Source organism: Lagenorhynchus albirostris, chromosome 2 (assembly GCF_949774975.1).
Source record: "Lagenorhynchus albirostris chromosome 2, mLagAlb1.1, whole genome shotgun sequence".
Taxonomy (NCBI): domain Eukaryota; kingdom Metazoa; phylum Chordata; class Mammalia; order Artiodactyla; family Delphinidae; genus Lagenorhynchus; species Lagenorhynchus albirostris.
Genome location: NC_083096.1, coordinates 157,735,190 through 157,806,501, shown reverse-complemented (window position 1 = coordinate 157,806,501; position 71,312 = coordinate 157,735,190). Strand labels below are relative to the sequence as shown.

General features: G+C 44.9%; 2 protein-coding genes and 1 pseudogene across 3 annotated transcripts; 1 reads left to right on the top strand and 2 right to left on the bottom strand.

Moving 5' to 3' along the window:
* Positions 1 to 14,754: 14,754 nt before the first annotated feature.
* LOC132515568 (solute carrier family 28 member 3-like) lies at positions 14,755 to 19,038 on the top strand (annotated as a pseudogene).
* A 6,179-nt stretch (positions 19,039 to 25,217) lies between these two features.
* On the bottom strand, positions 25,218 to 28,790 carry C2H1orf216 (chromosome 2 C1orf216 homolog). The gene is made up of 2 exons (XM_060142704.1): positions 28,674 to 28,790; positions 25,218 to 26,998 (listed from the first exon to the last, which is right to left on the bottom strand). Exon 2 carries the CDS (start codon positions 26,991 to 26,993, stop codon positions 26,304 to 26,306), a length of 690 nt encoding a protein of 229 aa, XP_059998687.1. The 5' UTR covers positions 26,994 to 26,998; positions 28,674 to 28,790; the 3' UTR covers positions 25,218 to 26,303.
* A 10,570-nt stretch (positions 28,791 to 39,360) lies between these two features.
* CLSPN (claspin) lies at positions 39,361 to 67,950 on the bottom strand. Of its 2 annotated transcripts, XM_060142701.1 has the most exons (25): positions 67,865 to 67,950; positions 64,401 to 64,509; positions 63,428 to 63,876; positions 62,644 to 62,805; positions 61,705 to 61,782; positions 61,300 to 61,372; positions 60,624 to 60,732; positions 59,856 to 60,436; positions 55,466 to 55,657; positions 53,122 to 53,363; positions 52,012 to 52,190; positions 51,852 to 51,916; positions 50,745 to 50,944; positions 49,945 to 50,099; positions 48,363 to 48,589; positions 47,679 to 47,790; positions 46,294 to 46,369; positions 45,971 to 46,074; positions 43,327 to 43,491; positions 43,098 to 43,219; positions 42,721 to 42,848; positions 42,066 to 42,171; positions 41,409 to 41,491; positions 40,977 to 41,138; positions 39,361 to 40,669 (listed from the first exon to the last, which is right to left on the bottom strand). In XM_060142701.1, exons 1-25 carry the CDS (start codon positions 67,886 to 67,888, stop codon positions 40,559 to 40,561), a joined length of 4,014 nt encoding a protein of 1,337 aa, XP_059998684.1. In that variant the 5' UTR covers positions 67,889 to 67,950; the 3' UTR covers positions 39,361 to 40,558. The 2 variants fall into 2 exon arrangements, with proteins under 2 accessions (XP_059998684.1, XP_059998685.1); XM_060142702.1 differs by lacking the exon at positions 55,466 to 55,657.
* Between the last annotated feature and the right edge of the window lie 3,362 nt (positions 67,951 to 71,312).

Here is a 71,312-nt window from a genome sequence, read left to right as displayed (position 1 = left end):
TGTTTACATGTTCCTCTAACTCATTGCTGGCCACTCAGGGAGCTAAGTATGGTTGTGAGATTGTGGACTGTACAACTTTAGTGTACCATTCACATAGACTATGATGATCATATAACCATCTTTGTACTTCTTCCAGTCACCACTGGCTGTCAAGTCCACTGACACCAGTTCAGGGTCTTCTCTCTCTCTCTCTTTTTTTTTTTTCCCAAAAGGCACTGATTACCCAAGTCAAAGAGGTGAATCCTTCCAAAATCAGAATTTGAGTTTTTGTAACACCTGATTCGAGCTGTCCATGCTCATTACTTGTAGACTTGTTTTTTGGTAGTGGGTATAAGCTAATTATTTTGTTAGTCACCAACCACAAGTAATTCATTTTTCAATTAGGACTTATAAAGCGTCACATCACCTAAAGAGTTTTTTGGTCCCTAGGCTCAGATGGCTGGTGTAACTTGTGTGCTACTTGCTTGCAAATTGTGATGATGCTGAGTGTGGATTGCGTGAAGTCACTTAGGTCTGATTTGTCCAGGCAAGTCAGGGATGGACGCACTCTCACAAGAGTGGAGCTTGTGGCAATCACTTTTTTGGTTTGTTTTTATGTATGTGGTAAAATACACATAACATAAAATTCACCTTCCTCATAATTTTTTTTTTTTTTCGGTATGCGGGCCTCCCACTGTTGTGGCCTCTCCCATTGCGGAGCACAGGCTCCGGACACACAGGCTCCGGACGCACAGGCTCAGCGGCCATGGCTCATGGGCCCAGCCACTCCGCGACATGTGGGATCCTCGCGGACCGGGGCACGAACCCGTGTCCCCTGCATCGGCAGGCGGACTCTCAACCACTGCGCCACCAGGGAAGCCCCTCTTCATCTTTTTTTTTAATCTTAATCATTTTTAAGTGTACAGTCCTGTGGCATTAAGTACATTCACATTGTTGTGTAACTAAAACCACCATTCATCTCTAGAACTCTCTTTTCATCTTGTGAAACTGAAACCCCTTACCCACTACACAGTAACACCCCATTCCTCCTACTCCTTGGCCCCTGCCAACCACCGTTCTACTTTCTGAATTTGACTATCCTACATTATCTAAGTGGAATCATATTTGCCATTTAGTGACTGGTTTATTTCACTTAGCGTAATGTCCTCTAGTTTCCTCCGTGTTTTTGCATGTATCAAAATTTCCTTCTTCTTTAATGCTGAATTATATTCCATTGTACGTATAGACCACATTTTGTTTATCCATTCACCCACCGATGGACACTTGTGTTGCTTCCACCTTTTGGCTACTGTGAGTAATGCTGCTATGAACATCTTTGAGTTCTTGCTTTCAGTTCTTTTGGGCACTTACCCAGAGGCAAAATTTTCTGGATAGTATGCTAATTCTATGCATATTGTTTTGAGGAATTGCCCTGCCATTTTCCACAGCAGCTGCACCATTTTATATTTCCATTAGCAATATACAGAGACTCCAATTTCTACACATCTTCACCAACATTTGTTCTTTCCTGGTTTTGTTTTCCAAATTCTGATGAGGTCAGCCTCTGCTGACTGGAGGGCCTAGTGCAGGGAAAGGTAGAACAATCAGTAGCCTGGAGAGACTTTTGGAACAGGCTTCGTATTTATGAAGAGCCTAAATTTTGTACTTCTAGTTCCAATGAGATTATATATAGGTTTGGGGTTTTTTTGGTATCACTATTAAAATAATTAATTTATTAATGGAAGCATTTAAATTATATCACATTTGGGAGTTCCCTGGTGGCCTACTGGTTAGGATTCTGGGCTTTCACTGCCGTGGCCCAGGTTCAATCCCTGGTCGGGGAAATGAGATCCCGCAAGTCTCGTTGCGCGGCCAAAATAAATAAATAAAACAAACCTTTGGGAAAAAACAATAAATTATATCACATTTAAAGCACACTGCTTTGGTATTAGACATTTTTTAATATACCCTGGACCCTCATATAAACAAAAGTGGCCTGGGCTCAGTCAGCCTCGGAGAGGCCCTGATTGGTGGCCCTTTAGAAAGCACTAGTCTCGAGCTTCCCTGGTGGTGCAGTGGTTAAGAATCCGCCTGCCAATGCAAGGGACACGGGTTCGAGCCCTGGTCCGGGAAGATCCCGCATGCCGCCCGTGCACCACAACTACTGAAGCCCGCGCTCCTAGAGCCTGTGCTCCGCAACAGGAGAAGCCACCGCAATGAGAAGCCCACGCACAGCAATGAAGTAGCCCCTGCTCTCTTCAACTAGAGAAAACCCACTTGCAGCAACAAAGACCCAACACAGCCCAAAATAAATTAATTAATTAATTAAAAAGAAAAAAGAAAACACTAGTCTCAACTTATGTTGTCATACCTCTGTTTCCTTTTCTGTCTATTCTTCCTTTTCCACCCCCTCCATGTAGGCATTTATTCCCTCAGATGCAGTCTCTGCTCTCTGGCCTCTCATCTCCCATCATCTTGCCTACTGCCCCACGTCCACCTTGATACAACAAACTGTCCCCAAATATTCATCTCTCAAACAAACTTTTCTCCCAAGCCTAGATATGTGCTTCCAACTGTCTAAGGTTGGTTCCCAGAAAATAGAATCTGAGGTGGAGCTCTGCAAGCAGGAAGTTTATTGGGGAGGGCTCTTGGGGTCAACATCAGTGGGGAAGGGGAGGAGGTAGAATTGGGCAGTTGAAAGAACCTAATGGTCAAAACAAATGCCACAATCAATCCTAAAATGAGTTCTGGAATGTGGTCCTGCCTTGAGGAAGAGTGCCTGGCCTTTGTATCCCCACGTTGGTCAGTTGTTGATGTTGGCTGCCTGGGAAGGCAGTGTGACCTTGGGCCAGGTGACTCTCTTAGTGGAGGACAAATACAGAGAAGGACTCAGCTGAGAGCTCTCAGCCACCCACACTTCCAGAAATGGGGGAATGACTGTTTTGGCCCTGAAAGAGGGATCCGGGGGATGTACCACAACAGTCACCACTTGGACATCCTTGGGTACCTCAAAATCAATATGACCCAGACTGAACTGAACCTGCTTCTTTTCTGGGTTTCTCTCATGTTATGACCAAACTCCTAGGCTTGTCAGGTCTGAGTCAGTTATCCTCCCTCGCCGTTACCCTGCAACCAACTGGTACTTCATCTCAGAGAGGGTATTAGACTTTGCCTAAAGTCTCTTGAATTCATCCCCATCTCCTCCTTTCCCACTATCACTGGCCTGGCTCAGGCCCTCACAACCTTACGGCTTCAACTGCCTTCCAAAAGGTTCAGTGGAAAGAGCCAGTTAGCACAGAATAGGTGCTACATTAAAGGTTTATTGGGATACTGTTTAAAAAAAGAGAGATACTCAACCTCACTAGAAATCAGGAAGAAAGGAAGGGAAAAAGGAAGAAGGAAATGAAAATAACAGTTTAATAATATATAGTTAATTGTAATATTATATATAACAATATATAACATAGTTTATTAATTGTTATGTATACAATCATATCTAATATTATTAATTTTGTATTCATTAAATTTGCAAAGTTTTTTTTTTTTTTTTTGGCTGTGCCACAGGGCATGCGGGATCTTAGTTTCCCAACCAGGAATGCAACCCGTGCCCTCTGCAATTGAAGCGCAGGGTCTTAACCACTGGACCACCAGGGAAGTCCCTGCAAAGATGTCTTTGAAAATGACTCCACGATCTCTCTCAAGAGCAAAAAAGACACTTTGATCCAGGAATTCTAACCCTGAGAATCTACCCCAAACACAGTTGGCCCTTGAGCAATGTGGGGGTGTTTCGTGGCGCTGACCCTCTGAGCAGTAGAAAATCTGCATGTAACTTACAGTCATCCCTTCCTGTTCATGGTTCCTCTGTATCTGCAGTTCTTCATGAAGGGATTCAGTCAATCACATGGTCCTGTAGTATTTACTATTGAAAAAAATCTGCATTAAGTGCACCTGCACAGTTCAGACCTATTTTGTTCAAGGGTCAATTGTAGTTTGAAATATGAGGGGCAACGTGAGGGAAAATAGGAACAAAGATGTTAATCATAAGCATTATTCATTAGAGTGAAAAAAAATGTTGGAGGCAACTTAAATGTCTAATAGAGGATGAGTTAAGTAAGTTGTGGTTTGTTCTATGTAACGTTATAAAATCATTAAAAATAATGGTCAAAAAGTCTGTGCAACAGCATGGAAAGTGATTACTGCAAGGTTAAGTCAAAAAATTAGGATTCATCAGGCTTATACATTACGATTGCACATAAAAAAATACGATCAGGGAAAACAATCTGAAAGAAAATACACCAGCATGATAAGAATCCTTGTATTAGAGAAAAGTCATGCCTGATATCTTTAGCCCCTCTCCCCTCACCATAATCTCCCCCTCATTCTTAGATGTTGACAACGTTGTTTTCTTAGTATGTAAAGTACTACAGAAATGCAACTTCAAGCCATCTATATGGAGCCATCCATAATCCCACAACCTTATTTTTCAAACTTGTAGTTGGTGGCCTTATTACTTTTATAATATGAGATGATATGATATGTAATGTAATATAATTATAATATAATAAATTAAAATGCATAAGTATTTTTTATTCCTGGGTAGCAGTCCATTGTATAGGTATGCCACATTTGTTTATCCACTTATCAGTTAATGGACATTTGGGTTGTTTCCACTTTTGGCTATTATAAATAATGCTGCTATGAACATTCGTATATGTGTTTTTGTGTGAATATATGTTTTCAATTCTCTTGGGTGTATATGTTCTAGGAGTGACATTGCTGGGTTGTGGAATCATGGTAGCTCTATGTTTAACCTTTTGAGGAACTACCAGATTGTTTTCCAAGCAGCTGCATCATTTTACATTCCCACCAGCGGGTCATGAGGGTTCCAATTTCTCCACATCTTCACCAACATTTGTTATTATCCGTTGTTTTGGTTATAGCCATCCTTGTGGGTGTGAAGTGACTATATCACTGGCGTTTGATTTGCGTTTTTCTGATGCCTGATGATGTTCACCATTATTCATTTGTAACCAAAAGCACTGTTTTTTTTTAACAAAAGAAGCTTGAACCCCTACCATTATAAAAGTAATTCATGCACATTATTAGATATTTTGGAAACAGATTTTTTAAAAATTAAACTACACCCAAATAGCACCATCTAGAGGTAAAACCACTGTAAATATTTCAGTGTATTTCCTTTGAATATTTTTTCCTTTCTATTCTTTCTAGAATATGGTTGAAGTCATAAAACATTTTCAATTTTGCTTCTGGCTTTTTCACCTAATATGATAAAATGGGGATTTTCCCAACCTCTTCCTGAACATTACTAGATATTACAACTTCCTTAGCCATTCCCCCATTGATGGACCTTGGTTGTTTCCAGCTGTATTTAATACTGCAAATAATGCAAAAATACAGTGTTTTGATATTGTTTTTGATCTGTGTTCCATCTGTCCAGTAAAGCTGAGATCTTTCTCTTCCCTTTCAATCCATCCACATCCTTCCAGAACAGTACTTGGTACAGAGTAAGACTTCTTTTTTTTCTTGTTATTGAGACATAATTGACGTACAACACTGTATACGTTTAAGGTGTACAACATAATGATTTGGCTTATAGACATCACGAAATAAGTTTAGTGAACATTAAGTTCACAATAAGTTTAGTGAACATTCATCATCTCATATGGATACAAAATAAAAGAAATACAAACAAATTTTTCCTTGTGATGAGAACTCTTAGGACTACTCTCTTAATAACATTTGTGTATATAATACAGCAGCATTAATTATATTTATCATGTTATACATTACATCCCTAGTACTTATTTATCCAATAACTGGAAGTTTGTACCTACTGACTACCTTCTTCCAAGTCCCACCCCCCCACCTCTGGTATCCACAAATCTGATCTCTTTCTATTAGTTAGTTAGCTTGTTTTTAAAGTATAATTGACGTACAACACTATGTTGGTTCCTGGTGTGCAATATAGTGATTCAGTATTTCTGTACATTTCAAAATGATCACCATGATAAGTCTAGTTACCATCTGTAACCATACGAAGATATCACATAATTATTGACTACATTCGCTACACTGTACAGTTCACACTCATGAGTCATTTATTTTGTGACTGGAAGTTTGTGCCCCTTAATCTCCCTCACCTATTTCAGAGTAGATTTATTGAGACCTTATTACAGGTCAGGCACTGTTCTAAGCACTGGGTATATATCAATGCATTTAATCCTCACAACTTCCCTGTGACGTAAGTAGTATTATTATCATCCCCACTTTATACATGAGGAAGTTGAGGTGAAGAAATTTGTCCAAGGTCATCAGCTAGAAAGGGACCGAAGTAGAATTTGAATCCAGGCAGCCTGGCCCCAGAGTCTGAACTCTTAACCGTCAGCCATACAGCTTCCCTATGATGGTGAAGGTAACGGGAATTGGAGATAGGATGACAACCAACAGGGCTTTAAGGATGGGTTGGTCCCAGGTTTGAAATTTGGCACCCAAGCTCTGTCCCTTAGTTGGGAAGGGAAGGTCAGGAAGGCTCGGGAGAGGGAAGCGATTCAGGTGCAACTCTCAGGACAGGAGTTTCCAACAGTCCCCAGCCTGGCACCTTCCTATTAGCCCACAAAGCACCGGGGTGGTCTTTCTCAAATGCAAATCTGATCCTGTCACTTCCCTGTTTAAAGCTCTCTATTGCCCTTGGGATAAAACACCCAAGCCCTTAGCTGGACTGCAAGGTCCTCATTAGCTCCATCTCAACTCCCCACCTGGCCTCTCCTCTCCACCTGGCTTCTCCTTTCTGCCTCACTTGGGGTCCTGCACACTCCACCACACTGCATCTCACTCTTGTACCTTTTGGACCATTGGCCTAGAGAGCTCTTCCTTACCTCACCCCTACTCAACCCCGCTTTGGTCCTGCTCACTCTGAGTCTCTGCTTAAACGCTCCTCTCTTCTAGAAAGCCTGCTCCAAACCCCTCAGACTGGACTGTGTTCCCCTGCTAGATCCATACTTCCCTTCTAACACTCACCACATTTCTTGTAATTGCTTTTCTTAAAAACAACAATACTTTTAATTATAGAAAATTCAAATATAAGAAAACAAAGAGAACGTTTTCACCACACAACTTGAATTATTAGCTCACACCAATCAGGTTTCACCTGAACTCCCAACAACCTCCCTCCTCCTATATTATTGTTAAGCAAATAATACAGATCATTTAATTTCATCTGAAAATGTTTTATTTAGCCAGTGTCTCGAAAAGATAAGGACTTTAAAAAAATCATAATTACAATATCATTATCATGCTTTTAAAAAGCCAATTATATTTTTTTCTTTTTTCAACGTTTTATTTTGAAAAATTTCAAACCTACAGAAAAGTTGCAAGAATAATTCAATGAACAAACCTAAATTTCTCACCTAATTCACCCATTGTTAATATTTTGCTACATTTGTTCGCTGAACCATCTGAGATTAAGTCGCAAATATGAGATTTCACCCCTATACATTTCCATATAGATTTCCCCCAAACAAGGAGACTCTTCTATGTAACCATAATATGATGACCATATTCAGGAAACTTAAGTAGATACAATAAAATATGTATAATACAGGGACTTCCCTGGTGGTCCAGTGGTTAAGACTCTGCTCTTCCACTGCAGGAGGCACGGGTTTGATCCCTGATGGGGAATTGGGATCTAGCATGCCTCACGCGTTGCCAAAATTTTAAATAAATAAATGGTTAATTCATGTTAAAAAAATATGTATAATGCAATCCATATTCACATTTTGCCAAATCGTCCCAATGCTGTGCTTCACAGACATTGTCCTTTTTTCAATCTGATCCAGAATCATGCATTGCAGGTTTAGTTGTCTTGTCTCTTTAGCCCATTTAATCTGGAACAGATCATTCTTCTTTCATGACATTGATATTCTGAAGAGCCCCTGCCAGCTGAGCCTGACCTTGAATTTAGGTCTGTCCTGTGGTTTCCCTTCTGGTTCTTCATTCCTCAGATTCTACATCTTTGGCAGTTGTGCTGCCTAGGAGATTGTGTCCATGTTAGGGGGTGGATGTCCATTTTATTTCACTATGATGACATTGATTTTGATTGCTTGGTTTAGGTGTCTTCTAATTGCTTTTCAACTTTTAAACGGTCTGGGGGCTTTTTCCTGCTAGGCTGTGAGCTTCATGAGGGCAGAAGCCATGTCTGTTTTCTCCATCTCTGTATCCTCCTACCACAGCAGGTTTAGACTGGAGAGGTGCACCTACTCTGCGCCAGCCCCGTGCCTTTCCCTCGGTTCAGCCTCACTGCCGCTTAGGGAAGGACTAATTGAGATCTCAGATGAGGAAAATGAGGCTCAGAAAGACGCAAACCCCTAACACAGTGATTCCCTCAAACTTCTACCTGAGCTGTTCCCTCCCTTTTTTTTTTTTTTTTTTTTTTTTTTTTTTTTTTTTGCGGTACGCGGGCCTCTCACTGTTGTGGCCTCTCCCGTTGCGGAGCACAGGCTCCGGACGCGCAGGCTCAGCGGCCATGGCTCATGGGCCTAGCCGTTCTGCGGCATGTGGGATCTTCCCGGACCGGGGCACGAACCCGTGTCCCCTGCATCGGCAGGCGGACTCTCAACCACTGCGCCGCCAGGGAAGCCCCTGTTCCCTCCCTTTTAAGGCTCTCCCTTTGGATGGCACCTAGGAAAAGTTCCCCATCCCCCTAAAAATTGGTTTCAATGGAAACAGAAATTCCCAAAAAGAAGGAATCGCATTAGCTGTCCAGGGCCTTGGGGCTGAGGGAGAGATGAGGGAAGCCTTATTTGCATTTTTTCATTAACAAGCTGGAGTTGAGCTAGTTTGCCTGGGGAGATAATTTGAGAGGGAAATCTTTGCATATTTTATTTAAAAGTACGCAGCGATAGGCGGGCAATAAAGCAGAGTGTGGCGATTAGGTGAGGCCTGCAGGGGGCGGGGGTGGGGTCCTTTCCCTTCTCCCTCTATCAACCGCCCCGCCCCGCCCGTCACTGTCCCTCCCACCCCCACCCCCTTACCCCCGTTAGTCCTGGGAACCAGCCTCCTTAAAGGAACAGCCTCCTTAAGCCTCAGAGCCATGGGGCTCAAGCCTCAATAACTCTTGACGTTTTCTAGCTGATAGAGTTCAAGAGGGAGGTGAACTGCTCTGGGAGAAAAGAAGGATGGTAGGGGGTGGACAATAGAAAGGGGGCCAGTGTCCAAAGCTGAGACCGTAGCCCTGTGGTTCTAAGTGGTTAGGAGAGAGAAGTGGGAGGGATACCACCCCTATAGGGGGCTTTAAAAATATGAGGGAGGTGTTTTGTTCGTCTCAAGTGTGTAGGCAGTCCTATTGGTATTCTCATGTCTAGGGGACAGGAGTGCTAAACTGGGACCCTGCCTAGGACAGTCCCACTCAAAGAATTATCCAAATGCCAAGGCACTCCCACTGAGCCAGTAACTCTCCCTGCACACCTGAGCAACCCTTTCCTTTGAGTCCTGCCACATTGTTGCCGTGGGATTCAAGGCAGACCTGGGTGAGACCTGGGCAGTTGAGTGTTTAGTTGAAGGAGTAGGGTCCTTGCTCCATTGCAAGCTGTTCAACTTTGTGCAAGACACTTAGCACCTGTGACTGCCTGTTTCCTCTTCTATAAAAAGGCACACCATTGCTTACCTCCCAGTGTAGTCATGAGAGAGCAATGGGGAAATAGAGGGAAAGGTTCTATCAACTATAAAACTCTGATCACATATAATGGGATATTATCACAATGCGGAGCAGAGCCATAGGCTGCTAATTTAGTAACGGACTTCTGAGGGTAATTAACCTTCTCTGGGTGAAGTTCATTAGGCGTGATGTAGCCATTCAGACTCCCCATTCCCAAAATGCACACGGGCATGCACAAATGCACACACACAAACTAGAAGATCTCAGTAATAATTAGGGGAGTATCTGAGTGTCTCATATAAAAGGAGTTTCATTATGGAGATCAAGGTGGTGATTGTACCTGAGACAAGTTAGGGGAAGAGAGGTCAGGAAATCAACCTAGAAGATTCTGCTCCTATCTGGGTGAGTTTTGGGGGTAGGAAGGAATTCAGGGGTGAGGGGTTTTGTAAGTCCGGGGAAGCCGTATGAGGATTTCAGGTACTCTAGGCACAGGAAGTGGAAGAGATAGCACCTTCCCTTCCCTCCATTTTCCCAAAGAAGGAGGAAACAGGCATCTGGAGCATTAACTGTAAAGCTGTAGCATGAAGCAGACGCCTGCTACCATGTCTCCCTCCCCTTTCCATCCCAATGGCAACTTCCCATCTCTTGCTCAGTTCCATTGAACTTAGTCCCAGGTGGGTCATGGGGACGCTCCCTATCTTAGAGAACCCTTTCTGGGTACAGATGAGCCTGTTTCTCAGGCAAGGAGTCTGAAACCTTGTTTCTTTCCAGTAGGCATTTGAGGGGAAATGTGAGAATAGAGAGTACTGTGTCTGTCCTGCCAGAAATGGAACCTACCTAAAGAAACTTTGGTTTACTCACCTATAAAATAGGATAATAAAATAGGGTGACATGGCACATAGGAAGGCTTGATACCGCTTGGTCATTCTTTTCTCACCTGTATCCCTTCACTGCTCTTTATCTCTACCTTGTTCCCTTCCAATTCTCCATCCTCTTTTCCATTCCCCATTCCCACCTCAGCTCTTTCCCATTCTGTCCTAGAGCACCCTCATTCACAACCGTTCCATTTTTAGGACCTCCCGTGGAAAGTAATCCCAACCTTGTTAATACAAGCAACATTTACTTTTCTTTTTCTTAAATTATTAATAATCACAAACAATAAAGATTACCATTTCAGTAGCCTCCATTAAAATTAGTTTCAAAACAGCATAACAATTTCACTGTTTAGAAAACAAATGGTCAATTACTGAAATTAAAACACTTGCTTCTAGACGGGGTAAAAAATAATATCAAGGCAAATTAACAAAACAACAACAACACATTGGGCTGTAAAATATTTTGCAATTTACAAAGCAATTTCAAAAGCATTATTTAACACTCACAGCAATCCTGTGAAGTAGATCATACTTGCTTTCCCACCCCTTTCAAACAGGTGAAAAAACTAAGGCTCCCAAAATTTAAGTGAATGTATCTCTTGTTCAAAGCCTAGTGAACTTGAAAACAGACTCCAAAGCCAGTTTTCTAAGGGGTACAAGGAAGAGGAAGGGAATAGGAATGGGGAAGAGTCAAAGGTTGGGTGGGGGGGGGTGAGGAATGGGTATGAAACTGGGCATGGATTAAGTGGGATGGGATAATATGTGTAGGACAGGATGCTAAAGGGAATGAGATTGGGATGGCGATAGGGTAGGAGAATATGAAGATGGTTATAAAGGCAAGTAGGGAGTGGTTGTGGGGCAATGTGGAGTTGAGGTGGTGAGAGCACTGATTCTGCAGCCAGATTGCCTGGGTTTGAATCCTGGCTCTGCCTCCTACCAGCTATGTGAATTTAAGCAAGTTGCTCAACACCCCTGGCCCTCAATTTCTTCATCTGCAAAATGCAGATGATAATAGTATCTTTCTCCTAGGGATTAGATGAGTTAACACAGGTAAAGCACCAAGAACAGTGCCTGTCCTGACACAGAGTTAGCACTCTAAGAAAATACTCTTCTCCTACTCCCCTCTGCTTTCTCCTCCTCCTTCTTCTTTCTCTTATTGCTGTTGTTGTTAGGACAATGCTTTGGGCTGAAATAGAGAAGTGAGTTGGGAAAGATAGTATTGAGAATGGGGAGAGGATGAGCTGGCCACAGGGATAGGAATAACACACGGATGCAAGTAGGAATAAAATTGGGGGAGGGGGATGGGGAGTATGGCATTGAAACCCACCAGACCCACCAGATAAAAGAAACTTTGAACTTCTTCACAGGGGTTTGGACACAGACATATACATCTGTGTACACCTGCATGTTCTGGACTGAGCCTATGTTGTTGGGGTCCTGCAGAACCAAGTTTAGTTGATATTAAGCAGGGAGGGTCTTTTGCGGGAGTATTGTCGGTTCCCATAATGAAGCCCAGTGGCCTGGTGCAGAAGCCCTTTCTTCAGAGGACTGGCTTCTGGGGTTCCCAGTCTGTACCCATTACTACCCCATACACTCCCAAGCTCTGAAGGTTCTGAATGTACCTGAAGACAGAGGCTTGTGTGGCTCACAGACAAGTGGGATACTTTACTGAGTTTATTATACTGCCCAGCATCCCAGGAAGTGATGTGATGTCTCAGGCCAACCTCACGAGAGCAAGCATTCATAACAGTTGTACAGGTAAAGCCTCGCTCCTCATTGCAGTTGCCGGCTTAGAGACTCCTCTGTCTCTTGGACAGTGCCCTGCTTCTGAACTCTTGGAGGCTCCTGGTTCCTGGGTCCCCAGGGTAAGTCCTCTTCACTTTTCCTAGGAGGTTGGTTACCTACTTTTACTCATCCTCCAGGTCACATCCTCCACATCAGCTCCTCTGTGAATGCTTTCCTTTTTTTTTTCTTTTCCTTTATTTTCTTTTGGCCTCCCCCGAGCGGCTTGGCAGATCTTAGTATCTTAGTTCCCCGAACAGGGATTGAACCTGTTCCTTCAACAGTGAAAGCGCAGAGACCTAACCACTAGACTGCCAGCGAATTCCCTGTGACCGCTTTCCTGATCATTCCCTTTGAACTTGGAAATCTTTTACTTCCCACCTATTAGAACATGTTTTAGAAAGTGCTTCCACAGCACCATGGACAGATTTGTATTAGCACTTATCACACTGTACTCTTATTACCCGTGTCTGGGTCTCCAGGAATTGACTGTGAAGTTCCAGTGGGCTGGGACCATGTCTGATTCATCTGAATCACCACTGCCTACCAGAGGGGCTAGAACATGGTAGACAGGAATAAATATTTGTTGAATATAGGAATTTCCTCTCTGACTAAGATGGGGGCTTGAGAGCATCTTGGAAGCAGGTTCCTGGGAGGAGGTGTCTGGTGACAATGGTGACAGGAACAGTGTGACACAGACATGTTTGCAGACTGTGGGGTTCTGAGCCCCCTGGGGATGTGGTCCATCCCGAGAGATCTGGGACAGAGACAAGCGTGTCCAGCAGCCCTGAGGATTCACGCACCTGCAGTGGCCTCTGTAGCCACGGTGGCCTGAGGAAGCCCAAGGAAGGGCAGGACCACATCGGCTGGGGAGGAGCCCTGCTGTCCTGCGTGTGGCAGGCATAGTGTGGGCAAGGCTGAGCCAGCATGCACTGTCTCTGGAGGATCTGCCCTCCCACTGCCCTGTAGTTCCCTGGACCTTGGGGTTCTGAAGGATGGTTCTGTGAGGAACAAGGCTACTCAGAGATTTCATGAGGAAAAATCTCCATGAAGGCTCTTGAGAAAGGTCTTTGTGGACTAGACAGTAACTTGAGAACAACAGACCCTGGGGAAAGATCAGGCCAGTGAGGATGTAGGAAGCAGTCAGAGAAGGCCTTGCGAACCAAGCGAAGCAATTGGAGAGCCTTGGAACGGTCTTAAGTTGCAGGAGTCTTATGGAAGCCCACTCCAGAGCAGTGTGGTGAATGGAAGGGAGGGAGCCAGGCTAGGAGCCCTTCCAGTTTTCTGGGTGAGAGATGACAGTGGCCTGAACCAAGATGGGGAAGCTGGAGTGGACAGGAAGGCATGGGCTAGAGAAGCGTTCGGAGGCGGAAGGGATAGGACCTGGTGACGGGTGTAAGGAGTGACTAGGAGGACCAAGGCTTACACCCCAGGTGACTGAGTGGGGTGAGCAGATTTGTGGGTGACGCGATGAGCTCAGTTTGGGACATGGGAGGTTTGAGGTGCTGTGGGTCATCCGAGGGGAGCTGTCCATTGGGCAGTTGGAGGCAGAGACCCTGCTGGAGTCCAGAGGATGGGCAGGGGCCAAGGCACAGAGTGGAGGAGATCCCAGGAGGAGTAGAGACAGGAGGTCCCAGGGAGCCCAGGGAGCATCAAGGTCTAGGGAGTTTCTTGCCCTGAGAGCTGTCTGAACACTGAATGTTGGGGGCTGGCCAGAGGAGTCCAAGAAGCTTGAGTAATCAACCCGGGTCCCCTCCAGTCCGCTAGCTTGCACCCGCTCACACGTGTCGACCTACGGTTCCAGTCCCACATCTATGCTCTCACTTGCAGGCCCACATCACTCGCACAGCCCTACATTCGCAGAAGGCTCACCCCTCAGCCCTCTCTCTCTCTCTCTCTTCCCTCCACAGTCCCACCTCTCCCTGCAGACCCTGGGGTTAATCTTCCCCCGCCCCCAGATTAGGGGTACTGCCCCTCTTTGTGCGGCCCAAGTGCCCGAGGCGAGAGACCTGGGAGGCTTGCGGCCATCCGGGCAGCTGAGTTAGGGAGGGCGGAGAGGGGCGCGGGGGTGGAGACACAAAAGGGGGGCGGGATCCCGGCTGCAGCTGTCCCGCGAGGGGCCGGGACAAAGGGCCTGCTGGCGGGCCCGCTGGAGCCGTTTTCATGCTTGTTGGGATTAGGCGCAGGAAACGTCGCTCGCAATCGTGCGGATCAACAGTCCCGTGAGCGCCGGCGCGTGGGGCGGGCTCGGCTCCACCCGCCCCCAGCTTTGTGCTGAGCCCTCGGCTCCAGGCGGCGCAGGGGTCCGGGGAGGCCGCCGCTTTGTCCGTGCCTTTCGGGGGACGAGCCCCGCCCGGGGACCGCTGGACACCAGCTGAATGCCGGCCTCCTGCCCTCTCCTTCCTCCCCAGCACGGAGCACTAGGGCTCCACCTTGCGCCCCATTATGGGGCAAGCTCACGGCCCCCCAAGCACCGAGCCCCTCGGACTGCTCCCATCCCACGGCCCGAGCCCTCTTTCATCTCCGGTGGGGGGTGAGGGGGTGGGAGGGTGTACATACAGGTCCTTGGGGGACCTGGCCCCTCCCCCGGCCCTGACCTCAGTATGATGATTCCCCTTTTCCCTGAGCCACCTCCCTCCTCCCGCCGGCCAGTCCCACAACCAGCCGAATCTCTTCTCAAATCTACTGGAGATAAAAAAAAATGGAGCAAGTAGAAGATCGACCGCCCCTGAGCCTAGGGGTTTGGGAAGAGGAGCTGGGAAGGTTAAGGTGTGGCTAGAAGCCTTCAGGCCTGGAGACGGCAGAGCAGACACATTTCTAGCTGTCCGGCGCTGGGGCTGGGAGAGGCTCGGGGGTCTGCGGCGGTGTGCAAACCACCCCCCACCCCGGGCTGGGAGCACTTTTATTTCTGAGAGGGGTTGGGGAAGGAGGAGGAAGCACGCGTGTGGGTCTGTGTCCAGGAGTGTGTGTGGGTGTGTGTGTGTGTGTCTGTGCACGGGCGCAGTGCATAGGCATGGGGTCTAGTGCCCCTGTGTCTGTGGGTGCCTGGTGGGTGTGGGCATGTATATGAGCGTGGATTTGAGGTCTGATTTGGAACACCCCCATGTCATGCTCCTCACCACCAGCATCCCCATTAAACTCATAGGTCTGGGAGTCGAGGCCCTTTAGCAATTATTTTTAATATACAGCACAACTGCCCAGCTGCATCTCCTAGCTCTGATGACCTCCCCATCCTCTCCTGTCAGATAGTAACAGCTGACATTTATGGACTCCTTCCTATGTGCCAGGCTCAGCTCTAAGCCCTTTACATGTGTAAACTTATTGAGCTCTCACAAAATGCTATGAGAGAAACACTAACTGCCCCATTTCACAGTTGAAAAAAGTGAGGCACAGCTAGTAAGTGGAAGATCCGAGACACCTGGGTCCAGTCTGCACCAGGAATCACTATGCTTTGTTGAGGCACAGCTAGTAAGTGGAAGATCCGAGACACCTGGGTCCAGTCAGCACTAGGAATCACTATCCTTTGTTGCCTCAACTTCTACTCATTCTCTAGGCTCTTCTTCCTCCAGGAAGTTTTCCTTGATCAGGTGTTCAGAGATCTCATTGCTTTCCTGTTCTTGTTACCTGTTCTTGTTACCTGTTCATGCTGTGATTAGGAGGAAACACTAACACTGGGTTTGGGGTGTGGCCTGTAGGAAACAGAGGCTGGCAGATATGTCACGGGCTGCCATCAGGGCCATTCAATCTCCTTAGAGATAGCCACTACAGACCTTTCTCCACTTATAATGGGGTTCCATCCCAATAAACCCATTGTAAATTGACAGCACTGTGAGTAAAAAATGCATTTAATACACCTGACCTACTGAACATCATAGCTTAGCCTAACCTACATTAAACATGCTCAAAACACTCACATTAGCCTACAGTTGGGCAAAATCATCTAACATAAAGCCTGTTTCATAGTAAAGTGTTGAATATCTCATGTGATTTCTTGAATACTGTACTGAAAGTGAAAAACAGAATGGTTGTGTGGGTACAGAATGGTTGTAAGTGTATCAGTTGTTTACCGTGATGATTGTATAGCCGACTGGGAGCTGCCTCTGCCCAGCATCCCGAGGGTATTGAGAGACTGACTATCATACTGCATATCACCAGCCTGGGGAAAGATTAAAATTCAGAATTCAAAGTAGGTTTCTACTGAATGCTTATCAGTTTTGCACCATCAAAAAATAAAGTCAGGGCTTCCCTGGTGGTGCAGCGGTTGAGAGTCCGCCTGCCGATGCAGGGGACACGGGTTCGTGCCCCGGTCCGGGAAGATCCCACATGCCGCGGAGCGGCTGGGCCCGTGAGCCATGGCCGCTGAGCCTGCGCGTCCAGAGCCTGTGCTCCGCAACGGGAGAGGCCACAACAGTGAGAGGCCCGCGTACCGGAAAAAAAAAAAAAAAAGTCAGAAAGTCATAAATCAGATTCTCCTAGGTGAGCTGGGGAGTGAACCTGGCGTCTGGCCCTCCATCCGACACGCCAGGGAAGAGGCACCAGAGACCATCTGCGGTTCCCATGCACAGGAGTCTTCCTCCCAGAGTAAAAATGGGCCAGAAGGAATGAGGATAATGAGAAGGATTAGTGAGGTACAGGGGATCTCCAGCCCAGACATTTGAAGAGAATTCAGCGAGCAGCAAAAATTCTGTGGAGCTGCAGAGGATGGTAGCCCTCACAGCCGAGGGCTGCAGCGACACCGGCTTTCAGAGTGATGAAGACTGCTTTGAAAACCAGAACACATCAGGAAATGACAACTCACTAAGGAGTAGAGTTGTGCAAAAGAGAACAAGAAAAGGGCAAACAGGGGGAAGAGCAAGTCACCACTGAGCAGGATTCTCCAAGAAAGGCTGAAGATGAGGAGGACGATCGAGAGACACGTGAAAAGGTGCCTGGAAAGGAAGTATGGTACAGTTTATGAGTTTTGTAGGGGACACAAAACAGCCCTTAAGTATATCATCTGGGGCATTTTAATAGCAAGTTACCTGGCTCTGGTGATTGCGGCCTGTGTGCTGAACTTTCGCAGAGCCCTTCCTCTTTTCGTGATCACAGTGGTTGCCATCTTCTGTGTGATCTGGGATCACTTCATGGCCAGATATGAGTCTCAAATCGCTCAGTTCCCGTCTCCTGGCTAAAGGCTTCTGGACAGACATTGGTTCTGGCTGAAGTGGGTGATTTGGGCCTGGTCTTTTCTGGCTGGTCTTTGACACCACCAGCTTGGGCCAACAGCAGCTGTTGTCCTTCGGTGGACTCCTAATGTACCTTATCCTGACATTTCTATTTTCCAAGCACCCAACCAAAGTTTACTGGAGGCCTGTCTTCTGGGGTATTGGGTTACAGTTTCTCCTTGGGCTTTTGATACTAAGGACGGAAACTGGATTTATGGCTTTTGACTGGTTACGGAGACAAGTTCTGACATTCCTGGAGTACACTGATGCTGGCTCCACATTTGTCTTTCGTGAGAACTATAAAGACCACTTTTTTGCATTTAAGGTCCTGCCCGTCGTGGGTTTCTTCAGCACTGTGATGTCCATGTTGCACTACCTCGGACTGATGCAGTGGATCATTAAAAAGCATTCCCGTGTCCACATCGAAGCAGGAAGGAAGGAGAGAGGATGCAACCGGAAGTCCCCATTCTGAGGAGGGCACCACAGTCTCTGGTTGGAAGGACCACTACAAATTGGGACCATCAACCATGTTTGTTTGAGAGGATGGATGGGTAATGCTAGTGACTATGGGAACATCTCCTGTTGAATCTGTAGTTCCTTCTGGCAATAGATTTGTTGGACAGAGAGTCTCCACTGCTGGTCCAACCACATTTACCATACGTCACCAAGTCCAAACTCCACACAATCATGACCACTGGGTTCTCTACCATTGCTGGAAGTGTCTTAGGTGCATTTATTTCTTTTGGGGTTTCATCCTCTCACCTGTTAACTGCTTCAGTTATGTCCACACCTGCAGCATTGGCTATTTCTAAACTTTCTTGACCTGAGACAGAAACACCTAAAATAACCCTCAGGGAGCATCTTCATCCATTTCCCTGGTGGCGAACATCGCTGTGAATTTGATTGCCTTTCTGGCCCTGTTGTCTTTTGTGAATTCAGCCCTTTCCTGGTTTGGAAACATGTTTGACTACCCACAACTGAGTTTCGAAGCAATATGCTCCTACACCTTCATGCCCTTTTCCTTCATGATGGGAGTGGACTGGCAAGACAGCTTTATGGTTGCCAAACTCATAGGTTATATAAGACATTCTTCAATAAATTTGTGGCTTATCAGAAACTCTCAAAATTGATCCATTTAAGGCAAGAGGGTGGACCCAATTTGTGGATGGTGTGCAGCAATATATGTTGATTCGTGCTGAGACAATTGCCACTCATGCTCTCTGTGGCTTTGCCAATTTCGGTTCCCTAGGCGTAGTGATAGGCGGGCGGACTCACATCCATAGCACTTACCAGCACTTCTGTAGACATCAACTACCATCATGTTTTGGAGAATGCCTTCAACTCCAGCTCAGTTAGAAACACAACCAATGTAGTATCTTGCTGCCAGAGTCTACTGAGCAGTACTGTTGCCAAGGGTCCTGGTGAGGTCATCCCAGAAGGAAACCATAGCCTGTATTTGAAGGACTGCTGCAATTTGTTGAATCCACCAACACTAAACTGCAGTTGGGTTCCTAATACATTTTGAGTTCAGCCACTTCTCCAACAGAACTCTAAGTACAGGTGCTGAATTTTCTGCTTTGGGGAGGAAAAAAAATGCTATTTCCACAGATTGATACTTCTGTCATGGAATCAGCTTTAATTGGAAAGAAGGAAAACAGGATGAACACTTCAGTCTCCAGTCCCAGAAATGTTTTCTGTCTCAGAAGGAAATTCTAGAGACAATGCTGAGATGCTTCTTAATGAAGTGCTCATCACCAATGCTCTTAATAGCATAAAGACTAGGTTTTATGAGAAAACACAAACACTAAAGACTGGAATAAAGGGGGATTCATACAAAAGAAAGAATGTGAAAAAGGTTTTGGAATACCTTAATTTATTTGTGTTTTCATTTTTGTTCATGCACAAGAGTAATTTTTTTTAATCCATGTGTAAATAGTTGATTTGTGTTTGTGTGTGTGTGTGTGTGTGTGTGTGTGTGGTGATGGTGATGATGATGAAGTAGGGATCTAAATGCCCAAAGGACTCTTTATCTCCGAAGTACAATATACTAGGATATTTCTAGTTACTTTTTAAAAAAAATCATAAATTGGGGACTTCCCTGGTGGTCCAGTGGTAAAGAATCCACCTTACAATGCAGGGGACGCGGGTTCAATCCCTGGTCAGGGAACTAAGATCCCACGTGCCACGGGGCAACTAAGCCCGTGCTCCACAACTACTGAGCTTGCGCGCCTCAACTAGAGAGCCCGCGTGCTGCAAACTACAGAGCCCACCCGCTCTGGAGCCTGCACACCACAACTAGAGAGAAGCCTGCGCGCCACAAGGAAGAGCCCGGCGTGCCACAAGGAAAGATCCCGCATATGCCTCAATGAAGATCCCACACAGCCAAAAATGATAAAATAAAATAAATAAATAATAAATAAATCTTAAAAAAAAAATCATAAATCGAATCATCATAAGTCGGGCACCATCTGTACACAGAGCTCCGATATGATATGCCACACCTACTAGGGCTTGGGAGCCCACCTACCTTCTGCAGTCTCCTTATCCCCGTAATTCCTACACTCCTCATTCCCACTTCACTCCCTGCCTCCCTGCACCCCAGGTTTTAATCCCATCCCCTCTGACAACACTTGATGGTGCAGACCTATTTGGGGTCCCTGGAGAGAAGATTTCCATGGACCCAGACCTTTCTTCTCCCCAGAGGACCCAGCCCTGCACTACCTCCCTGCCAACCCCTTCCATGCTTCCTCCTGTTCCTCGGGCCTGCTCAGGCATCTGCTGTGTGTGCCTTGACCTGTGGGTCTCTGGGTCTCAGCCCCAACCTCATCCCTCATTCCTCCTATTAAGCAAGTCTCCTCAGGTAGGACCAGAAACCTGAGTTAGACTTCCCTGCTCCTGGTCATGGGGTTTCACTCTGGCAGGAAGGGGAAGGTGGCTCACTGGCTAAACCCCTCCCTAGTGTATGGAACCTCCCCACTCTTCTCACTGGCCCAGGGACTAAGAAATCCCCACTCAGTGACTTTAAAACAACCTCCCAAGTATAGAAGTCACCGGCAGAGACCTTCACAGAGGGCAGCTGCAGCTCCCCCTCTCCTTGACTGAGCGGCTAATGCATTAGTCTTTTGGATGCAAGTCCTATCTACCTGCGCAGGCAAGACTTGCTCAAGGGCAGGGCTGGCACTGTAGGGCTTTGTGCAGGGGGGCCTTGATTGTTTTAATGCATACAAAGCATCTTCAGACCCATTTCCTCGTTCGGTCTGTACAGTTGTCACAGGTAAAGAAACAGGGGCAGTCTAGACAGTCTCTGGACCAGGTCTTCTCCACCCAGGTACAGCAGTAGCCTCAGAGCTTCCCACTATCAGGCCTGATGGCCAGCGTGCCTGATTGGAAACAGCAATTCTTGGCTGGGTCAGCTCATCCACTGGGGTCCTGCCTCAACATCCCGGCCCCAAACTCTGCTGGCCTGGCTCCAGCCCTGACTTCCTGCTCTTGTCAAGCTCCTTCCCTAACCCACCACCACACCAGGGTCTGGGTCTGTCCCTAAACCCAGGATTGGCAGGGCTCCTGTCAACATGCAATTCACCACACTTGGTCTGGCTTTTGCCTTTTTCTCAGCTCAGAAAGCTCTCTTATGGAGAGGAATATTAGGCAGCTTTATTTATTTATTTTTTTTGCGGTACGTGGGCCTCTCACTGTTGTGGCCTCTCCCGTTGCGGAGCACAGGCTCCAGATGCGCAGGTTCAGCGGCCATGGCTCACGGGCCTAGCTGCTTCGCGGCATGTGGGATCTTCCTGGACCAGGGCACGAACCCGCGTCCCCTGCATCGGCAAGCGGACTCTCAACCACTGCGCCACCAGGGAAGCCCAGGCAGCTTTATTTTTTAAAAGCCTTTTTAAAATGATGTCTTTTAAATTTTAGATTCAGACTCCTTAAGGAAAAATTTGATTGTTTTTCTGTGAAAAAGTTAAGTGTGCATCACAAAAGCACTATCTATAATAATAATTCTCATTAACATAGTTTACTATGTGCCAGGTACAGTATTTTGCATAGTATGTATCCATTTAACCCTTGCAACAATCCTATGAGGTAGTTACTACTATTGTCTTCATTTTAAGATGAGGAAACTGGAGAACAGAGAAGTTAATTGATTTGCCCAAGGTCACAGAGACAGAAAGAAATGGCGCCAACATCCAAATCCAGGGGTCTGGCTTCTGAGTCTGTGCTCTTAACCACCGGTTTTACTCAGAAAAGCCTTCATGCATTCAGGAAAGGGGCCTTTTCTGAAAATTCACCCTCTTGTGCTCTGAGGGCTTGATGTTGTCTTGTTAGAAATCCTCACAGTTAAAGTTATTCAAATCTAGTTACAGCCCTTTGCTAGAACAACGTCTCTTAATAAATGGAACTTATTAAAACTGGTCCAGTATCAGGACTTCCCTGGTGGTGCAGTGGTTAAGAATCCGCCTGCCAATGCAGGGGACACGGGTTAGAGCCCTGGCCCGGGAAGATCCCACATGCCGTGGAGCAGCTAAGCCCGTGCGCCACAACTACTGAGCCTGTGTTCTAGAGTCCGCGAGCCACAACTACTGAGCCCATGTGCTGCAACTACTGAAGCCCGCGCACCTAGAGCCAGTGCTCCGCAACAAGAGAAGCCACCACAATGAGAAGTCCACGCACTGCAACAAAGAGTAGCCTCCTCTCGCCACAACTAGAGAAAGTCCAACAAGGACCCAACGCAGCCAAAAATAAATATAAAATAAATAAATTTTTTTTTAAAAAAAGAGTCCGCTCGCCAATGCAGGAGACATGGGTTTGAGCCCTGATCCGGGAGGATCCCGCATGCTGCGGAGCAACTAAGCCCGTGCGCCACAACTACTGAAGCCTGTACACCTAGAGCCCGTGCTCCACAACAAAGAGAAGCCACCGCAATGAGAAGCCCGCACACCGCCACAAAGAGTAGCCCCCGCTGTTCACACTAGAAAAAGCTCGCGTGCAGCAACAAAGACCCAATGTAGCCAAAAATAAATAAATAAAATAAATAAATTTATTTAAAAAAAAAAGAAAAAGAAATAATGAGACACACGTTAAAAAAAAAAAAAACTGGTCCAGTATCGTTTCTGTTTAAATGTCAAATGTCGAGATAACAAGAATTATTAATGTCCTGGGTCACTGTTTCAGCAAGAAGTATACTTTGTGAGGTTTAAAATATATATACCTTGTTGGGGAGGGATAAAAGGAAATATTAGATTTCTCTGAAATGTTTCCATTTTTATAAGTAGAATTAATTTTTATTTGTATAATTTAAAACAATCAATAAAATATGCCTTTATCTGATCAATCAAAATATGCCTCCTGTAGCACGAAGCCTCTAAGATGGCCCCTGATGACCCCTCCCCCCCATGTACTCAGAGCCTTGTGTAATATTCTCCCTTTAAGCAACCTTTTTTTTTTTTTTGGCGGTAGCGGGCCTCTCACCGCTGTGGCCTCTCCCATCGCGGAGCACAGGCTCCGGACGCACAGGCTCAGCGGCCATGGCTCACGGGCCCAGCCGCTCTGCGGCATGTGGGATCTTCCCAGACCGGACCGGGGCACGAACCCGCGTCCCCTGCATCGGCAGGCGTACCCTCAACCACTGCGCCACCAGGGAAGCCCGCAACTTATTTTTAACCAATAAAATATGGCAACACTGAGGAATGTCGCTTCTGTGATTAGGTGGCAGGAAACCGTGACTTCTGTCTTGTTAATACTCTATAACTTTCTTGGCTTGCGTGATTTGATGAAGCAAGCTGCCCACATGGAAGGAACTAAAAGTGATCTCCAACCTACAGCCCTCCGGGAACTGAATGCTCCCAACAAAGGAGACCAGGGACCTTGGACTGACATCTTTTTTTTTTTTTTTTTAAAGGTCAGTATGCGGTGTTTTTTTTTTTTTTTAATTCATTCATTCATTCATTCATTTATGGCTGCGTTGGGTCTTCGTTGCTGTGTGCAGGCTCTCTCTAGTTGCGGCGAGCGGGGGCTCCTCTTTGTTGCGGTGCAGGAGCTTCTCATTGCAGTGGCTTCTCTTGTTGTGGAGCATGGGCTCTAGGTGCGCAGGCTCAGTAGTTGTGGCGCACGGGCTTAGTTGCTCCGCGGCACGTGGGATCTTCCCCGACCAGGCTCGAACCCGTGTCCCCTGCATTGGCAGGCAGATTCTTAACCACTGTGCCACCAGGGAAGCCCCTGGACTGACATCTTGATTGCAGCTCGCTGAGAGAGTCCTGACCTACAGAAATTGTGATTGTTTTAAGTCACTAAGTTTTAGGGTAATTTGTTATGCAGTAGTAAATACTACAGTACTACACCATCCGCAGTTGGTTGAATCCAAGGAGGTAGAACCATGGATATGGAAGGACTGCGTATATGGAGGGCTGATTATACGTTACACACAGATTTTCGACTGCATGGTGGGTTGGTGCCCCTAACTCCTGTGTTGTTCAAGGGTCAACTGTAATATACTCTCTTTATAAAAGTATTGAATTTTTTAGAAACTAATTTATGAATCATCATACAAACTAATGTAAAATAGAAGATCTAATCTAGATTGGCGCCAACAAATATCTGAAGTCATGTACATGTACTATAACTACATCTGTGTCAGAACCATCTAAGGACCCTGACTCAGTCTTTCACAATCAGACCCCCCTTCAGGGAAGTAGTGGCTCCAGGGAAGGTTGAGTATATGAGTGTGATATAGGAGTGTCGGAGGTGCACATGTGTCCCTCACAATTGACGCCCCAACGTTTCAGGCCCAAAGGTGCCTTAGGACAAGGACAATCCCATATGGGGCTCTTGGGCAGAGGCCAAAGTCTCCCCCGTCAGACTGAGAGGCCCCTGAAGAAAGATTCCCCCCACATCCATCTCCCCATATCCCCCCATGAGACTGCCAGCCAGAGCAGACTGAATTCCTCCCCCCAGTGTCTTTCCCAACACCCGCGCCCCAGCTCCCAGCCCAGAACCCTGCTCAAAAGGGGAGCTCAGACAGTGAGGAAAAGAGGCCACTTAACAACAGGTAGAATAGAAACACAAACCCAAGAAATGAATTTCTTTGCCCCAGTTTATCTTCGTTGGTCCAGAGGCCAGGTTCACACTCAACATGCAAAAGTGAGACGCAGAGTTCCCAGGGCCATTGCTTCAGCGTCACTCCCTATACCTCTCACCTATGCACCCACTCATTTTACAGATAGGGAGACAGGGCCAGAGGCATCAGTGACCTCTGTGTCTCTGCTCACCTATCAGGATTTTGCATCCTCTTGGCTCCCAAAAGCAAAGCAGGGAGCTCAACTACTTTAGTCCTTGGTTCTCTCCAGAACTCACCCGCTCTCCACCTCACGGAGCCTCTCCTCTGCTGGGGCCTGTCAAGCCCATGCACTCACAGAAGAGGGTATGGCCCAGCATCCTAAGAGCTGCCAGTGGCTGGACTGACACTGCCCACTGCCCACTCTGGAGAGCCAAACTGTGGCTCCTCCTGGCCCAGACAGTCTGATTTCAGAGAAATTGACCGAATTAATTTGACACCTAATGTTGCTACAGCCAGAGAGGCACAGCAAGTAGAAGCACAGAGAGGGAAGTAAGATTTTTCTCCAGCAGCCTTGGAACACCTCTCCACTCCTTGCAAGCTTAGAAAGCACACATTCCTTTTCTTTTTTCTTTTTTATTGAGGTGTAGTTGACATATGACATTATATTAACACAGATTCCTTTTCATCAGAAGCTTAAGTCAATATGGTTTGCAACAGCTCCCTTGCAGTGGAGAGGTGTGATTTGTTTGGAACTGGTATTGTAGAATTCCCATTCTCCTAGTCTTCTCAGGGTTCTGCCATCGTCATCTCCCCCATCCCCATCTCCCACGTGCCCAATGGCTGAGTTCAAGTGGGACAGTCCCCTATCTTCTCCTCTGATCCCGCCTCCATGCCTGCCATGGTGTCCATCACCATTCTAGCTCCCTTCCCTGATACCAGTTCTCTACCAATTGCCTTGGCAAGATTGCAGCCAAAAAGCCATAATAGGCCAGAGTAGCGACCTAACTTCCTACAGCAAATCCACCAGCAGGGACAACAGCCTTAGCAGAGCAAGATCTGGGAGGAGTGAAGGGGAGGGATAAGGAGAAGTAGCCGAGAAATCCAAGAGAAAGGATCAGCCACAGCCTTCAGATACTGAGAGCAGGCTAGCCTTCCCTCCAGGGAGCAGTGGGACCCTGTGGAGAAAAAAGGCTAGTGGAGACCACGGGTAACATAAGGTATGCATGGATGCCCCACATGTGCAACTGAACATATATTTGCACACACTTGCTCCAGAGTCAGCCTGCAAATATACATGCTCCTAATGTATACATCCCATGCACGCACCTGCACACATGCACCCCTACACATAGGCCTGCACACACAAGGGCTCACTCACAAACACCCACCACAAATCTGCACGCTCAAACTCACTCATACAGAAACACACATCTTTTGCATATATATCTTCACTCATGCACACATACACACACCGTGGGGTACCCATCCACACATGCATATACAAACTTACTTCCTCCTACATACGTACTATACATACACATATGTACATACTCACACATAGGGCTGCTGCTTCTCACGTGGCCTGTGCACATCTGCCTACATGCTAGCACTGACATACTCACTTATGCTTCCCTGCACTCATACCAGCAAATAATCTGTACTTGCTTGTGCACAACCACACACATTCCTGCAAATATATACATAAACCCTTGCACCCCTGTACAGAGACGCCCTTAGCCCTGGTCCTGGGGTGTGGATGGGGCTGCCCTCTGTTGGAGACAGCGGATAAGCTCCTTCCGGTTGTCTAGAATGGTGTCAAAGCTCTCCTGCAGACGGGCCTGCTGGTCAACCAACTGGTGCTGCAGGCCCCGGATCCACTGGAGCAGGGCCAGGCGACGGTACATCACCAAGTGCACATGGTGCTTCTCCTTCTCCTGCTCTTTATAGCGCTCTTGAGCCTGCAGCTGCTGTACGGCCTGGGCCACCGAGGGCAGAAGGGGAGCTGGAGGGCCAGGGCCGGGAGGGGTCCCACAGGCAGGCTCAGGGCTGTGGCTAGGGCTGTCAATGCTCAGGGAGCTGCTGGCATAGCCATTGTCCTCCAGAGGGGAGCAGACTGTGCGGGCACCGCCCATCTTCTCAGGCCCAGCTCCAGGGATCTCTGCCCCCTCTGGTGGGCTGCGGACCTCCCCCTCAGGGAGTCCAGGATCCTGGAAGGCCTGGTTGTCAGAGGGCAACTCAGAGAAGCTCCTCGTCAGTATGGGTTCCACTTGGCCTGGCATCCCATGCCAATTCTCATTGGTATCTTTGGCACTTGCCATGAAGTTGGAGTTGCTGTCTGGTTGAAGCTCTGGCTGACATACTCCAGGAGGCGCGTCCCCCGGGAACTGCCCCCCTTCAGCTACCCCTGGCTGGATGGCAAACATCTGGTCTGTCAAAGGGAAGCAGAGAATGAGTCAGAGCAGGACACGGTGGGGTGCCTGGAGTAGAGGCAGCCTAGCAGCAGGGACAAGGCTGCTCCTTTCCCTTGGCTCTGGTAACACCTCCCTTGGTGGTTTTCCTCTTCCCTCTCTGACTGCTGATTCAGTCTCCTCACAGGGTTTTCCCGCAGCCCTGAGGCAGGCTGTCCTCTGATCTCTCTGCCTCTAGTTAAAAATGTAAGTTTGTCATGGTTCCCTCCCTAACCTCCCGATAACCCTCTTCCGGCCTGCAAGGCCGTGCTTCATCTGGCCCCCGCTCACTGCTCCAGACTTGCCTCTTGCCACTCTGCCTCCACACTGCTCAGAGATCTCCAGACACACCATTATTCTCCTCATACAACTCCCTGGGCCTATAATATCCTTCCTCTCCCCTTCCCTCTAAGCTCTTCCCTTCTGCACCCAGCAAATTCCTTTTCATACTTCAAAATGTAGCTCTAGTACGCCCACTTCCCTGAAGCTATCCTGATATCCTCCCCACTGCTCCGATATACACAAACACACACAGTTAACTATGCCTTCCTCAGGATCCCCACTGCCCTGGGTATATGCTGTCTTATTCATGTTTGTTTCTTGTCCCCGGTACATAGTTTATGATCAATAAATGTCTATTCAGCTTTTTTTTGTTTTTGTTTTCTATCTTGTAATAGCAGCTTACTGGATCCCTAGCTAGACATGGAATTCCTCTATATACCCTCCATCATATTCAGGAGCCAGCACAGAACGTGGCACTAAGCAGGCATCAGCACATCCTTGCTGAGTGAGTAAGTGAATGGGGGAGGGGGACTGCAGTGGGCTATCTATGCTCAGGGAGACGGGCCGAGAGTAGCAGAGGCTACTGCTGACTGCCCAGGGCTGGAAGAGCTGGGTTGGGTTCCCTCCTCTGCCCAGTGAGGAAGCCCTTCTCCCACTGACAAGCGTCTCTTCTGACCTTGCCCCTTCCCTCCATGTATAGTACTATCCCGGGTCCCTGCCTCTGGCTTGCTCCATCCTGAGGCCCTAGAGAGAGAACACACCACATTATTCTTTCCTCCCCAATAACTGACTTCTCCCAAAATTAGGGTTTAAATTGACAAGAAGTTCCTACTGACCATAAACTACTAGGATTAGAAAAACTGGGGATCAGTAAGAGTGAGGAAGAGCGTAAGTGGAGGTGGCAGGGACCCTCCCCACATCCAGGTGGGAAGAAGTCCTGGGGGCAATGGTGTAGGGACAGTCCCTTCGTAATCTACAGACTCCATCCCTTTAAGCAAGGTGCCTGGAGATGTCCCCGCCCAAATGTTTTCTATTTTCTAAATTTGGGCGGGGCCGTGAAGGCAGCTGGAATGAGGTGGGGGTCTTGCTAAGGACCTAGGGGTTCTCGGAGACGGTAAAATGGGAACCGAGACACCCCAGGATCAGGCTTCTCTCTAAGCTAATCCACAATTTGTGTGTGGGAGAGCGCTCTGTAAGGATGGGGGGAGGCGGCCTCCCTTCCTGCCTAGCCTTGCGGGAGAGGGACACTACCCCCAGGAGACAGAGGATACTTACCGTCCATCCCTAATCTCTCCAAAAGAGGCAGCTGGGCAGAGGCTGTGACCCCCGCCCCCTGCTAGGGTCCAAACCCTCCCGCTCCGGGCCCCGACTCACGGCCTGGAGGCGCCGCCCCGCCCGGCTGGCTCTGGTTCCGAGCGCTCGCGGTGGGAAATCGTCCCTCGGGGCTGGGCGGAGGGGAGGGTAGAGGAATCCCTCGGCTTGGGCGTCCACGCGGACTGGCGCGTGGGGTGTGGGATCCCGGGCCGTGAGCCCAATGCAAGCCGGGACTGCCGAGTCAGGCGGCGTCAGCGCGGCAGGGCGGGGCACCCTGGCCCACGTGTGCCGGTTCGGTTTTCCGCGGAGCCGCGCGCCTGCCGGAGCGTCGGAATCGCCTCCCCCGCCTTCGGCAGCCTGGACCGAAGCCTTGCAGGTCCTGTTTAATTCCCTAACCGCATTTACTGGGTCGCTCCGATCGGTTTTCCTCACTGCAGATACAGTGACATTTTCAGAATGAAAATCTGATCATGTCACCACCCTCCTGCCTAAAACCCTTCAATGGCTTTCGCATTGCAGGGTAAATCCTAAGGCTGCAGCCGCAGGGCTCTGAGCATCCTGCTCTCTCTCTCCAGCTTCAGCCTTTGCCCTTCAGTCTCTGGAACTGGGTCTCATGCTTCTTTCTGCCACACTGTTCCCTCTGCCTAAAATTCTCTTCCCCCTCTCATATTTAAGATCTCTTTTCAGATAAACCTTTTCTGACCTCCTAGGCCAGATTAGTTCCCCCTTTTATATTATCCCAGGGCATTTTGATCCTTTTCTTGATAGCATCTATCACAATTTGAAGTTATATGTTCCTTTTGTGCTCATTTAATTAAAGTCACTTACTGAACAGAGTAACTGCTTACTCTAATGATAAGACCAAAAGCACTGGCTGCTGTTAGGGAGAGGCAGCCCCAGAAAGAAGTCTGGGACAAGTTTAGCCTTTAGAGCACATGAGCTTCCAGGAAGTCCCTTCCTACCCCCCAGCTTTACTGAGTAAACCAAGCAATTGGCTATACCTTCCTCCTGCTACCCCCTCCCTGCCACCAATTAAAAACAAACAAAACAAAACTATGGATTCATCTTTGAATCATAATACGTTAAAAAAATACCCTTGTCTTTCCCGCCTCCCTTTCTTTTGCTTTTTTTGTTTTAAAAGAAGAATTTGAGTCTGATCTCCATAATGAGGCATCCTCTTCCATTTCCAACTTAATTCCAGTTTACCATTCTGCAACCTAGAGATTAAATGGCAAATTAAATCACACCAACAAATCCTATATACAAAATAAGGGAAATGGAAGAGAAAAAAAAAACATTTCATGATTACGACAACTCCTATTTTAAGAGGGAAAAGGAAATAAAAAGGAAAAGGCAGAAGTAACTCAAGCTTTGGACACTCCCCCAGCTAAAAATATACACGTGGAGACCTCAGCCCCATTTCTACATCAGGTTCTGAGGCCTAACTAGTCTCGATTTTCCCTTATCCACTGCAAGTTCCCCTTACCTTCAGCTGGAGTTTTTTTCCTTGTGAGGTGACCCAAATCCTCACTTGTAAAGTCTCTGAGCTTTGGTGGTCTGCAGTGATACAGGTCTTCCTATGTCATAAAGTCACGACAAAATCTCATTGTTTGTTTGGTGGGCCCTGAATAGCTCCTCCTCATACCTCTCCTGTCTCTCCCAGCTCTAATTAGGTGGGTCATATGGAAGCCTGATGAATCTAGGAATAGGACTCCCACTCTAGGTGTCAGAGTCCTTCTCTGGGACTTTTTGAAATAAAATTAAAGGAAGACAAAGCAGGGAAGATGTGAGCCTAGGGCTGTAACAATCACATTTCCTGCCAAATAGAAGTCAGTCTGTAGTAGGAGAAAATAGTGCTGACATACAGACACAGAAAGACAGAAGTCCTGGTGATGGTCCTGTCCCTGTTTCCTGAGGCCTTGGTATACCTTGCAGCAAGACCCTAATTTTGCCAAGCCTAACTTGAGTGGAATTTCTTTCACTGGCAATCAAAAGAATCTTGATTAATACAAGAGCACAAGGTGGTCCCCTGGGTCCCACTGAGGCACCTCTCAGTGCTCATTAAGTAGTAGCAACTCTGTTTCCCCCTAATAGCCATTATCAGCCCACAAGTGTGACCTCCTTTCTTCTATTCCTCTAGTATTACGAGGAGCCCAAAACGCAGTGGAATCGTCTCTGCATTCCCTGGTTAGAAACATTTCTCCCTAGATGCTAAAACCTCCTGAACCGCAGAATGTCGAATATCAGAGACAGGAAGCAAACTCTCCGAGAAAGTCATTAGGTACAATCACATAACATGCCACACCTACCTCTACCTCTTCCTATGTAATCTGGTTACAAAAAACACAAGAATTATATATTGATTGTTGATCTAAAGCCTATATTTTACTCAGCGTGCAATAACCTGACATAGCTGAGTCATCAGTTGGTCACTCCATTGTTCTATAAAGCTGATTATCTCTAAATAACATAATACCTGACAGGTAAATTGAATTCCAAGGGCATCAGAATGTAGCTTCTCTTTTCTTAGGCAAGGATAATCTTGGGTGGGATACTCTAGCACGTATAATTAATGCAGTAAGTGCTCAGACAGTGGTCCTGGCAGCTCCATGACTTTCAAGAGAGCTGGGAGCCTGGAGAACAAAAACCCCCAGGAAGGCAGGGCCATCCATGACCACAGAAAAGCAGATATACAGATGTCTGTTATTCAGTCACCAGAGGCTTCTTCAGTCAGGATGCCAGGGAATCAGTCACCCCAGGTGAAGGGGTGTCTGTAGCTGTGTCCACCCAGCTACATAGATTGCAGGGACTTAACTGGCAGGGACACAGAAATCACCAGAGATGGACAGTATCAGCCCAAATAGGGCTCTGCAGAAGGCCAGCCCATCATGAAGATCTAGCAGTGGAAAGTGATTCGCTATCTTGGTGAGCAGACAGATGTCAGAGCCAAGACTGGCTAGCAGTGAGTGGCCAGATCCAGGCCCTAGGGGCCTGGGATGTGAGGCAAGGAGACAAGGGAGGCTGAGAGGAATTTCTACTTCAGGGAATAGGACTGGCATGAGTTCCTCTATAGGTGGATAATTTCTCAATGTCAGTACTCCCAGGAAAAAAGAGATGGCTAGGATCAAGGTGTTTTAATCTCAAGGACCTTGCCCCTTCCCATTCATTTATTCATATTCAGGACACAGTTACACAGGGCTACTTTGTGCCAGGTAATGTGCTGAGGATTAAGAGCAGAATCAGAAGTGGTGGTGGCCTCGGAGAGCTCTCTGTTTAGAAAGGGAAATAGAAAAGAGTGGGCTGTACAACGTGATAGGTCCTACAACAGAGCTAGAAGGCAAAAGTAATGAGCCCAAAAGACGGGAAGGAAAAGGCTTCACAGAGGTGATATTTGAGCCAGGTTTTGAAGGATGAATAGAAGCTCACCGAGAGAAAGCAGAAGGCAGCGGAAACTGTATGCTGTGTGCGTGTTCAGATAACACAGAGGAGGCCAGTGTGTCTGGAGCTTGGGAGGAAATGGAGATGGGAGGTGAGGCTGGAGGATAAAGTTGGCCCAGTTGTGAAAGGCCTTGACCTGCGTTCCAAGGAGCTTGGGCTTCATCCTGTGAACGGCAGGGAAATAACTGAGGAAGCCCCCAAAGATTCCACATCAAAACAAAGCACAGGCATCTAATCCTGGGGGACAAGCTCCATTGTGACCTGCTTTCTTCTCTTTTCCTGAGCTCATATCACCTGTCAACTTCCCACATAGCTTTGGGAACTTGGACAAATCAAAGCATTTTAACTCTTTTAGGTTAAATAAAGATAATATGCCTTGAACACTGTTAAATAACATTAAAATTGTGAACAGTTACTTGGGCTCCTAAGGCCAGGCAGAGCCCTGGAGGACCTTTGAAGTACCTGAGAGCCCTTAAGGCAGAAAAAAACCATTCTCCAGAATTAGCTCAGCTCAGCAAAGGAAGGCCTAGGAAGCTGGTGACCTAGTTGTTTTGTTCATCCATTTCTCTACCACCCCTTAAAGGTAAAGTGTCACTCTCATCTATCCAGAAATTGATGTGTGATCACCTTAGGTAAGATGTGTCCCTTCTCCACCCCCAACATGGCTGTTTTCTCAGCTGTAAAATGAGGGGCTGGTACATCAAACCTGAAGTTTTACAGCTTTTTTTGTCTTAAGCCTTAGAATCATCCTTTTCCAACAAAATCTTTGTAATATACCCAGTTTGAGATCTCTCCTGCCCTGAACCATCCACTCTGAACAGCTCCTGAGGGACCTCCCAGGAAGCTTTTTTTTTTTTTTTTTTTTTTGCGGTACGCGGGCCTCTCACTGCTGTGGCCTCTCCCGCTGCGGAGCACAGGCTCCAGACGTGAAGGCCCAGCGGCCATGGCTCACGGGCCCAGCCGCTCCGCGGCATGTGGGATCCTCCCGGACTGGGGCATGAACCTGCACGAACCTGCGTCCCCTGCATTGGCAGGCGGACTCCCAACCACTGCACCACCAGGGAAGCCCCCCAGGAAGCTTTTAAAGCTCAGTGGGGCAGTTCCAAATGTACTGCTCCACATTAACCTGGGAGATGAATTTCTCTTCCCAAGCCCCCCTGCATTCTCCCTCCTGACCCTGAAGGGAAAAAGGAGAAACTGAGGTGTGTTTTGGAGATGCTGGAAGCCTGAAAGTTAGCATAGACTTTTTCTCCCCAATGCACCCAAATGGTAAATAGCCTCTCTTCCACCAGGAGCCCAGAGAAGCCAAATCCAAGGTCCCAGAGCCCACAACAGAGTGAGGTAGAGAAGCCGATCTGCAGGGAGAATGAGAGAAGGGAGTGCCTGTTCCACCCCCTTCCTAGCAGCTGCCTCCGTGGGCTCCATAATCCCCCTGCCCTCTCCTCCACCCCACCCTCGGGCCGCCCACCTCTCCTCCACCCACCCATTCATCAGTAGGAGGGCACGCTATCAGCACAGCCTTTCAGGGACTGACAGGTCCTTTCTGGGTGCCCCCCACATGTAACCACTTAACCTCCAGCACAAAGGGCCAGGCTGAATGGGCTTGAAGCCGGTGGCTCGTGCGGAGGGGGAGGCCTCAATAAGATTTGGGGAGCTGGGTGTATAAACTGCTCTGCTCCAGCAGCCCTCAATGGAGGAGCTGGAGTCGGGGCATGTGCCGAGGGGAGGAGCCCGGCAGCTGCATCCCACCCCTGAACAATGATTTATTCATTCTTCTGGCACACACAGAGAAAACAGACTGGGGGAACGTGGCTCCACAAATCGCCCTCGGCCTCAGCTGATTCCCACGGCAATCGGGCAATCACCGTGCCCCGTCCCACCCTGCCCCTCCCGTTCTCCGTAAGGAAGTAGAGTACACCATGGGAGGCCTTTAGTAGCCTGAAGGTCAGGCAGGCATGCTCTTTGAATGGGCTCCACTCAATCTCAATCTCCCTCTCTGAAAGCTTCCTCGTCAGGTTTTCCTCGTACCCATTTCACAGCCAGAGAAACTCCTGCAGGAAAAAAAAAAAAAAGGCACATAGCTTGGCCTGTCTCAGGACTGCCCCAGGGGAAGGGCTGAGAAGGAAGCAGGAAGTTGGGGAGCTTAACCTAGAAATAACTGACTAGTAATGGGAATGCAATAAAGGCTTGCTGATAAGTTAATGGCATTCTCTAGCCACACCTGGCTCCAATTCCTGGAAGAATCTTCGGGAGAAATTTGGGGAGTAGGGAACAGAATGAAGGCAGGTAAGCAAAGATGCTAAAACCAGTAGACCAAAAAAAAAAAAAAAAAAAAATGTCGGGTGGGTGGTTTCAGGAAGCTAAATTGTGACAAGAATAAATTCGCTTTTGCCCTCTTACCTCCATACCTCATGTCATCAGAGCCAGTTCACACAGAAAAATCATCATAATAAATAAAACTAAAAAATCAATAATGTTAGCAGAACAGGGAGAACCAGATTAAAGTGACCATCCTCAGACTGGCCCCTGGGCCTCCTATCCCCAAGCTCATAATTACCTTGTCACACAGAAAACAAATCTATTGTGGATGGTGAGTGTGGAGAGGTGGGAGATCCTGGGCAAGGAGGTTGCCCACTGAGGAGGGGGGTGGGGTCCGCATTAGGAAGACAGATTGGCCTTGGCACTGGGGTGGGAGGGGGTTGTGTTGAGACTGACAAAACTAAGGCCTAGACAGTTTCCCAAAGTTTTCTTCCCTTAGGAGGGTGATCCTGCCTAATACTCAGTACTAGGGGTGGGAAATTGGAGGGGGCTGGGGGAAAGACCTCCAAGCCCACCCCACTGAGCCTCAGGAGGACGGGTTGCTATGCTGCTGCTGCCCTCTGGTGGACATAAAAAGGCAGCATGGACATCTCCAGCGCTGGAAACAAATGCTGGAAACTGCAAAGGAGTCTCTGTCCTTTCCTGTCCTAAAGCCTTGGCCACCAGGACTAGCACACTCATAGGCTGGATTCCCCAGGAAGCAGACTCAGACAGTTTAGGACGCCACCCTTGGGATCAACGTCTGTGGAAGTGAGGGTAAAGGAGCTAACTACCAATACAGGTCCATGACAGCCTCAGCCAACCCCCCAGGGAGCTCTGAAGTGAGAATGGGCCCTTTAGAATTGTCCCAAAATGAGCTGAGGTGGTCAGGCCTTTACACTCCTGTCATCACTGGATGTGGGCTGTGCTGGAATGGGGCGTGAGCGTTGGGTAAGGGGTTCTCTGCCGCTGAGGCCGTCCCCTCACTGAAGGCCGTCTGCAGAGGGGCCAGCAAAGCCTTCACTAAAGGGGATAGGGTGGTACATCACGGGGTCTACCCCACATACCACAGATACTCATTAAACGTATGTTAAATGAATGGCAGGGTTAGATCATGCCTCAGGCTCCAGGCTCCACAGGACAGCCCACAGCCTGTTATTCAAGCTGTTACACACTGACTTTTGGAAATGGTCAAGGGAGCCTTAATGCTCCAATTCACGGATTCATTCATTCAACAAGCACTCACTGAGATTTACTATGTGCTGGACCTGGAGGCAGACACTTTACAAATTTCTCAAATTTAATCCTCACAACTGTGGAGCTAGTTAACTCAGATTATACAGATGAGATCAAGTTATTAAGTGGCTATCACAGTCCGATGGCACTGTGACAATGGGTGAGTGGGCCGGGCAGGGCTCAGTGACAAATGACACTCAAAATGGGACAAGTGCTCTTGCTGCTGCCAAAGATTCTTCAGGCCAGAAAGGGTCTTGGCTCTGTTCTGTGAATGTGCATGTGTGTATGTAGAGAGAGGGCTCTCTCTATGATTTCAGCCAGAACATTTCCTCTATTGCAGCCAAGAGTCATGCCTCCATAGCCTCCTGCTTTAGTTCCTTCCTAATAATGTTGCTGCCCAGAGGTAACAGAACCACAAGCTTTAAAAATTCCTGGTTGTAGCCACAGAGCTAGCTCCTTCCCTGGATATTTAATGGACAGACAGCCCTTAATCCCCAGTGTTCTTTGGCCATAATATCATCACAAAGTTATGAAAGGGTAAGTTCTTCCCTTAATGTCTAACTTCCATAACTGCTGTGATCATTCTGGGATGATAACATTGAAGGGACAAGAGACGGACCGGGTCTCTGCTCTAGAAACCTCTCTGTACCTTGACACTCTCAGTAAGCCCGTGGATCTGTGGGAGGAGGCGAGGGCAGGAGAGCTGGAGAAAGCCGTCGGCTGCCATTCTGCTACAGCCCTGACATGTTCTCATTCTTGGCCAATTAAACCTTTCAGCACTCCCAGCCACCAATATACAGATTTTAGTTTTCTCATTTAGATTGTAATCATAAAGAACTTGAAGGAAAATGAGGGAGGGGGAAAGCCTGGATGTTATGGAGGGATTTCCGGGTCTGACTACAGAGACATAAAATACTTTCAATACTCCTCACCCCCTCCCAACCATAAACACACACACACACACACACACACACACACACACACACACACACACTCATATGCCTTTCCTCCTGGGCCCCCAGAACCTAATTTTTCACATTTGGAAAACCCAGATGATTTTTGCCTGGGTCCATCTGGTTTTCCAAATAACCTGTCTTTTTGATAAATAACATAAGTTAGACAAGACAAACAAAGAGAGGGGTGGGCAGTCAGCTTTTTTCCTTCCTTCAGCCTCTGAGAAAAAGAGATGGGGACTGAAAAACCTACAGGACTCACTCCCAATCCTGACCCTGCACCTTCCACCCCTTAGATTGGGCCCAGTGATTCTCCAGCCTGGAGCTGAGAGCTGCCTCTTCACCCCCACCTCTACCCCACCAGCCATCAAGAACACCAGACTGTGGTTCCTTCTAAAATGAAGGGAGGACTTCCCTGGTGGTCCAGTGGTTAAGAATCCACCTTCCAATGCAGGGGATGCGGGTTCAAGCCCTGGTTGGAGAACTAAGATCCCACATGCTGTGAGGCAACCAAGCCCGTGCACTCTAGAGTCCTCGCACCACAACTAGAGAGAAGCCCACGTGCTGCAGTGAAGAGCCCAAGCGCTGCAATGAAAGATCCCATACGCCACAACTAGAGAGAAGCCTGAGTGCCACAACTAGAGAGAAGCCCACATGCCCCAACAAAATATCCCATATGCCGCAACTAACACCCAACGCAGCCAAAAGATAAATAAAAAATAAGGAAAATAAAGAAAATTTAAAAAAAAAAGAAAGAAGTCCACTTGAAAAAAAGGGGTGGAAGGCTCTGAAGCTTTGTGTAATGTGAATGGAGAACAGAGGGTGATAGGAGGTTGGGAGGCACAACTATGTCATGGAGGGTCTTGTAGTTTGAACTTAATCCTGAGTGCACTGGAAGACAGAAAAGGTTTTGAGTGAGGGAGTGGCATCCTCCTATTTAATTATGCAAATATCGCCCTTTGGCTGCTGTGCACAGATTGGATGGAAAGGAAGCAAAAATGGGAGTGGGGAGATCAGGAGGCTACTGCCAACACCCTGGCAAGAAATTATGGAATCCTGGATTAGAGCATCGGCTATAGAGGTGATTCAAGATGCAATCTGGAAGTAGAAATAACAAGATTTAGAGATTGCTTGATTATGGGAGTAAGGAAGGAGGGATCGAGAATGTCTTTTGGGTTTCCAGCCTGAGTGACTGGGTATGTGGAGGTACCTTTTAGTGAAATGGGAAACACAGGAGGAAGAGCATTTTTAGAGAAGGAACATCACATTTTTAAAGATGTCAAGTTTGAGATGCTTATGAGACAACAGGCCTTGGAGGAGTGGTCCACAAAACATGATGCAGTTGTAATATTGGCAAATCCATATGCTTGCAGAGTAGTGTTCGACATAATGCATCCACATACATCTTCCAACAAGCCTCACAGCAACTCTGAGACAGGCATGAATGACTATCCTCATTTTATAGATATAAATGGAGGCTCTGAAAGGTTTGGTATTTTTCATTCACCCTTTACTGGGCAATTCCACATTCCAGACCATGTGCCAGGCAGTGAGTAGGACACAAAGGTAGAAGATATAATGCCATCTCAGGGATGATACAATCAGAGAGTATCATGACAATATTCCTCCCAGAAATACTCTCCCCTATTCTGAGGTGTACAAGCTCCACTTGGGGGACAGGAAGCCCCAAGAGACATTACATATATCTCTGGGAGCTAAAACCCCGAAAACACTCACATTGATCCATTAGAGATTCTCAAAGTGGGGTAAAGTTTGTAGAGAGGCAGTTGAGAATTTGCACAGGAAGCTGAGTACCTTGTCTCTATAGCGCTTTGGTGAGTATAACCTGGTGCTTTATGGAAGAGACCCTAGTATGGTTTGTGCAGCTGTGGACTGAATTGTTTAAATGAAGTAAACACCATGTGTCCCTACCCCAGCGTGTGGAACACAGAGGAGGTGAAAGGACTGACACTGAGCACCCTCATCGCCCAGACTCACGTGCTCTCATCCCTCCAGGCAGATAATTTCCAAGCTAGTGAAGCTGAGTCCTACCAGGAGCCACCGCACAGGCCCTGGGCTTCAGTTTCCCTAGAATGGAGCTGAAGCTGGAGGCTCAGTGCTCTGGGCACAGGTCATATGGTCAGGTCCCGACTCTCCACTTCAATCTTATTACCAAGGCTTAGCTTGCCTTCTGACAGTTACACTGACATGGGGAAAAGCGACCCAGAGCTTAAGACTCAACTTTTCTTTCTCCAAAGAGTGCTTTCTTTCTGGAGCCTAGAATAGAAACCCTTTGCTCCCTAGATTTCTCAGGCACTGATTTTCTTATCCTTAGTGTTCAATCCTAATACTCTTCTCCATCTCTCCCTGCCAAAAAAGGATATGGGAAAGCAAAAGGGGAGAAATATCCAGCCCTCCTCCCTAGTTCTCTATTGCTTAGCAAGGGCTGCCTAGCCTTGGCCACTGTTTAGAGAGCTCAAAGGAAGGGGCAATGATGCCCACCTTGGACCCACGTCTGCCAATCAAAGGGCCAGAACAACAGGCACCATTTATGTAAACTCTCCTCACCTGCACTGAACCCAAACCACTTGGTTAGTTAATTCGATCAATTCACCAGAGTTGAGAAGACAGTGAGGGGACAATGGCAGCAGCCTCTCACTCCAGTCCCAGAGGCCTCCCCTGAGAGACAGATACCCTGAAAACAAAATGCTCAACATCAGACAGGCTCTGACCTAAGAATGAGCATTCAATCTGGACAGCAAATCCTGCCTTCAAGGCATTGGGATTTATTGAAAAACTACATACATATTAAAACATCTTTATATACATTTTCACCATTACAAGATTACAAATATACAAATGTAAATTCCAGCAAAGTCAGCATCTTGCATATTACAAACAACTGTAGAAAACCTATATCCTAATTCCACCAGTTAAATTGGTATTCCTTATCTGCCAGTGAAAAACTGGCATGGTTCATCCAGCTTCCCAAGTCCAGCTCCTGACAGTGAAACCACAGTATTTACATGAAATGTTTTTCCAAAGCAGCAGTGACACTTGGTTCTGAGAGGAAAAAAAAAAATCTGTCTAAAACTCTGACAGCCTCATGGTAGTTCAGGGAAAATCGGGAGTGGTGGCAATCCTAACAATATTTTGATGAAACTCCAAGATGATCTTTTCTCAAAATAAGTAATGAAGTATTAAATTGTCCTCTGCTCAGGGCAATGTACTCAACCCAGTTTAATGCAATAAATAATGATTATATATAACTCTTCCAGTCAGAATGAGAAGGAAGGTCCTTGAGCAACAGTGCTTCAAATCGAAAATTTAGTCCTAAGAGAGAGCTCTCTGCCCCACGGAATATCTAATGTCTACGGACCCTGGATGTAACCTTTTATCTTCATCCTCATACTCCAGAAAAGTCGCTCTTTCTGACTTGGGTACCAGTTTGAGTCCTTATTATAAAGGAAGCACAGGTTAATTGGAAAGTTGAGACTGCACTGGGAAGAGGCATAAAAGAAAATGGAAGGGGCAAAACTAATAAAACAGCCCATGTGTCGATTCCTAGATCCTCTAAGAAGTCTCTCTTTCACTGAGTCCTGGTCACCATGGTGCAGATCATAGGGGTGTGAAGGAGTCATCCCAGTTTTGATGTTCACTGCTGTCTGTAATTTTCTGTCATGCCACACTTTTTCTTCCTCCAATCACCCCTTTCACCAAAAGTTATCAACCCAGGAAGCTGCTAGGATAAAATGTCAAATATTTAATGGAGGACACCCAGGTATCCCATAAGTTGATGTTGTAAACACTGAAGAATTAAGTTAGTGGCCAACCCAGGAAGTAATACTAGGAAAGAGATGTCCAGAGCCATGCAGTGGAAAGAACTGGAATCTCTGTCCTCAACCTTAATGCATTGATTATGAAGGAAGGGGGAATAATCCACATGAGCATCGATTCCAACCTTCAATGCCAGAAACTTCTCAACGAAGTCTCAACACAGGTGCCGGTGCCCTTGTGGTGTTAGCTTTCCAAGTATCTGAAGATGCTTTGCTTCGATCCTGAAGCGCTATCATCTGTTTTGAGGCGCTTAGGTGAAGGGGATGTCATTAAAGACGGACCCCTTCTCCTTACCTAGAGAGCAGAGAAAGAGCCAACTCAAGACCTTCATACAAGTACTTAGCTTCACTTAGCCCTTAAGCAGCTCATAGTTAAATCACGGATCATTAGAAAAAAAGAAAGAGAAATTTTCCAGGCAAGTTTCAAAGCTGATTACTTACTGCAGGTAGCAATCCCCTTGTACCTTATTGGGAGTGCAAGATTAACACTGCAGCATTTAAGCCTTTAAGCCAGAAATATATTTTTTTTCAATTCAATTCAATTCAATTCATTCATTCACTCTGCTGTGGAGATTCACCAAATCAGTTCTCAAATTCCCTACCCGAGGCTTAGATGATTCCTTTGCTGCCTCAGCCTTGACAGGAGAAAGCGTGTGGAAGACAAAGTTTCTTGAATTTCGGGGAGCACTAGGGTTGAGGTCAGACAGGGCGGCCAGTTTCTGAAGCACAGCTTTGGGCTGGTTTAGCAGTGAGCCCGTCTTCAGCTGAGGAAAGAAGAGTCATCAAATTCCTGGTATCAAATTCCAAGTGCCAAGGGAAGAATGAGAAGTCAGCGCCTCCCTGCCTCCACCAGGTATTGAGGGGACACAGTCCTACCCTGCTCAAGTAGAAAAGAAATGGTAGGCTCCTTTGACATCTCCTTCCATTTCTTGCAGCCACCTCCCTCCCCTAATGAAAGAGCATTCCCTTAACTTGACCTGGGCCTTTATAACACTGAAGATCATGACATCAGGCTAACAAGGTCCCCAACCAACCTGGTTGTCACTTCCTGGTTTGGTGGCTTCAAAAGGATTTCTGAATAAAGACTCTGATTCTTGAATAACCACAGTGCGACTGACTGAAAAGAAAAGACAGAGAGGCTTGTTCTGGACAAAGCTGCGTAGAATTACTTTTAAATCTAAACAAGCTAACAAGCCTTTAACTAAACCAATAAACTAAAGCCATAGGAACTCTGATTATTTTATAATCATGACTTGAAAGTACACTTAAGTGGCTTAAGAGAAGACAGACAACTCAGCTGAACTTACTGTCTAATTAACAGTAATAATAAGAAAATACAAGAGTGGTAGGAGTGTTAAGGAGTGTTTAAGAGCATCAGCTCTGGGGTTAGGCATATCTGGGTTCAAATTCCAGCTCTAACACTTAAGTATATAATCCTGGGCAACTGAATAAAGAAGCCAGAATTCAATCCTCTGAGCTGCCTTAGAACATAAAGCAAAACCAGCTACATATACTCACAATCACAATGTCGACTGCCCAACAGTCTAAGATGGAAAGAATACTGTCTCTCCCCATCGGAGGGACGCCGGCCCATGAGTAGGCTGCACCAGCCCCCGAAGGCTGGAGTCACCTCTAAGGCTCCAGCACTAACAACCCCGGGGGCCAGACCCTGAGGAGGACTAAGAGCTCACCGTTCTTCTGCAGAGCTTTGGCTGTAACTTTCTTGGCCAGCATCATAAACTGACTATCTTCCCCAACCTCTTCTTCTTCTTCAGCTGCAATTTTCCCCTGCTGTGCCTGAAAATAAAAATCAGACAGCATTAACAGAAGCCCACAGCTCCCCCAAATAATTAGTATAGCCTGGAAGCTAGAGTACTTGGGACAGCATTTGTTTTCCTTTTTGCAACTCTTTGTTGCTTTAGACAAAAAAAAAAAAAGGATTTTGGACAAAAACATGACTAGAACTGCCCACGGTAACCTTCTCAAAGCACAAAAGAAAATTCAAGGATTAAAAGGGACAGCAGGGTTTCCCTGGTGGCGCAGTGGTTGAGAGTCCGTCTGCCAATGCAGGGGACATGGGTTTGTGCCCCGGTCCGGGAGGATCCCATATGCCGCGGAGCGGCTGGTCCTGTGAGCCATGGCCGCTGGGCCTGCGCGTCTGGAGCCTGTGCTCCGCAGCGGGAGAGGCCACAATGGTGAGAGGCCTGCGTACCACAAAAAAAAAAAAAAAAAAGGGGGGGACAGCAATATATTGCCCAAGATTTTGACGACTATCATGACAAGCTGGGTGACGGAGTGACCTCATAAGTAGGGTCGGAATAGGAGAATTTCTTGCAGGCTTCCTACCTGGTCCCGAAGCCACTGCTCTCGTTCAATTCGCTCCTTCCTCCATCTGGCTTCCGTCTCATCAAGCTGTTCTTCAGTCTGATCATCATCAGAGTCTCTGTGGAACAAGTCCATCTGGGAAGCATCATCTAAAGCAAAGAGTTAAGGCTATTAGCATTCTGCACTCCCCACAAGAGAGGGTGTCTCAACAGACACAAGTGAACCCTTTTCATTTACAATACACTGACACAAGCTTTTCCTATCCATTAACAGAAAATAAAGGTCAAGGCAAGGTCCTCCACAGCTGCCTGCTATAGTTTTGATTTCCTCTTGCTGTCTTAAACCGGACAAACATGTACCTTTGTACAATTTGCTTCTAAAGACAACAATCAAAATACCTATGTTCTTCCATCGGAATTTCCTCATTCGTCCAGGACCATCACTGTGCAGGTCCCCATCAGCAAGGTACCTTTCTTGGTACAAACGTAACTGTCGTTTATCATCATCCAACATTGTTTTCCTACAACAGGAGAAATACGGTGTTCAAAACCAGGACCACTCTGGCTGGTTATAGGGCCTGCCTTAAGACACACCCCATTATTCAGAAGGGCTTGCTGGGATACTGACATGTGTATTTTCTTGATTTGACTCTGCAGTTCCTCATCAGAAGGAAGTAATTCATCAATTACATCCTCTTCATATTCATCAAGCTCTTCCCCATCATACTCATCTTCACTTCCCACGTCACTCCCTGACACCTCTGCCTCATCCTCCAGGTATTTCTTCAATCTCCTGGAAAATTGAAAATTAGAAAATACAACAATGAATATACACACAGCAATGAGAAAAGCAGAACACAGAGCCATCTCTAATAACAATAAGATTTAATTAATAATAATAATACATTTTGATAATACTTAAAAGTCTATTATTTAATATATACTGTGTGCCAATAACTGTGCTTTGGAGCATTACTGCGTTATCTCAGGGAGGAGTATTATTATTCCTTTCAATTTTCAGTTGAAGGAACTGAGACTCAGAGAGTAAACAACTTACCAATGGTCACACAGCTAGCTGGGAGGCAGCAGAGCCTGGATTCAACCTAGGTTGGTGACTCTAAAGCCAGAACTCTCAATCTCCTCTATATATTTGGGACACACCTGCTAGAAGGTTCAAACTATTTTGTCTTGTATTTAAGCTTACAGCTTCAAGAGACAGACTACAGATAGCATAGTATGGAAAGGTAATAGACTGTAGTCTTCTTACAGCCTGCCAAATCTTGACCCTCAAGTTAGAGGTATGACTGAAGCTCAGAGTTAGTAGTAATCAAAACCACTACAAGTTAGTTTTTCTGACTTCAGCTCACATCGAGAACAAATCTGCTGTCATCTGAATTCAAAGTGCTGTCACCTATGGTCATGAGTGGCAGAAGCTTGATGGCTTTCTGATGGCTGATTTTTTTTTAAAATAAATTTATTTATTATTTATTTTTGGCTGTGTTGGGTCTTCGTTTCTGTGCGAGGGCTTTCTCTAGTTGTGGCAAGCGGGGGCCACTCTTCATCGCGGTGCGCGGGCCTCTCACTGTTGCGGCCTCTCGCTGTGGAGCACGGCTCCAGGCACGCAGGCTCAGTAGTTGTGGCTCACGGGCCCAGTTGCTCCGCGGCATGTGGGATCCTCCCAGACCAGGGCTCGAACCCGTGTCCCCTGCATCGGCAGGCAGACTCTCAACCACTGCACCACCAGGGAAGCCCCGAAGACTGATTTTTTATGAAAGACTTCCATTATTATTTTAAAGCTGAGTTCCTCTAACTCCTAGGGTTCCTGAAGAATTCCTTCAGGGGCCAATAGCCACTAAGCTTCTCAATCTTCCCATCTACCCTCTTTGAGCAGTTCAATTTTTAGCTGCCATTCTTTATAAGATTTCATTTGAACAAAGGACTCTATAGTTAAATAAGGTTTAAGAACCATTGCCTTAGAAAAAAAATCTATAGATGGCCCAAAGCTGTATGAATAGTTAATTTGACAGGTGACAAATTAGAAGCCCAAACTGATCTCAACAGAATGGAATGATGGGCTAAAAACAACAAAATAAATCTAATAAGGATCAATATGATATCCTATATTTGAATTCCAAAAGTCATCTACAAATAATAAAATGTGGAATACCTATTAAAATGGTTTTTATAAAACCTTCAATATCAAGGAAAAAGGCTTACAGATATGGTAAGTAGGAAAAAAAAGCAAGATGCAAAATTGTACATATAAAAAAAATTGTACAGATCTCAACCACATAAAAATACATGCCTGAAAAAAAGTTATGAGGTAATAATAACCACCACCACCACTTTCAAAAATATCCTGGACGGTGGACATGGATGACTTTCTTTTTTTTGGCTGCGTTGGGTCTTTGTTGCTGCACGCGGGCTTTCTCTAGTTGCGGTGAGCAGGGGCTACTCTTTGTTGTGGTGCTCGGGCTTCTCTTTGCAGTGGCTTCTCTTGTTGCAGAGCACGGGCTCTAGGCATGCGGGCTTCAGTAGTTGCAGCACTCGGGCTCAGTAGTTGTGGCTCTCGGGCTCTAGAGTACAGGCTCAGTAGCTGTGGCGCACGGGCTTAGTTGCTCCGTGGCATGTGGGATTGTCCCAGACCAGGGATCGAACCTGTGTCCCCTGCATTGGCAGGTGGATTCTTAACCACTGCATCACCAGGGAAGTTCCTGGATGACTTTTTATTTATGTCTTTCTGTATTCTTTGAAATATTCCAAAATAAATGGCTTACTTTCATGATCAAAATGACAACAAAATATTAAAAAAATAAAGGGGGGTCATTTGCCTGAGACTAGGATGAGGAAAACCTGAATGACAGTAATTCACAGGAAAAAAGGCATGGGGAATTTTAGTCATCTACAAGATCCTCAGCTCTTATGCTCTTTGGTTACTTTATAAAGTAGTATGCAACCAGAACAAGGGATGTGGTTGTACCACTACATAGAGCGGTGGTCAGACCACACGTGAAGATAAAGAGAGTTTCCATACATGTGAGGAGTCTGGAAGCAATGTCACGTGAGAAACAGTTGAAGAACTAGGGATGTTTAGTATAGGAATCACTTGAGGACGTGACCATCTTTGAATACTCAAGAGATATCACGTAAATGGCTTCTATTCAATCTGTGTTAACCACAAAAAGGAAAAATAGAACCAGCAAATGTAGCAAGCTACAACTCAACTGTCAGGAGAACTTTCTTGCAACTGAAGGAAGGGGCATAACACCTACATTTGCCTTTTCAACTTCTCAGATTGCTGCAGGAGGTCTTCCTCATCATTATCTTCATGGTCTTCTAGTGCTGGGTCTTCATTGTCAGAGTCACTGTGTTCATCCTGCAAAATCATATAGTATCACATGCAAAGTTACACAGAATAAAATGTGTCCTCAACTAAGACAGGAATTTATAAACTTCTGCCCAAACATTTGATTCTAGGAAATTGCTTCTGATAACATGCCAAACAGAATTCTCAAGAACTCAAACTACAAAACAAGCAAACACAGCAGCGATACATGGAGTTCGGTTATGATTACTCTGTCCCCTTCAAACTCACCTCATCACTATCAAACTCATTATCATTTGGGACAAGCTGAAAGTCTCCAAATTCCTCCTCTTCACCTTCTTCTTCCCTAAAATGCAAATCAACAAATCAATAAAAGAGTTGAAAGCAAACTACAAGCAGTCAGCCAACTTAGGAATTGAAAATATTTTATAGCACCAACAATCTCTTCAAGAAACAGGAAATGAGATATCTTGCCTTTAAAAAAATTTTTTAAATTGTGATAAAATACACACAACATAGTTTACTATCTTAATCATTTTAAGTGTACAGTTCATTAGTGTTAAGTACATTCACATTGTTATGCAACCAACTTCCAGAACTCTTCATCTTACAAAACTAAAACTCTATACCCTTTCAATAGCAACTCCCCATTCTTCCCTCCCCACAATCCCTAGCAACCACCCTTCTACTTTGTGTCTACGAATTTGACTACTCTAAGTACCTCATGTAAGTGGAATCATACAGTATTTGTCTTTTTGTACTAGCTTACTTCACTTAGCATAATCTCCCCACAGTTCATCCATGCTGTAGCATGTATCAGAATCTCCTTCCTTTTTAAATGCTGAATATTATTCCACTGTGTATGTATCCACTTGGGATGCTTCCACCTTTTGACTATTACGAATAATACTATGAACATGGGTGTACAAATATCTATTACAGACGCTGTTCTCACTTCTTTTGTGTATATAGCCAAAAGTGGAATAACTGCTGGGTGTGAGGTAGTATCTTAGTATGGTTTTGATTTGCATTATCTTTTCTTTTCTTTTTAAAATAAATTTATTTATTTTTATTTTTGGCTGTGTTGGGTCTTCGCTGCTGCGCACGGGCTTTCTCTAGTTGCGACGAGCAGGGGCTACTCTTCGTGGCAGTGTGCGGGCTTCTCATTGCGGTGGCTTCTCATTGCAGAGCACGGGCTCTAGGCACATGGGCTTCAGTAGTTAGAGCACACAAGCTCAGTAGTTGTGGTTCACAGGCTCTAGAGCGCAGGCTCAGTAGTTGTGGCGCATGGGATTAGTTGCTCCACAGCATGAGGGATCTTCCCGGACCTGGGCTTGAACCCATGTCCCCTGCATTGGCAGGTGGATTCTCAACCACTGTGCCACCAGGGAAGCCCCTGCATTTCCTTAATTATTAGTGATGTTGAGAACTTTCATGTGTTTTTTCTTGCCTTTTTTTACCCTGTTCCCCACCAACTAAATGAAAGCATTCTAATTTCCTTACTATGCAAATATGAGACTCAAACAGACTGCAAGACTCTCAGACAGGATATGAAGTCCCTAAGATGACCATTTATTCCTGAGCCCAGAGAACCTACCCCAGTATTTTATCAGAACACCGGACTTGCCAAGTTCCCTCCAATCACTGAGACTCACCTGTCTGTTGGGAAAGAGCCTGAGCAAAGAGCAAGTGCTTCTTCCATTGGATCACCCAGACTGTTCTCCTTCTCCTGCTTAGTTAACTCTGATGGAGCCAGAGTAGAGACATCTACGTCACGATGAAGAAAAAGATTTGTCACCAAGAAATGACAGCTTTATCCTCTCTCCCCAGCCATCTGAAGACATGCCGGCTCAACACAGTTCTAAGGTAAGCTTGCCAAAAAGAGCTCCCCATTCATTCATTCATTCAACAAATCCTTATTTAGTGCTTACTATGTGCCAGGCGCCAGGAAGACAGCAGCAAACAAAACAAAGATCGCAGCTCCCAAACAGCTTACGTTCTAGCAGAGGTGTGAGGGGGAGAAAGGGGTGTGCAGGTGGAAGTAATAAGTTAGCATTTATATGAAATATTCTATGCAGCAGACACTGCTCTAAGCTTTGCACATATATTAGCCATAAATGACAAGTCATATGGCCAAAGCTAAAGCAGTTTTAAGTTGATACTTCACCACTCTAAGAAAGTAAGAGCTCTGAATGTCAGGAGCTAAGCAGGGCATGCAACCTATGCTCAAGAATCCACCACAGCTCTGTTTTCTCACCTGACAGTAAGGGGCTTCTTTTCAAGGACACTGACTTAAGATATTTGGCTGTGGTGAGCCTGATGCTCTGTTGGATAATTACCCTGAGAAGTAAATTTTCCTGAACACAGATCCAGAAGTTCCTCCATGTTCTCTTTCTTGTCGCTCTTCCTGGACAGAGGTTTTTCAGCCTGAGATGTGAACTTTCCCGTACACAAATCCAACAGCTCATCCATGTTGGCGTCCATGGCGTTCTCATCCATACTGGCCAACGGCAATCGAGGCTTCAAAGCTTGGTACTGATTCCTGTGGTTTCTAACATTTAAGAACCTACAAGCACAATGAAGAGTGTAAGAAGTTCTCCAGGAAAAAAACAAAGTGGTGGGTGAAAAGCCCGAACTCATCTCCAATACCGAAGTTAGAAGCTGAATCCTGAACCAGAAGACAAGAGTGTCACACTTTAGGCTGTGACAATCTAAAGAGGGAGGGGGAAGTTTATGAAAGAATAAAGCCTATTCGAAAGGTAAAGGGCATGGGACTTCCCTGGTGGTGCAGTGGTTAAGAACCTGCCTGCCAATGCAGGGGACACAGGTTCATGCCCTGGTCCAGAAAGATCCCACACGCTGCAGAGCAACTAAGCCCGTGCACCACAACTACTGAGCCTGTGCTCTAGAGCCCACAAGCCACAACTACTGAGCCCGCAAGCCACAACTACTGAGGCCACGTGGCACAACTACTGAAGCCCGCACACCTAGAGCTCATGCTCCACAACAAGAGAAGCCACCACAACGAAGAGTAGCCCCCACTTGCCACAACTAGAGAAAGCCCATGCACAGCAACAAAGACCCAATGCAGCCAAAATTAAAAAGATAAATAAATTAATTTTTTTAAAAAAGCCAATTCTAAAAAAAGAGGGTGAAGGGTAAAGGATAATTTTTGGCTTCAAATGGTGCTAGAGTAGGGCTTGGTGTTATGCATGTAATGTGCCACAAAAGTGTCAATTCTCAATCCTACCCAACAATCCTAACATAGTAGGATGGATGCAGAGAAATCTGATGACCTTATAAGAGCTATGCATTTCATACAATGCAGAAATTGGAAGGATCAGAATGCCAGCAAGGCTATTTACTTTTTCTTTTTTTTTTAAATAAATGTATTTATTTATTTATTTATTTTTGGCTGCGTTGGGTCTTCATTGCTGTGTGCAGGCTTTCTCTGGTTGCAGCGAGCGGGGGCTACTCTTCATTGTGGTGCGCGGGCTTCTCATTGTGGTGGCTTCTCTTGTTGCAGAGCACGGGCTCTAGGCGCCCGGGCTTCAGTAGTTGTGGCTTGCAGGCTCCGTAGTTGTGGCTCACGGGATCTAGAGCACAGGCTCAGTAGTTGTGGCGCATGGGCTTAGTTGCTCCATGGCATGTGGGATCTTCCCAGACCAGGGCTTGAACCCGTGTCTCCTGCATTGGCAGGCGGATTCTTAACCATTGCACCACCAGGGAAGCCCAAGGCTATTTACTTTTAATTTTCTAGACAGACTTTGTTCAAACGTGTGGAATGTAATACTAATGGTCTGTACACCTCTCTTTCTCAGAAGAGAAAGCACAGATGGAGCGACAGAAGCTCACTTTATTTTTAAACAAAATTAAGCCGTACTCAGCACCATCCACCCACAGAAACATAAAACTACCTACCCATCTGCATCCAACAGTTGGCTCTGAGTGTCATCTTCTAAACAGAACTGGAAGTCTCCTGCTCCTAGGAAAAGTGTCTTAGGCTCTGGGGAGGCGTTATACAGATCCTGGGAATCCTCTATGGGAAGTGAAGGCTCAGACAGCTTTCCTGAACTCTGGCACCAAAACAAAACCAAACAAAAACAAAACATTTTACAAATGTCATTCACTGTCATGACAACAGCAGAAGCTGCTATTTGTAAAATTTAATCTACTCTCAGGCAATTGCAGTTGAGGAGGACAATGCATAGCCAAGAGGAGCATAAAGAAAAATATTTTCAAGAACGTAAGAACCTTGGATGAGGCTTGTTTTTAATACACAAAGCGGGGGGACTTCCCTGGTGGCACAGTGGTTAAGAATCCGCCTGCCAATGCAGGGGACACGGGTTCGAGCCCTGGTCTGGGCAGATCCCACATGCCGCGGAGCAACTAAGCCCGTGAGCCACAACTACTGAAGCTCGCGCACCTAGAGCCCATGCTCCACAACAAGAGAAGCCACAGCAACAAGAAGCCCGTGCAACACAACGAAGAGTAGCCCCCATTCCCCGAAACTAGAGAAAGCCCGCGTGCAGCAACAAAGACCCAATGCAGCCAAAAATAAATAAATAAAATAAATTTATATACATATAAAAATACACAAAGGGGTGGATTTTTTAAACTAAACATACACAATGTGGTGGGAGTTGTTGGCTTGGACACACTTTATTTAGCAATGTGGGAAGCAGAAGCGGAAGGAGATTAGAAAACCACTGCCATCTTACCTTAGAAGCTGAGCTGACCAAACTGGCTCGAAATAGTCCAGGGGAAGGAGATCTGAATCCTCCTGCCGTAGGGAAAAGACTGGTCCCACGGCCTGTTTGTCTGTTGCAAGGCTGATAGGATGGAATTGTGGAGCCTATCAGCTCAAAGCTGCTATTGTGGCTGCTCTCCTTTGTCAGTAATGAGCACGAATCATCTTCATCTAAAGAAAAATAACTTTTAAGTGCATGATTCTAGAAATAAGTTAGATTTGTTTAGGAAAAAGAGTTGAGAATGAAACTGTCAGGTAAGACCCATTGGCAAACCTCTCAAGTTACATGTTCCAAAACGTTACATTAAAGGTCAATTACGGGGGTGCAGTGGTTAATAATCCACCTGCCAATGCAGGGGACACGGGTTCGAGCCCTGGTCCGGGAAGATCCCACATGCCGCGGAGCAACTAAGCCTGTCTGCCACAACTACTGAGTCTGCGCTCTAGAGCCCACGAGCCACAACTACTGAGCCTGCATGCCACAACTACGGAAGCCCGCGTGTCTAGAGCCTGTGCTCCGCAAGAGAAGCCACCATAATGAGAAGCTCGTGCACCGTAACGATGAGTAGCCCCCGTTCACCACAACTAGAGAAAGCCTGCACACAGCAACGAAGACCCAACGCAGCCAAAAATAAATAAATAAAATAAATAAATTTTTTTTAAAAAAAGGTCAATTATGGTACTAAGATACCATCATATAATCAGGGTTTATCACTGTGAGCTAAGTGACACCTGAAAGTTCCTGTCTTTCTGCCTAATGCCTATGATTACTCTTTCCATTATCCAATCACTTACACATCTTCCTTTGATCTACATATGATAGAAATGTTTCATGTTTCGTTCAATCAACACATACTCACTAAGGACCTATTACATGCTCGTGGAAACTGCAGGTAAGTTTTCAAAAACTGGACCAAGAAAAATATTCTAATTCATAAATTCCTGTCATTGCCACAGGTAAGACTGGGAAAAGTCCACTAGGGTTCCAAAAAATGGAACCTTAAGGAATTGTAGTCCTTAAGTGTCAAAGCTGGAGGATCAGAGAAAAGTCACGTTCTGTGAAAGAGTCACTACTTACCTAGTTTGCTAGGTCTTTTGCCTGAGTTTTCATCTATTTCTGATTTTTCTTCACTAGCAGAGTAACTACAAAATAAGAAGGTAAATTGTTTGAGTATCTGCTTCTTACTAGAGGGGCAAATACCAGGGAATCTTACCTTTCCTTAGAGAGAATTACTTACCCCATCTTGGAAGAGTTGTCCTTAAATAGAAGGAAGGTAGAATCTGACAAGAGAGGCTTGGGGACAGAGAGGAGGCCAACTGACTTGCCAATTTCACCATTGCCATCATTGTTTTCTTTATCCATTTCTTTCTCATCTTTGGTTTCTATTTCTTCACTACCGAGAAGGAATTCTGCAATCTTTACCAATCACACAACCCCAAAACAGAATAATACAAGTCAAAAAATTTAAAAGCAAACACACTGTCAGCCTGAAATATGGGTGCTTAGTTACAAGTCGCATCTTAAATCTGAAAAGGTAAACCTGAAGGAAGCTCGGTCTAACCATTATCATCAACACAATTTACGCTGACACTTCTAAAGCTCTTTTATACTTATGTTACTTTACCTTTACCCTCCCAAAACTGCCACAAGATCATGAAAGAACCAGATTATCATTTTATTGAGTCAATGAGAGGTTACATGATTAGCCTGAGATTGCAGGACAACTACTGACCTCCAACCAACCACAAACTATGACATCCTGCCCAGTTCAGCCATGGCTTTCCTCTTCCTTTACCCAGGGTTAAACATTAACCAGTTCTTTTAAATGACAAGGACGATTTTCTTTTTTCTAATACCAAAAGTCCTATCATCATCTGTCTTCTCTAGGTGGAAAACAATACTATAGAAAAAGGGCAAGAGGCCCTTCTACAAATACCTTCCTCAACAAGAATAAAATTAACTCAGGAAGGTCTCGGGCTGTCTGAGAATTTATTCCAGAACTCAACCTGGCCAAGGTTAAAAGTGCTTTTTATTCTGAACAGAGAAACCTAAATGAACAACAAAGATAAAATTTCTATTAATACAAAACCATTTCGATATCAGTATAATAGTACAATATGTAAACCAACAGGTAGAAGCCAAGGCTATGGCTCTGTGAACTGCAGGTGTTCCCTGGTGCTGAAAGGACTGAAAGCACTAATATTTAAGTACATATGAGCTACGTTTATCTCTGCCCCTGAAACCTCTTATACAATTGAACATGCTCATTATATTCTTACTCAAATCTGATTTTCTCTCTTCCTTATTCATCATGATCTAGTAACAAAATCACATAATTGCCAGAAACCTCCTGATTGCCTTCTTCCTCCTCTTCCTCCTCTTTTGCCTCTTCTTCCTCCAAAGCTTCCTCTCCCTCCTCTTCTCCGTCTTCCTCGGACTGATCCGTCATTTCTTCCTCCTCCTCCTCCTCTTCTTCAAATCCATCTTCATTATCTAACTTAAGTAATGCTTGGCGCTTTTGGCGCTCCTCAGACCTTCGGAGTTTCATTGCTTCTTGCAGCTTAGCTTTCAGCACCTGAAGCTTTTCCCCTGAACAGAAATATGAAGAGATGCCTTTAGACGTAATGACCAACTACACACTACAACAACACAAGTGTCCACTTTAGGCAACTCCAGAGGTGTTCTAGACGCGACCCAAAAGGAAAATCAGAGACCTTAGGAGTCTAGGCTTTTGTTATCTTAACAAATGGAGAATATCATGAATTGAGTGTAGGAGATAACTTCCATGATTATGCTCTACACCCTGGGCTAATATATTACAGAGATTATAAAACTATTATTTAAAAGGGTAAAAAAAAAAAAGATGGGTGGGGGGGAGTGGGCCTTCAAAAGTCTATGGTTCAGAAGCCATGAAGGAAAATATTGATAAATTTATCCACATTAAAGAAAAAGAGAAACAACTCAAGAGTAAAATGGGCAAACGATATGAACTGGTAGTTCACAGAAAAATGAACATGTATTGTAAATAAAATTAAAAATAATGCTTAAGGGCTTCCCTGGTGGCACAGTGGTTAAGAATCCACCTGCCAATGCAGAGGACACAGGTTCGAGCCCTGGTCCAGGAAGATCCCACATGCTGTGGAGCAACTAAGCCCATGGGCCACAGCTACTGAGCCCGCGGGCCACGACTACTGAAGCCCGCGCACCTAGAGCCTGTGCTCTGCAACAAGAGAAGCCACCGCAATGAGAAGCCCATGCACCGCAATGAAGAGTAGCCCCCACTCGCCCCAACTAGAGAAAGACCGAGCACAGCAACAAAGACCCAATGCAGCCAAAAATAAAATTAAAAATTATTTTAAAAAATAATGCTTAACATCACTTCTCATTAGAAATACAAATCAAAATAATGAGATACCAGTTTTTATATATTTGGCAAAAATTTGAAGGCTTGATAATATCTGTTATTAACTGGAAGAAACAGGAACTCTTTTTTTTTTTAACAGGAACTCTTATACACCGTGATTCAGAGTGTAAATCGGTGCAACTATTCTGAAGGACAATGGGATGATATGTATATATATATATATATTTTTTTTTTGACTCACTGATTCCACTGTAAGGAATTTTGCATCAAAATTTACTAACATATATCTGATACTAGGACGCAATATTGTATGAAATACCAAAACTGAAACAAACACAATGTCCATTAATAGGAGTATGGTTAAACAAATCATGTTATACTTGCACAATGGAATATCACACAGCTGTTAAAAAAAAAAAAAGGCCTCAAAGCAATATGTGTATCCTGATATGTGAACTCTTGAGTTAGGTGGTCTGGATTAGGCTGCTGGTTCTACTACTTACTAGTTATATAAATTTGAGCAAGTTGTTTAAATGCTTTCTATATCAGTTTCTTCACATATAAAATAAGGACACTAATGTTATTTGCTGTAAAGCACCTAGAGCAGTGCCTGGCAGAGAGTATAAGTGTACAATGTCTCTCTCTCTCTCACTCTCTCTCACACACACACACACACACACACACACACACACACACACACACACACACAATGGCATATGCATATGAATTTTCCCAGAACACACAAGAAATTGTTAAGTTGCCTTTGGGAAGACTAATTTTTCATTTTATACCTTTTCCTCAGTGTTTTAATTTTTTTCTATGTGATATATTACTCGTGTTTTCAAAGTGGGAGTGGAAAAACAGACCTGTCCCTAATACAGATTACAAAGCAGAATGCACAGTATGATTGCATTACTGTTTTATTTTTTAAGCAGACACGTACTGTCTGCTTAAAAAATACATGCAAAAAGTTTTAAAGGATATAAAACATGGTTACAGAAGATGTCTCTGATAGAGAATTGTAGAAGTTTTTTGTTTATTCCATGTATTTTCTACAATGGATATATTTTTTTAAACAATAAGACAAAGGCTAGTTTAAGAAATAATTCCTCTTACCCACCCCACACAACTAGGTAATGCTACACACATGAATCATGCTAGAGGTACTGCTGTCCCATCTCTAAAGTCTCCAAGGAAAAAGATTCTATAACGTCTCACTATAGGGTCTTCAGTAGCCATAAAGCCCTGCCAGAGTACAAAGAGCCAGGCACCCATCCCCGCCCCCAGCCAAAAAAATAAACAAAGAAACCCCCATGACCGCAAATACCTGGTTTTGTGTGGCTTGCTCCATCCAGCTTCTCAGCTGCCAAAGTCACAGCTACCGTATCTGCCTTGAGCTCTTCCTTTCCATCAGGGCCCACATCTTTCACTATGATGTTCACATTCACCTGCTGAGCAGCCCTGGGTTTGGCTGCTGGATTAGCATGCTTCCAGAAACGCTGCTTCAAGGCTTCCAGTTCTAAACCAAACGCCAGCCAGTATGTCAGTTTGCCTTTAAGATTCCAGTTAAGAATTACAAGCTGTGTTTTTTAAGTTCAACAAACTTGTAGGGAAAAAAACACACACAGAGAAATACCAAAATCTCCTTTGCTACCAACACCTGTGTCCAATTCATATAACTTAACCCAAACTAACGGACTGCTGCAACTTCCTCAATATACTTCAAAACTCATTTTAGGGTAGAAATTTACAATGAAGTTTCTAAATATGTGCAATTCCTCAGGGAGATCAGCTCGGTGCTTTGTGACCACCTAGAGGGGTGGGATACGGAGGGTGGGAGGGAGACACAAGAGGGAGGAGATATGGGGATATATGTATATGTATAGCTGATTCACTTTGTTATAAAGCAGAAACTAATCACTTTGTTATAAAGCAGAAACTAACACACCATTGTAGAGCAAGTACACTCCAATAAAGATGTTAAAAAAATAAAAATAAGTGTGCACTTCTTTTTAAAAAAGTATTAAGCTGGTAGAAAAAATACCATACTCCTCAATTATTCAAGGGCTTAATTTCTCATAGGTTTCAGTCTCCTTTTAAAAAATTCCCTTCTTTGAACATTTCACTGCTTGTTAGCAATCTCACTAAATACGAGTAAGGTCAATTTAAAAAATGGAAAAAGAAAATAACAATCAATGCAATGAGTGATGTAAGTCAGCGGCAGGACTGGAAAAGTTTCTTCATCAAAATTTTAAAGATATAATCAGTACAATCAGAAAGGAAATCCCAGTTAGAAGTGGTCCCTGTACCACACGCCCTACTTGTATATAAACGGGACTATGAATACACACACACACACACACACACACACACACACACACGTAGTATGAGTTCAGTGGTCTAATAGCAACAGGGCCTTTCCCTTCTTCCCCACTGCTATTGCTCAGAACTTTCTTTCCTTCCTCCCTCAGCTAGCTGTTACCTCTCTCACTCTGTTTAACAAGTCAGTCATACCATAGTGGGATCTGGTGTAAAAGAGCTGACGGAAAGGAAAGGAGAGGAAGAAAAGCTCCTTTGGGGTTGAGGGACGCTGGCTATTTTCACATGCCATGCGTTCTCTTCCATGATAAAATGTCCAAGATACTCCAAGTTTGGCTCTTTTTCTAAAATGCGCTCAAATCATACTTTAGTAGTTTTGTGCTTAGCGTGTAGATGTGGGTTTTCCCTCCCTAGAGCGTCTTAGTAGAAAAAGAGAAGAACTGGAAAGAAACCTTTTTATTCTGAGTCTCTAACATTATTTATTAATAGAAAAAATCCAATCCCAAAGGAGGGCATGTTTACATTGCAAACCAAAGAGTAGGGTGAGAAGCTGTAAGTCTGCATCCCATTTTATATTATTTCAGTAAGTTGGAAGCAACAGGGAGTGGCAGTGGAAAGGGAACAGAAATAGGCAGCTCATCACTGGTGCCAAGAGAATAAAAGAAGTGGAAGGGGAGGAAGATTACTCAAGACCTTAAATAAGAGTGAGGCAGGAGTTGCCTTCATTCTTCTGGAGAAAGCCAGGTCCCTCAAAACTCTTCATCCACCAACCCACTGGAGCACCCCTTTTCCTTGCCCTTTACTACGTGACTCAACCACCACCCTCCTCACTATAGAACCCCTGTTCAAGCTCCTCTCCCTCCATCGTCTTTTCCCAACACCTTTCATCTCCTCTCTAAGTGAAAAGTCTCTGCTCTAGCTCATGTCTCCACCTAAAAGCCCTGCATGATCTGGCCTCTAGTCACCAACCTCCTTGCAATCTTCACTTCAGCTAACCAGAGCTTTCTCTTGTCTTTGTGTCTTTTGTAGCTCTGTCCCCTCCACCAAGAAAGCCCTCCCTCACCTCTCTGCCTTGGTATCTCTTACTCAGCTTTCAGGACTCAGCTCAGGTATGAGCTCCTTTCAGAAGCTTCCCTGACTCCCTGTGAGGAACTCTTTCTCTAGGCTCAAAGTATGCACAGCACTTAACATCCAACTTTTCTGCCTGTTACTCCTACTAGGCTTTAATTTCCTCGTGAGAAGGGACTACATCTTACTTGCATACACAGCACCCAACATCATGCTAAATAAAAGTTTATTGCATGAATGAATAAATGTTGATCCTAACTTCATATATTATGAAACAGGCTGATCTGGAAACCCAATATCCATGTCAAATACTATTTCTGAAGGAAAACATATTCTGAGTTAAAAATAAGTGGCTACTATGAGCCAGGCATTGTGCTAGTTCCCTGTAAAAGCCAAGTGTAATGTTGGAAAAATTACCCAACCTCTCCAAACCTCAGGCTCTTCATTTGCAAAATAATATCTGGGGCTACGAAAATTAAGAAAGATAACTAATAAAAAGACCTATCAGTGTCTAATATAGTAGGTATGCAAAAAAAAAAAGGTTTCTTCCCTTTTCTGTTTCTCAGTCTGAGACTGTTTAGAAAACTTCTAGTCCCATATAACAAAATTCCACAGTATTAGGATAGTAAGTACTCAAAAAGTTCTACTGCACCTTTCAGTCTGAGACTATTTAGATAACTTCTAGTCCCACACAACAAAACTTTCTCTCCCTGTTCTAGGCAACAGCTTATTTCCACACTTTGCTAACAGAGCTATGCTAGTTGTTACAAAACCCTTCCACCCCCGCAACTGCTCTGGTCAAACTGACTTACACGTCCTTCCAATATGCACCACACAGAGCTCTTTCTGTCCCTTCTAAGAACGTCCTTCTCTCCACTTCCACAAAGTCCACCCATTCAATCAACGAAGACTGATACTGTGGCTGACCTAGCACCTGCCAACCATATGTTAGTTAATGAAGGAGAGTCTTGATGTAAATAATTTCACTGATAATAGAAAAAGCAGCCACCATTTGAGTGTTTCTTTATGCTATCCACTTGTATGCATTATTTCAACAAATCTTCACTAAAGCCCTGTGAACCAGATAGCGTTATTTCATTTTTTAAAAAAGATGCCTTGGGGCTTCCCTGGTGGCGCAGTGGTTGGGAGTCCGCCTGCCGATGCAGGCGACACGGGTTCATGCCCCGGTCTGGGAAGATCCCACATGCCGCGGAGCGGCTGGGCCCGTGGGCCATGGCCGCTGAGCCTGCGCATCCAGAACCTGTGCTCCGCGGTAGGAGGGGCCACAACAGTGAAAGGCCTGCGTATCGCAAAAAAAAAAAAAAAAAAAGATGCCTTGGAGAGGTCAAATAGCAGACTCAAGTTTAAACAGTGAATAGTGTAATCCAGATTCAGGTCCCAACCTCGCTATAGAGCCTCAGCTCTTAATTATCATATCACATTGCAGAGGAGGGAACACCTAATTTTACCGACAAGTCAGGAAGTCTACCCAATGTGGGTAATACTTGATTTCTCTCTTGAAGGATCATTCATTCATTCTTTCATTCATTCAGTAAACATGGCTGCCTAAAATGTGTCATCCACTGTGGCAGCACGGGGGACAGAGTAAGGAACAAGCCAGAAGATCCCTACTAAAAGTATAAAGGGGAAGGTAGTGAACAAGTAATTACATCCACTTATTCTTTAATCATCTATTGTAAGAAACTTATCCCTCCTCTTTACTATGATTCTTTACTCTAAATGTTTCTTTCAGCAAAGAATACTCTTCCCTTTTCTCCATGTTATTTAACTTTTTCCAATTATCAGGGACACATGTTCATGATAGAAAATGTCACTTCCTTGTATTGCTGTTATTTGCCTACTGCTTATCTCCCCGGGTAGAGCGTAAGTACCTTAAGTGTAGGATAAACGTCAGATTTCTCAAGTATGCCTTACAGCAACTTGCATGTAGCGGATAGTTTAATACTTGTTGAATGAATGAAAAGAAAGAAAAGAAATTCAGTTTTGCAGACAATTTGCTGAACCAAGATATTTCTAACTGTGAAAAACTGAATAATGCTTTTATCAAAGTCATACCATAAAACAACAGCAATGTACCCTGCTTTGTACATTGACTGTCAACAGGTTTCCATTTAAACAAGGTTTAGAACATTCTAATACCCTGCCAAATGTATCTAAATGATTTCTATCTGGTATCTGGTACATCTGTAGAATAAGACCATGTGTGATTATTTGTTTCTCCTGTATTCCCTGTCCTCCACAGTGGCAAATACTAGAAAGCTGCCAGAACAAATCACTCTAGAGAAGCTCCTCACAATTCAAAGGATTACCTCTGTTGGTTTCAGGTTCTTCAAGTATCACAAAAGAATCTTTGTCAGCACCCAGCCGAGGCTGAATGAAAACATCTACTCCCAGTTGCTTCAGTCTATCCACAGTGAACCTCCTCACTTTTTCAGGTGGCACCACTGCTGCTGATTTAGTTTGAAGGCTGGGCTCTTCCACCTTCTCATCTGCTTCTTCTGTTTTTTTCAGGCCTTCTTCTTCCTCCAGGGCACAAGGTTCAGGTGCCACAAGCCCTCCAGCCTGATACTCCTCACTGTCCTTATTCCCAAAGAAGCTGCATTCCTGTTGTGCCACCGAGATGTCCCCAGGTGAAGGTCTAGCATCACTCTGCTCTTGTTTCTCGGGAATTTCTAGCTCTTCACTTCCTGTCAAATTCTTACTGCAAGACTCATTTGATCCAGTAGTGATCTGGGGTTCCTTTGAAACTGCAGGGAGTGCATTAATTTCCATTTCATATCCTGCACCTGTTGTCTGCTCAGAATCTTTGCTATGGTGGTCACTATTTATCTCAGTTGTATTTTCAGTGTCTGTGATTTCTTTGTGATGGCTTGCCTGATACTTAGATGATCTAGAGAAGGGAAAATAACCTGGAGTTGAAAATTATCCTAAACGTGAAACATTCTTATCCCTTAGCACGTAATGAATCGTTTAAATCAATTTTAAGGAAGTGAGGAATCTGAACTCTTTACACCAGGTGTTTGCCTCAGAACTGAATATTTATGAAAATTATAATCACAAGGAAAGAAGCTTCTTACTTCAGTAGTGCCATGGCATTTCCCTGGCAAGTGGGCCGGGGTTTACGTTTGAAGAATTCATGAACAGTTTTATTCTCAGGCATATGATATGGAAGATTAAGTGCAGCCTCTAGAAAATGGAACAAAACAAGCAAATACATATACTGTACATTCTGAAATGTCACTTTACAATCAGTTAACTAAACAACCAAAGCCATCCTCAGAAATAGAAAACAAACCTGCCTTTAATAAAAGCAGGCTCCAACTACAAAAAAATTCCCTGAAGACCAGTGGCTTTTAAAATTAGCTGTGAAATCAAATTGATCCAGTAAGTTTTTTAAAAATAGAGATTCTTGGACCCCATTTCGAGCCTACTGAATCAGAATTTCTGTGGGGCCTAAGAATTTATAAATTTGAAAGGTTTGTAAAAGGGATCCTGATGCAGCTAGGCCATAGACAACCCTTTAAAAAACTCCCTCATTACCACCACTACAGTTCCGGAAATTTTCTCAGTTTATACTAATGTTCCAGGGGCTTCAGAACAATGGCCATTCATCAAGATCAATTCTAAACTTGATTATTATAATCTCATTCATATTAAGATTGTTAAAAAAAAAGGAAAGTCCCCAACATCCAAGTTGAGCTTACAAAGAAATAATGTGATTTGTCTCAGTGTTTACCATACAGGTTTCTTTACCTCGAATAAGGCGCTGAGTCTCACTATGCAATTTTTTTAATGCTTCCTTACTTAACTTGGCTGCCTTTCTTTCCTTAAAGAAAACAAAAAGTGAGATTACATTAATGCTATTATCCAGAAAGGTTGATAGATATTCATCCCATAAAAGTCTGCTCTCTCCAAGAAAAGAGGATGGGGAGGGAACAGTAAGCATTAATAAGATCAAAACAATATAAACTTCAGGAGCTCACTTATTTGCAAGTCTCATAGAATTAATTCAGTCCAATTCATATTTGTGTCCCTACTATGCACAAAGCAATATCCTAGGAATCAGGGTAATACGATAGACACAATAAAACTCCTGAAAAACCCACAATCGCCTGGGAAAAGAGCTCAACATGACAACTATATAGGGCTCTATGTCACCTTCCTCGTGGTGCCTTTTGATAACTCAGTTTCTTCTTCAAATGAATAGACCTCACTCTCCAAAGATGGTTCCTTTCTCTAAAAGAGAAGATTGCAAATGGATTAACAGGGAAAAAAATTAAACTGACACAAGAGGATGTTGCTTACGCAAAGACTGCTTTTGCACTCCAACACCACATCACGCTACATTAATGCTAAATCAATAATTATCAAATATAAAATGTTAGACACACAGCATCCTCTAATGCCTAGAAAACACATTAGTTGTCTCCAATGGAGCTTGGGCCCTCATTTCTTACACCTCTCTATTACATCTTTCCCTAAGGAGGGACAGTGACTTCCAGGAAGCTAATCTCAGGAAGAATGATTATGCTTCCAAACACTCAGGACAACGATGGTTTTTTTTTTTTTTTTTTTTTTTTTTTTTTTTAGCGCAGGCTCAGCGGCCATGGCTCACGGGCCCAGCCGCTCCGCGGCATATGGGATCTTCCCAGACCGGGGCACAAACCCGTGTCCCCTGCATCGGCAGGCAGACGCTCAACCACTGCGCCACCAGGGAAGCCCAGACAACGATGCTTCGACTGATGCTTCTCTTTGATACCCTTCCTGAAACCCCATAGGTTCATTTCCTAGAGGCCACCAGATTATAAAATTTACATCTCTGACCCCTTTTTTACCTGTTTCTTACAAAACATAAAAGTATCTTACTTTCCTCAACATTCTTATTAGGGCAATGAAAATACTAGTTCCCAAACAATGTAGTACGTCTATCACTTGTACTGCATAATTCCAAAATTAATGGCTGAAAAACTGAAATCAATTGACACGTGCTTTTTCTTCAGTTAAAAAAAAAAAATTAAGGTTCCAACAGTAAATCAGAAAACAAAGCAAAGGTTAGAAGCAGTGGGTTAGCTCTAACTGCAGTCATCTTTTACTTGCCTTGTGCTTTTTTACTTTGTTTTTCACAGCTTCCCTTATTGATTCTAATGACTCTTCATCTTCTAATGGAGAGTTATTTTCCTCCTCCAACCCAGTTTCAAAAAGGTCTTTATCTACAAGTAGACAGCCACTGTCATTAAATAGCTGTTTCACATCATCTTCCTGGGTAACACAAAGAAAAAGCAAGATCCAATCATTTTCAAATCCAATGTTTTACAACACCATATAGCAATTTGCATCAGGACAGAAAAAGCTCATGCTTCCTCAACAGACAAGTATATGGCATCCTAGAACATTATCACTGGTTCCTAATCCATAGTCATCCTTTGAAGTCCATGCTGTGATTTTACACAATTGTCCAAAATTAACTTAATAAATAGTACATTTGTATTTGAAAAGTCAATTAAATACTTCATTAAGCAACTAGCTTATAAAATTTGAGCATGGTTTTTCCAGGGGGCAAACAAGACTTTTGACTGATGGAGGCATGAAAAATCCTATGAAAGTTAATTTTCATCAGATCAGAAACAGCAAAGAATAACTCCACGTGCTCACAAAGAAAATCAGAAACCCATTTATTTGGAAGGTGTCCTCTCATATCCAAAATGGAGAATGAGACCAACGGATTTGAAATCACATACCTCATTGCAAGACAATCAACTCGAAGGTATATCCTGAGTGCAGAAACAACCTCAAGAACTAAAAGCAACTGTTTTTCCTAAAAGCAACTTTTTCTAAAACATTAACCTGCCTTAGAAACAGCAAATTATTCTTTTAAATGTACCTCATTTTTTGTTTCCTTCTTTTTCAGCTGCTTAATTTTCTCCATCTTTCTCTCCTCTTTCTTGAGTCTTCGCTTTGATTTTACTTTTGCTTTTCCTCCAATTCCTTCTTTATCATGTATGGGTTTTTTGGAAATCTTTCTGTCAACTGTAAAATCCACAGAGTTTTCAGGTTGGAGACTCAGCTCTAAGCAAGGTGTCACTTGGGTTTCAAGATTTTCCTGACACAAAGACTCCTCGATGTCACTCTCATCACTGTTCACCAGAGTTCTGTAAATCCTTCTGACTTTTCCATTTTTTCCAGCATGTAAGTTCTCCTTATCTTCCTCCTCTATATTGTCATAGGTAGTTTTCTCTGGAGAGGCATTTGTGCCCTCCTGTTCAGAATCACTCTCTTGTAGCACCTTCCTGCTTTTCAATTTCTTACTCACAAATATCTCTTCATCTGAATCTGGAGGAAACACAATTTTTTTTAGAGTCTACCGTCATTGGCCTTCTTCCTAGTCCCCGTACTCCTCAAAAACATATCCAATTAGCCAAGTGATATATCACCTTGTGAAATTATGTAACTAACACTAAGAACTGATTGTAGCAAAGCAAATCTAAAAATATATTTTGAAAACCACTTTCCCTGGAAAAATATCTCTTACTAAGAAATGTAATTATATATATTTACAATGTGTAAAGCTGTTCTGATCCTTCTGGCAGGTGTTAAAAGTCCTTTTATTATAGGATGAATGCATTCAACCAGGCAATATGGTATCTTCTAGACACTTTATACATTCAATAATATAACAGAAATGGTTATTTTCAAAAGGGTACAAGCACTATTATTTTGCTTTTATAATAAACAGAACAAACAAGGTTAAGCATTAATAATTTAATAAATCAGAGAATAAGAAATTAATCCAGTCCCCTTACAACCCAAGCTGCCACATTCTATTCCTAAAAATAAAAGTACTGACTGTTACAAACCTTGTTCACTCAAGAGCCCAACTATTTCACAGCTGCCCTGTCCACTGTCTGAAGGACTATCTGCTTCTTCTTGTGAAATGAGTTTTGAATCATTGATTTCTAGGTGAACCTAGAAAATGAGAATATAATTTGTATTAACCAGCAGGTGACAGAAAGCTCTAAGTACATAAAGATACACAAATTATCATGGGATCATCAGGCTGAAATAAGGAAAAACCAATACAGCGGTTTAACAAAAGGATGACATTAAGAATTACTGGACATGGGCTTCCCTGGTGGCGCAGTGGAGAGTCTGCCTGCCGATGCAGGGGACATGGGTTTGTGCCCCGGTCCAGGAAGATCCCACATGCTGCGGAGCGGCTGGGCCCGTGAGCCATGGCCACTGAGCCTGCGCGTCTGGAGCCTGTGCTCCACAACGGGAGAGGCCACAACAGTGAGAGGCCCGCGTACCGCAAAAAAAAAAAAGAATTACTGGACAGGACTTCCCTGGTGGCGCAGTGGTTAAGAATCCGCCTGCCAATGCAGTGGACACGGGTTCAATCCCTGGTCCAGGAAGATCCCACATGCCACAGAGCAACTAAGCCCGTGAGCCACAACTACTGAGCCTGCACTCTAGAGCCCGAGAGCCACAACTACTTAGCCCATGTGCTGCAACTACTGAAGCCGCACACCTAGAGCTCGTGCTCCACAAAAAGGGAAGACCCCACAATGAGAAGCCCATGCACTGCAACGCTCGCAGCAACTAGAGAAAGCCTGCGCTCAGCAACAAAGACCCAACGTGGCCAAAAATAAATAAATAAAATAATTTATAAAAGAAAAAAAAATTACTGGACAAGAAAACAAACTAAAATTCATTGTTCACCTTTGAAGGCTATTATAGGACCAACTCTTTATTTTGAGTTATAGTAAATAAATTTAAAGAATCAAGCACTTATTTCGTTTTACTGTGTAAAGTGTTTCTCAGTGTATCCAAATGACATGATAAATAACATCACAGAGAGGCAATCCAGGTGTGGGAAACTCTATAGGACAAACTCTGTGGTTTCTTTAACAGTAAATTGCAAGAAAAAAGGGGGGGGACTTATAAAGAGAGTAAAGATATTTACACACACACATATCACCGACTGCAATATGCAGGGGCCATGTTCGGATCCTAATTCAAACAAACTGAAAGTATATGTATGAGTCAAAGAAATCTAAACACTGATTAGCTATTTAATATCAAGAAATAATTCTAAATTTTTTAAGTATGGTAATAATATAGTAGTTATCTTTTTTGGAAAGCCCTTACCTTTTAGAGATGCATGATGAAATATCTGTGGATGAAATATGTGTGGAATTTGCTGCCAATAATTCAGTAAGGGGGGAAGTGGGTGGGGGTATAAATGAAACAAGACTGGCATGATTTGATAATTGCTGAAGTTAGGTGATGGGTTCATTATAACAGCCTTTCGATGTTTATGTCTGAAACTCAGCCCCCCCCCCAAAAATTTTTTTAAGTCACAAGTGAAAAATCTAAGGAGACGGGGGTATGTTGGGTAGTTAGTATGGGGGGTATGTATGTATGTATGTTAGTATGGGGGGTAGTTAGTATGGGGGTATGACTTGACTAGTTAGTGACCAAGCTTGGTTCATAGAACTCTGAATCAACTTATTAATAAGGGGGAAAATACATCTGTAATGTAATAGGTCACAAGGCTTCACCCTAATGGCTTCTCAAACAACTATTAAATTGATTTGAATGTTTAGTACAATTATTAAAATTATAACCAAAAATAACACAAACAGAGGAATATCACTGAGGATCATGATGTATATGCTGATGATCCTCCCAACAATGGAAAGCAGTAAGACTATTTGTGGACATGGAAACTGAGTTCAGGTAACCACATAGCTCAATACATGGTGATACTCTTTTTTTTTTTTTTTAATATAGATTTATTTATTTATTTTTGGCTGCATTGGGTCTTCGTTGCTGCCCGTGGTCTTTCTCTAGTTGCAGCGAGCAGGGGCTGCTCTTTGTTGCGGTGTGCGGGCTTCTCACTGCGGCGGTCTCTCCTGTTGCGGAGCACAGGCTCCAGGCGCACGGGCTTCAATAGTTGTGGTGCATGGGCTCAGTAGTTGTGGCTCGTGGTGTCTAGAGCGCAGGCTAAGTAGTTGTGGCACACGGGCTTAGTTGCTCCGCGGCATGTGGGATCCTCCCGGACCAGGGCTCGAACCCGTATCCCCTGCATTGGCAGGCAGATTCCCAACCACTGCGCCACCGGGGAAGCCCCATGGTGATACTCTTAATCACTGTATTCTAGGCAATCTGCGGCAGAACCAGCGACAGTCACGGCCAGGAACAGCGTGAGGCTAGAAGGTCTCAAAACACTCAGTAATCAAGATATTTTAGTGCAATATTAAAATAAAAAATCAAACGGACAAATTATGACTCATGAGGTCAGCTGCTTGCTTTTGTAAATAAAGTTTATTTTGAACCAGGGCCAGGATGAGTGTGAGGTGAGTGAGACAGAGTAGTGCAAACACAGGGTCGGATCTTGTCTTCGTTTCAAAGTTTGATATTTTGTTCAAAATCAAATAATGGAATTTTTTGCATTAATTTTTACTTTTAAAAATACTGCATTTAAGTATTATCTTGAACCACAAGGTCCTACTGTATAGCACAGGGAACTCTATTCAATATCCTGTGATAAACACAACGGAAAAGAATAAGAAAAAGAATGTACATATATGTGTAACTGAGTCACTTTGCCGTACAGCAGTAATTAACACATTATAATTCAACTATACTTCAGTAAAAATTAATTTTAAAAATTATCTTAAAGCGCCCCGTTAAATTTTGCTCCCAAGACGAGTGTCTCACTCCAGTCTCAGCCCCAGAAAAGAACACAGATCTGGAAACAGATGTCGTTTCTACGCCAATTCCGACAGCGACCAGCCAGTCACCTCCCGGAAGGCTCCGAGACTGGTACCTTCACCTCTTGGGACCCTGTGTGATGACCTCAGAGGCCTCTTCCAGACCCAATTTCGAAGTCTCTAAGACTCCTGCCGTCCATTTACAGTTAATGCTGCCCCTCACCCTAGCGGTCCGGTTCGGCCTGGTCCTTCCTCCTTGTTGGGGCGCAGTTGGAGGAAGAGCTCCCGCCGCAGGAAACGCGCCAAAGGGGCGGGCTGAGCAGAGGCTGGCGGCGGGCTGCGCGCGCCGCAAAGACCAGGAGCAACCTCCCCGAGGGGACCGAGGCGCGGGGACCCCAGCGCCGGGATCAACCGCGGGGTCCCGAGCACTCGGGGCCTGTAGTTTTATCTCCGCAGGGCCGCGAAGCCGAGCCGCCGCAGTGCACGCCGGGAGCTGTAGTCCTCCCAGCCTCCACAACCCACTCGGCCGGCTCGACCCCTGCCCCACCCCACCCCTCCGCGCCGGGCCTCCGCAGCTTCAGATAGAGGCAAGTGCATAAACTCACCTCGGAAACCACTTCTCCCGTCATGACTCCGGCCTCCGCAGCGCGCCGCTCAGGAAGAAGCAGGTCTCCGCTTCCCGCACCCGGGACGCAGCTGCTCCCGCAGTCTCCGGCCAGGCAGCGGCGTTCGAGCTTTCGCGCCCAGCCGGAGTGGATGCTCCGCCCTCAACGATTTGCACCAATCCAGAGGAGGCTTTCTACATGAGGCCGCGCCCCCATCCTGTCCTACCAATCGAAGCTCCTTCGGCCGGCCCGTTGAATATAATCTGGGTTAGGTTGGCGGGTCGCGGCTCCTCTTGTCAACTGAGGCAGGGGGAGGCTGGAGGTGTCCTGGCTGCCTGGCGGCCAGACCCTCTGGCCTTGCAAGACTTTAACGTGCGAGCGGTGACCTTTGACCTTTGACCTTTACCGTAGCGCGGCAGCTCCCATCAAACGCTTTTTGAGGAGTAAGCCCTCCAGGCGGGAAGTGAGCCAGGAGAAGATCCCTGGGCACCTGAAGTCATCCCCGTGGGGATTTTCTCCAGGACCTCCTTTCCTGGAGCAGCTGGGTCCCACCTGCTCCTTTTTGTACATGGCACTCACGCCACTGGACATCAAAAAAGAAAAGTTTTGTGGGCTGCTCAGATACCAAAGAATATCCTTGGATAACCTTTATTATTTTATTTAAGGTTAATTCGAGTATGCAGAAAACACACACTCATCCCACTTCCATACTCTTTGGACAAGGCAGGAAAAAAATTAAAAGGTCTGGAGTCAGACTAATCCCAGACAGTTCTAATCCCTTGTCATTGTCCTTGTTACTATCTTTTTGGCCCTTCAGGTCCATTCTCTCTCTTTCCTTACTTATCCTGCTCTGTCCAGGCAAGGCTGACTTCTCCCCAGTGCATTATTCGAGCTCCCTTGCCCTCCAGATTCTTGTTGAGTCTAGCTACTGGAAGATATTTACAAGATTACTATAAGGAAGAGATGAGTGCACCAAGAAAGAAAGGTCATGTTTACCTCCCCCACTTCACCGGCCGTGATCCTATCCACTGACAGGGTGACCAACTCATTCCAGTTTTCCCAGGACTTGCCCAGTTTTAGCATTGAAAGTCCCACCTCCCAGGAATGTCCTCAGTCCCAGGCAAACCAGGATGGTTATTCACCCTATCCACTGGCCTCCTCTTCCAAGTTTCCAGGTTTAGCTGAGTTCAGATAAAAGTTCTCTCTCCTCATCTTCATTTCTTCACCTCCTTTCAACCCATGTCTGCTCCCACCAGCAAGATCCCATCTTCCATCTTCTTCCCTCACATCTCAATCTATCCACCTTTTCACGCACTTTACTATTAATTTTTACATTGATGATTCCTAAATATACATCTACACACTCTTCCCTCGTATTTGGAGGGCTAACATTTATTGGGGGCTTACCTTGAGACAGGAAACAGTTACAAGAATTTTGCAAGCATTATCTTATTTAATCTTTAGAGTAACTTTGTAAGGTAATACTACTATCTCCATTTTAGCAGATGAGGAAACTAAACCTTTCAAAGGCTAGTAACTGGTGGAGCCGATATTCACACCCTGCTCAGTCTGACTCCAGTGCTCATACTCCTCAGCGGGACCTTGCCTGCACACCCTCTACATTCTCCCTCCATCCCCTGTACTGGTTTCCCTGATAGCACTTACCTCTGCCTGAAGTTTTATTTTTGTATGTTTGTATATTGTTGCTTCAAGATGACAAGCACTTTTTTTTTCTTTAACACCATATGCTCCTGATCTAGAATAGTCGTTCTCAAACTTGAGGATGCATCAGAATAACCTGAAGGGTTTGTAAGAACAGATTTTTGGACCCCATTCCCAGAATTTCTGATTCAGTATGTCTGATGTGAGGGCCAAGAATTTGCATTTCTAACAAGTTCCCAGGTGATCCTAAAGCAGCTGGTATGGCGATCACACTTTGAGAACCAAGGGCTTAGAACATACCTGGATCATGGTAGAGAAATCAATCAATATTTGTTAATCTAATTAACTCAGTCACTTGACAACTATATTATTCTTCTTGAATTCCCTCTGGGAAGTGAACAAATGAGGTGACACTCCTGACATTAACATTTTCAGAACGATTAGCATTTTCCTTTCTGTGGAGAGCACTTCTTCAGTCACCTGAGAAACTAAGAGAGCTCTGATTTGGACAGTAGGTGGAAGGAGTGAGCTAGGAAGGGGAAACTTTTTATTCTATATATTAACTTGTGCCAAGCTAAAGCAAGTCTGTATTTGAAATTAGCAATCGATATTCTCAGTTTTGGTGAGAATATAGCACCGTAATCCAAGTTACCAATTCAGAAATCTGGAAGTCACGTTGACTCCTCTCTGTCTCTTGATTCTCAAGATTAATCATCCAACAAACTCTGTTTATGAAGTTGATAGATGGCAGTGAGGGAAAGATCTGGAGTGTTCACTTTGCAAGGATGAGCCTGAACCTATCGCATAAATGGCTTTGTGATCTTAAGTAAGTCATTTAGCTTCTCAGAGCCTTGTTTTCTTTATTTGTAATTAGAAAACATTGGATTAGATCATGATTCTCAAATGGGTTTGATTGGCAGAGCACCTGGAAGTTAGGTACTCCACAGAAAATACTTTACAATACTGACACACTTATTTTGGTCATAGAATTTGAGAAATTGTTTCACTAGTAGAATCTATCATTATATCACAAAAAATCAATATAAGAAAGCAATTATGAAAAACTAAGCCTTGTAATTTAACACGCTCAGCCCAGTCCAAAGTTCTATTTATATTTCCTTGCTGGCCAACAAATAAAAGCAGATTCCAAAGGCCCACGAAAGTTTGGAGGGAGAAAGTTGATTAAATTATATGTTTTACTTCATCTTTTCTGCAAATTGAGAGAGTCTACCATGTTAAACTTTTAGTACTCTTCCTCCTCTGGAGTTACAGTGTGAGAACATGCTTTTCTGAAGTCCTAGGCCACTAAATCCTCATCCCTGGAGAAGCACTGCCACCATGTGGCAAGGATTGGTCATGTCATTCCATCTATTACCTGTAGCCTGTAGTCACTCTATCCTTTTTTTGTTCCTTCATTTTAAAATTATTCAACAAGTTGTTTAAACTTTCCTTTAGAATGGTGAAATAACTACATCTCCCAGAATCTGCTTTCAAAAATAATTTTGTACTGTAATTCCATATAGCTGTAAAGCTTCTCTTGGAGAGTACCTGCTTGAAGGCCAAGGCTGTTTGACTTGCTTGATGTCCAGTATCCACTGACCTTTAAAAATGGCACAGGACCTGACACATAGTGGATGATTAATAAATCATTGTCTAATGAATTATTAAAATACACCTAAAAAACAAAACCGAAAAATACCAGGGCCTCTTTCCAAGGCATGACAGCACACACACCATCAGCTATTTTGTACGCAGAACCTCCTTTACTGCAACTTTTGGTAAACTA

What these genes read in the sequence shown, in the direction of transcription:
- C2H1orf216 (XM_060142704.1), bottom strand. Translation starts at nt 26,993, where the DNA reads ATGTTTGCCATCCAGCCAGGGGTAGCTGAAGGGGGGCAGTTCCCGGGG.
- CLSPN (XM_060142701.1), bottom strand. Translation starts at nt 67,888, where the DNA reads ATGACGGGAGAAGTGGTTTCCGAG. An exon ending in AGAACCTGAAACCAACAGAG is followed by an intron (nt 55,658 to 59,855) that starts GTAATCCTTTGA and finishes CGTTTGGTTTAG; the next exon opens with AACTGGAAGCCTTGAAGCAG. An exon ending in AGGAATCATCTAAGCCTCGG is followed by an intron (nt 40,670 to 40,976) that starts GTAGGGAATTTG and finishes TCTGCTCTCTAG; the next exon opens with GTAAGGAGAAGGGGTCCGTC.